Source organism: Hibiscus syriacus, unplaced genomic scaffold, assembly GCF_006381635.1.
Source record: "Hibiscus syriacus cultivar Baekdansim isolate YM2019G1 unplaced genomic scaffold, ASM638163v2 tig00110384_pilon, whole genome shotgun sequence".
Lineage (NCBI taxonomy): Eukaryota > Viridiplantae > Streptophyta > Magnoliopsida > Malvales > Malvaceae > Hibiscus > Hibiscus syriacus.
The window spans coordinates 4,142,597-4,200,496 of NW_024062715.1; the positions used below are offsets into that span (position 1 = coordinate 4,142,597).

The 57,900-nt window shown below is 35.3% G+C and overlaps 2 protein-coding genes across 3 annotated transcripts; both read right to left on the reverse strand.

Moving 5' to 3' along the window:
- Window positions 1-8,333: 8,333 nt before the first annotated feature.
- Window positions 8,334-32,512, reverse strand: LOC120121966 (tobamovirus multiplication protein 3). Of its 2 annotated transcripts, none has more exons than XM_039141227.1 (11): window positions 32,125-32,512; window positions 31,701-31,791; window positions 31,557-31,609; window positions 31,365-31,457; window positions 31,205-31,276; window positions 26,755-26,827; window positions 26,374-26,419; window positions 25,643-25,706; window positions 25,409-25,552; window positions 11,142-11,144; window positions 8,334-8,345 (listed from the first exon to the last, which is right to left on the reverse strand). In XM_039141227.1, exons 1-9 carry the CDS (start codon window positions 32,275-32,277, stop codon window positions 25,439-25,441), a joined length of 759 nt encoding a protein of 252 aa, XP_038997158.1. In that variant the 5' UTR covers window positions 32,278-32,512; the 3' UTR covers window positions 8,334-8,345; window positions 11,142-11,144; window positions 25,409-25,438. The 2 variants fall into 2 exon arrangements, with proteins under 2 accessions (XP_038997158.1, XP_038997157.1); XM_039141226.1 differs by lacking the exons at window positions 8,334-8,345; window positions 11,142-11,144 and adding exons at window positions 23,703-24,057; window positions 25,217-25,294 and having other exon boundaries at window positions 25,499-25,552; window positions 32,125-32,507.
- On the reverse strand, window positions 8,901-16,885 carry LOC120121967 (inositol oxygenase 1-like). The gene is made up of 11 exons (XM_039141228.1): window positions 16,586-16,885; window positions 16,406-16,487; window positions 16,136-16,217; window positions 15,817-16,021; window positions 15,665-15,724; window positions 15,482-15,534; window positions 15,270-15,392; window positions 9,798-9,867; window positions 9,611-9,689; window positions 9,423-9,504; window positions 8,901-8,940 (listed from the first exon to the last, which is right to left on the reverse strand). The coding sequence occupies exons 1-11, from the start codon at window positions 16,614-16,616 to the stop codon at window positions 8,914-8,916; spliced, it is 894 nt and encodes a 297-aa protein (XP_038997159.1). The 5' UTR covers window positions 16,617-16,885; the 3' UTR covers window positions 8,901-8,913.
- Window positions 32,513-57,900: the final 25,388 nt, after the last annotated feature.

A 57,900-nucleotide genomic window follows, 5' to 3' on the forward strand; every position in this document is an offset into this window, starting at 1 on the left:
GATAGAGCAAAATCACAACTGATAATTTGGGAAAATAATAAATGAAGATAAAGAAGACACAAAATTTACGTGGAAAACCCCTAAATAATATAGGGTAAAAACCACGGGTAACGTTAGAAGAATTTCACTATGAGAAAATAGGAATTACAACTTCTCTCGATCTACCAAGGAGAAAACAATGACAATCTCTCTTGATAAAAAAAAGTAGAAAACAACTCTCAAGAAACTCTCTAAATTCTCTAGTATTGGGAGAAAGCTAGAATGATTTGGGATGGTTTTGAAGCTAAATGAGCTAGGGTATTTATAGTTGAAGCTTAAGGACTAATCTTGTAAATACTCTAAAGTACAATGACTAAATTATGATTTTACCATTATCCAAAAATCAATAATTTGGTGCCAATTAATGCACATGCACCGAAAGCTTTATTATCTTCAACTTTCCACCTAAAAGTTGCCATCAATTTGGCCACTTGCATGTTGAGTTTACTTTTCAACAATTTTTATGGATGATGAATGAATGTAATTACAAGTTGGCGGGCTAAGACATTGTCTTTGGCAGGTAGAATAGTTTGGAAAAGTCAATGTTGTGTGTTCTTCCGTTGTATGCAATGCAAACTTGTTTCCTTCCGAAGAAGATATGTGATGAGATTGAAAAGTTGATTCGTAGTTTTATTTGGGGAAACTCTAATAAAACTTGGGGTGTTAACTTCTTAAGGTGGGATGAGGTTTGTTAACAAATAAAGGAAGAAGGCCTAGGGATTAAATGGATTTATGATCAAAATGCAGTATTTCTTATGAAACTAGGCTTCAAGTTGATCACTAGTCCTAATCAATTATGGAGTTGTGTGGCAAGAGCTAAATATAAAATTTCAGATTTAATCCCAAAAGGAATACGTCGTCCGGTTTGCTCTAGATTGTGGAATGGTTTATCGATGGTTTGGTATGATGTTTGTAACAGGTTGGTTTGGACTCTTGGTATTGGTCAGTCGGTAGATTTATGAAGAGATCCTTGGCTATGAAAGGATGGTCCATTGGAGAATATTTATACGGATAGCTGATTAGAGCAAATGGATTTTATTTCGATAACTTCAATAGCTAATTTTCAGGGAGAGTTGTAACATCCTCAAACCGATATTGGTGACCCGATATGATCTGATGTGTCACATTAGGGCCACCGGAGCATCTCAGACTGAAAATCCTAGAAAATTTAAAAGTTTCATTAATCCATTTAAAATTGTAAAATAATTTATAGATAAAATACAAGTTCAGAACATCATTTATATATTAAAAGTAGAATTCAACAATATACAGTAATAAAACAAGTTTCAAACTCAAATATAAAAGCAAAATACAACCTATATGCCCCTAATCACATGCAGTGTACTCCGCAAGCAACGCCGGTGGAACTTCTCTACTGATGTCGAAAAAGCACAGGATCAAATTCTTTAACCTAAAATGGTAATTAACAGAGTGAGCTTTGGAAAGCTCAGTAATACAGAACTACCAAATGAATGCAATAGGTCATCGGGTATATGGTAAAGCATATATTTCCTTAGTGAGACAGACATCATCAGATTCTATCGATGATTCAGATTCCATTATTTTTCAGTTACAAATAGAGATTTACGATTCGAATGAAGTATTCAGAGAGACATATTCAGAATATTAAATTGGGGAGTCTAGTGTGTTCCACCAAAATGAAGAAATGTGTACAGATCCTTTAAAAACATTAGTAGTTTAAAACATATTTTAAAAACACAGTAATACCCTCCAATCTAACATTTATATGCAGTTTCCCCATAACTGCATCCATAAATGACTTACCCTAAGCACACAACAAATGAGCCACCCTAAGGGAGTACATTGGGGCCTATGGGCCTACCCAAGGGTCTCCTTAGATCCGTAAGAATTACCAGTTTGATCAGAGTTGAACCTCTGTACTCCATAATCCTACCCATACAACATCCAGTAAAAATCAGATTGAGCAGTAACTTTAATATCAAAATCATGATTTAGTAGAATGTTGTAAAAATGATAATGTAGTTATTTAAATCACATGAATGCCCTCAACCCGTACACCAAAATATAGTCCTCATACTAAGGGAGTATCTTGGGGCCTTAGAGCCTACCTAAGGAATACCTTAGGTCCATAAGGAATTACCAGCTTGATCAGAGCTGAACCTCCATACTCTAGAATCCTACCAGAGAGCGTCCCAATAAAACAGTTCAAGTAGTAACCAGTAGATTCCATGATCCATAAATAAAAAACGATTGTATTTTCCAGTGAAAACATATAACCAGTGAGCACATATCAGGTAGCCATAGTTTATAAACAGTAAATCAATACATCAGTAAATCAGAATATCGAACAATTAAAGATTCAGTAAAACAGTAACTTTAGTAAATCACATTTCATAACAGATAAAAAAATAATATAACACATAGGGAACACACTAGAGGATCAGTTATTCTCTGGAGGTATTTGGTATTTATTAGGTAGAGAACCATAAAACTTTTGTAAATTGATAGGATTTCAGAAACAAAATCCCTATAAAAAGGGGTTTGATAGCTAACGGATTCGTCAGTCGTTCGAGAAGTGATTTATCAAGATCGTATATTATTCATATATTTTTCAAAGGCACTAATTAATCAGGAAGGCATTCTGAATATTTTACATCAGAGTTACTTGAAATTTCAAATATGACAGGAGTGATTTCATTATTCATGAAATCAGAGGCATTTTAGATATTTTGATTTATTCAAGAATTCTTAGGAATTTAACCTAATGAGAGTGAAACAACAATTTATATTATTTAGGATTTATATCAAATTATCAGGAATTCAAGTCCAATTAAATTATTCAATCCCAATACTACAATACTTGCCAATTATTTAGACCGAGGTACTACACCATTATTTATTTCTTAGTATCGATTGCTCTAATTGAACTAACCACCTTCAGAATCATCATTGAATGGATCTTAGAGAGACAAACATGTAGTCCAATGGTATTTATTTCATTTATGTATTACAACGGCATCAAGAAATGTTGATGTACTTGATTCGGGGTTCTTAACCCTTATAGATAGTACAACATATAAGTTCATCAGCATTTCCAGACCTATCCAAGTCAACCACTTAATTCTAGGTCATAAAGAGTACTTAGGTCATTTACTATTCAAGTTTATCCCGATCATTTCAGAGTTTCCAAAGTAATTCGATCATTTCAACAATTTGAGTACGTACAGTACTTTCATTTAGTTCAACTTTGTCATATAAAATAGTCATTTCAAGTAATTCAAACATGTAAAGTACTTTTGGTAATTTAGCCTCCGGGTGTTTGCTCAGGAAGTAGAAATTCTAGGTTATTTTGGTATTCAAGGTTGATTTATTCATTTTTTTAGCTTGAGGGTATTTAGTCATTATAGGGCTTAGAGGTACTTTGTGTTATTTTACACTTTAGGGGTATTTTGGTCATTTCCTTCAATCCAATCTTTCCATTTAATTTAATTTTCTGAACAATTCAAACATAAATAACACTCTCGATGTTTTCGTCTTTAATTTTTTGCTGATAAATCAATAATTTTATGTTTTGTACCTTCTTAGATGTTAGGGTCTGATTATCAACGACTTTCCGAACTAATCAGGAATTTAACAGGTGAATCAGTAGTTTGTTGGATTAAATACGAATTCTCAAGGTACCTTCACTATCAAAGTCAGTCCAGACCATTTTTACCTCATATGAGGTAATTTCACAATTTTTTAACCAAGCGATTCCGATATTAAAACTTTTAATGAAAATAATTAGAATTTAAAGATTCTGAGGTTGATTACTTTATCGATTAATCACTGAACCTGAAATTATTTCTTATCAGTCTTCTAGTGTCATATACGTATAATCTGAGTCTTATTCAGTTTAACTACTTTTCATTGCATTTGGATCGAGTTTAGAAATATATTAAATACACACATGTAACCAAACATATTCATCTATGCATTAACCAATGCCAGCATGTTCCACAAATCATACATAAGATAGTAATATATTACCTCGAGTTTTGAGCTATAACGGTTAACCAATTAAACTCCATTTGATCATTCTCGAACTTTAATTCCACGTCCTATAATGTCTCAGATACATGGCAAAACCAATTACATTATAAACGTAACTTAAACGTGAAATATTTTATTGAATTGGGAGATAAAATGCCAAAAAATAGCTTACCGAGATTGAGTTTGGTGAAACGGACTTCGAATTTGGACTCAAGATGTTGAAAAAAATAAAATATGACTTTTCAAAAATTTTGACTTTTTGGTCAAAGTCAACGTGCACGTTAACGATCTGAGGCAGGTCAACGCTTAGGTCAAAGTCAATAGTTCGAGTCATGGTCAACGGGTGAGACCGATTTGGATTATCTTGGATCGATTCAAACCGGTTCGGGTCAGTTCAGTCCGGTTGAACCATTTCTAGAAGGTTTCCAGGAGCAAAGATGAGACCCACTCGCACACGGCGATAGCGATGGGTCGGGGGACGACAACTGACTACTCCTCGATTAACCATACATCAAATCCAAGAAATATCAACACTAAAAACCAACTAAATCCATCAGAAACAAAAGAATAAGGTCAAAACGCTTACCCACGCCAACGACGGAGGAAATCGACGGCGATAACCTAACCCACCGGTTGGATTTTGAGCGCACGAAGGAAGGGAGACAGGTGATGCGGGCGGTGAGGCAAAACAACGGCCTAGGTGATCGGAATTGCCGAAAAATCGATTAGCATCGGTGGTTGGATGTGGTTGTGTCACGGAGGGTGGGCGTGCCTGATGGGGGTGGTGGTGACCTGTATTGTCGGCCGGAGCAACTATCGAGTGGTGAAGGGGGCTCGGGTTAGAGTTGAATGGGTTTGAGGTTTTGGTTCTCGATATACGGGGGGTTTAAAAAACAAATAGGTTAACACCCAAAATAAATAACATAAAACAAAATGTTAATACTTATAATTAGCAACAATGACCTATACCTATTGGTAGGGGCATGGCTAGCCACTCTATGGCTAAGGGGTTCAAACCCCCCTAATCACTCCTTATTTTATTTTTTTATTTTTTTTTTGTGCCAAGGGAGCTATGGGATAATTACAAGATTGGTCTCTAAACTATTTATATATTTGAAATTGACCCAGAAAACTTTTAAAATTATCCATTTTGGTCACTTAATTAAATAAAATAAATTAATTGTATTATATATATATTTTTTGAGGTGTGACAAGAGTGGCGTTGGGAGGAGCTTGGTCAAGACTTCCAAGTCGTGTTATTTTACCGCTTGCGGCTATCAAACCTCCGAATCCTAACGGAGGTGAGGATCGGCTGGGGTGGTTATGGGACGACAAACGACTTTTCTCGGTGTCAAGTGCTTACCGAAGTCGTACAACGGGCACCACAGCCGTGGGTGATTTGATTTGGCAGGTTCTGCACAACTTTAAGGGCTTTCCATTGTGTTTTAAAAGGTGCGAGGCGCTCCAAGACGATTAGCTACCCGAGAGCCTCAATTTTTAAGGCGCTTTGAGGAGAGGGATTCACGTACGCAAGGCGTTTAATTTTACAAAACATTTGTAAATATTTTATAACCATACCTCAAACACAATTTAACCTTTCATTATGACACGTTGCGAATAGGGAATAATTTAGAAAAAGGTTAAATGAATGAATATGACACGTTGCGAATAGGGAATAATTTAGAAAAAGGTTAAATGAATGAATATGACACGTTGCGAATAGGGAATAATTTAGAAAAAGGTCAAGGGAGAGAAGAGATAATTAATCAACGGTTGAGGTCTAGCCATGTTGGTTTAAACCCAATGTGAATCGTTGGATCTGTCGAGGAATGAAGGGTTCAGATTCGATCATTATTTGGTAGTCAGTGATCGTGGCAATTCACTAAGGCTTGGAGAGGGTTTCATTGAGGGTGAAATAGCGAAAAGAAGATGACATTTAGAGCACAAAAAGAGGAAATAGAGATATAAGGAGAAGAGGGAGAGAAGGGCAGAGAAAGAGAAGAAGAGATCGAGAAAGGGAACGGGATAGAGAGCGAGATATGGAACGGGAAAGAGAAAGAGACCGCTTGAGTAGAGCGAGTAAGAGAAGAAGAGGGGATAGATTGAAAAGTAACTGAGAAGATGGAGCTGATGAAAGTTCTGAAGAAAGTGTAAACGATGATGAAGATGATGACAAGTCAGAAGGCGGGGGAACCACCGCTGGTGGAGGTTCTGCTCGGATGATTCCGCCAAACAACGTCGTCGGGTCTCTGTCCATTCACCATCAACAGCAACATCAGCACCGGCAGAGTTTTTTGGTACCGGTGAAAGTTATTAGAACGACACCTCCATCAGGCCCTTCTATGACTACCACGTCTACACCGGAAGAGTCTTGCAATCATTGTATGTGAATCGCTAAAAGCATCGCCTCGTCGTCTCCCGCCGCCTCCGACGACTGAATCGCAACCTCATGTACTCGTCGCCGCCTTGGTGGTCGGAGGCTTTCTTCTAAACGCCTCGCCTAGCGTCTCAGGCGCGCTTTTTAAAACACAGGCCTTGCACGAGTCCGGATTTTGATGTGGTTGATTTGTAAGGGGCGCTCGTTGTCTAATAAAGAAAGAATGTGACGGCATATGACGGATGATGAGAGTTGCAGTATTTGTGGGGCAAGACAAGATTCATTATCTCATATTTTCTGAGAATGTTTGATAGCACGGTCCACATGGCTTTCTTTGATTAATATGGAACGAGAAGCAGAGTTCTTTGATTTATCATTGGTTGATTGGATTCGGATCAATATTCAGGATCCAAGTTGTTTCTCGAATCCAGTTGATTTGTAAGGGGCGCTCGTTGTCTAATAAAGAAAGAATGTGACGGCATATGACGGATGATGAGAGTTGCAGTATTTGCGGGGCAAGACAAGAATCGTTATCTCATATTTTCTGAGAATGTTTGATAGTGAGGTCCACATGGCTTTCTTTGATTAATATGGAACGAGAAGCAGAGTTCTTTGATTTATCATTGGTTGATTGGATTCGGATCAATATTCAGGATCCAAGTTGTTTCGAATCAAGTTGATGATTGGGATTTGATGTTTTGGTTTGTCTTGTGGTGTCTTTGGATGTGACGAAACCAATTGATTTTTAATCCTGAACTAATGGAGGAGAAAAGTGTTCTGCAGCGTAGCATTCGTTTGGTAGTGGAAGCGAACCAAGCTCGTCAACTAGTGGTAGCTTCTAAAACATCACCTATGGGGAGAAGGCAGGAAGTTCGAAGGAGCGGCCCCCCAAGTGGTTGGACGGATTCTCAAGAGCAATCGGAAGGTGTTCTATATTGGATGCTGAGATTTGGGGAATTATTGAGGGACTTGGTGTGGCTTGGGACGTCGGCTTACGGCATGTGATTGTGGAGACTGATAGGAAGGAAGTATACTCGCTGCTGAAACATGGCAACTGGACGGGTTTGTAGTCTCATCTGGTATCGCACCTCCTTGAGTTAATGGGCAGGGAATGGAATTTGGACGTAATGCATGTGTTTCGTGAAGCGAAACAAGTCGCAGATGGCATGGCGAAATTGGCGTGGAATTTATACTTTGGTTGTCACAAGTTCTGGAGCCATCCAGCTGAGATCCACGCTGCATACCAGTTGGTGCGAAGAGGTTTTTCGTCCTCTGCGGATTAGCAAGTTTTTTAGTCTTTCTCTCTTGTAATTAAAAAAAATGAATGTAATTACAAGTTAAATATTATCTAAAAGTTTACTACTAATAGCTAAATAGAAATTCACATGAATATTGGAGAGATGGATTTTTTTTAATTTAATTTTTTCCATTTAGAATATCAAATTTTAAAAGAATCTAGTATTTCATATTTCAAAATCTCTCAACATTTTATTTTATGGTAAAAAAATTCTATTTTAAAACATTAACGGTTTGTTAACCGATAGTCTCCATTAATAAAGTAATCTTTTTATCTTAAAATGAAATGTTACGGCCAAAATACTTAAAAAGGAATAAAGACCAAAATAATCATTTTAATAAAGACTAATTTTAATATTATACCTTATTAAAAATTCAAATTTTTAATTAATCATAAAATAATATATTCCAAAGAAGTTATCTTGATTAAAGTTTAACATTCACCAATCATGTGATTCATATTCAAATGATTTGAATCATTAAAATTAAATTTATCAACTTTAAAATCAATTGAAAACAAACTTAAGAAAGTTATTTCATCAAGTAGCATTTTATTAGTAGCTTACTGAACATAAAAGATAAATAATATATAAAAAAACTCATATCAACATTATAGGTTCTTATTTAACTTATAAAACAAATTATAAGCATGTCGGATTAAATTCATCTATAAATTTTTATACAACCAAAATCAATCATGAGAATGATCCTATCTAAAACCAAGAATAGTCATTACATCACGAATCAAACGATTTAAGTGATTAAAAGATTATTATCATCTCTTGAGATCCCGAGTTTGAATACCACCTATACATAAATATGAATATTGATTGTCAAATAATTAAGATCAAACACGAGAATAATAAATTAGTTTCGACAATAATTTGCCGAATAATTTTTATACATAAAATATTTTCTATTCATGATGAGGGTGGCAAAGCAGTATATGTATTCATATAGAATCAAAGACTTTTTATTGAAGGCAAAGCAAGGCAGTACATTTTTTTTACAGAAAATACAAAGATATCCTAAAACAATACTAAAAAGAAATATAAATAAACAACCCTTTTATTCCTAATTTCAAAACAACCCTCCTTTTTCTCACTAATAAAATATTAAACTCAAAACAAAGCATTAGAAATTTATGTATCTCATGGCCTTTACGCTCTCTGGCTTCACCTCCCACATCACCATTTTAGCTTGCCTGGGAAGTACTGCATTTGTTTGTTTATATAACCAATAAATTAATGAAAAATTATATTATCACACTCTCAACCCCTTTTTTTTCTCCACTATTTAAATAAATAAAGATGCTATGTAAGAAGATATGTAATTAAGAGTCATTGGAAGTGGAATGAGATTTTTTGGCATGATAATTAAACAGTCACTTTTTCCTATTCATTTTCTTTTTTAGTATTTTGATTCAATCTATCTCAAAAATGGCTCATTTGTGGATGAAAATTATTAGTCAATAAACTGGTAATGTCTTAAAATAGGGACTTCTTGCCCTACAACAAAATATTAGGGGTTAAAATGCTCCAAAATAAAAGAATAAGGCCTAAAGTAATTATTTAATCAAGTGTTAGTATTTTTTCCTAAAATAAAATATCTGTCGATAAAATATTAAAATAAATAAGAAAAAAATGATTATTTAACAGAATGCCATAGAGATATTTTATGTTATGGCCTTCTTTACCTTGTTTATGAGAGATAAATAGTACGGCTTGACTTTGTCAACGTCTATGAGGACTTTGCTTTTGCTGTAGAGATCATACTTGCTGAAAATCCGAAACAAAAACAATGGAAAAATAGAGTTTGGATTAAGATGATGTTCCCTTTACCTTAATGGTAAAATAAATGACAGAAGGGGTAAAATTATTTTACTTGAATATCTTGAGCCATTTCATATTCTCAATGTATTCTTCATTCATCAAGTGCTTATATGCATCACACCTATGTAAAGCTGCAAATTGAATTCGTTTCAATAACATTAACAGATTACTTAGATTTATGTTACTTTAAGCTCAAAATAGTTATAAAAAATGAAGAAAATTATTATTTTTTTATTTACCATAGAAGGAGTGGTATCTTATGATGAAGAGTCCAGCCGAAGGAAGAGTGGTTTTGTTCTCCTTAGCAACCTATACCATGTAAAATTTTGATTGAGCCTAATTAACCTGTTTGAATTTAACTTGAATCAAGCTCGAATTTAATTTCGAAGCTTTGAACTTCAAGTCGAATTTAAGCATCTTGTAACTTGAACTCGAGTTGTGATAAAATCAATTTAAAACAGGAAAAGATGTTGAAAAAACCACATGGGCTGCTAGTGTTAGCAGCCGGTGGCTTTGAATAATAATTTTTTATTATTTTTTAATGGTAAAATTACTAAAAATTAGTCATTATATTTTAGGGTATTTACAAATTAGTCCTTAAGTTTCAACTATAAATATCCTAGCTCATTTAGCTTCAAAACCATCCCAAAGCATTCTAGCTTTCTTCCAATACTAGAGAATTTAGAGAGTTTCTTGAGAGTTGTTTTCTCCTTTTTATCAAGAGAGAATTATCATTGTTCTCCTTGTAGATCGAGAGAAATTGTAATTCCTATTTTCTCATAGTGAAATTCTTCTACGTGCCCGTGGTTTTTACCCTATATATTTAGGGGTTTTCCACGTAAATTTTGTGTTTCTTTATCTTCAATTTTATTTTCTCAAATTATCAGTTGCGATTTTGCTCTATCCGATAGCCGTCTTCCGCAACAATTGGTATCAGAGCTAGATTTGAGTGTGTAATATATGCTTATTATCTTTGTGGTTGCCACCAAAAGGTGGATCCTCCAACATAAGAAAGTAAAAAGGCATTACCCATTCTTTGACGGTTCTAGAGAACTATTCACGATAGTGAAATAGTGGGAGCTATCCGAAATAGAAGCTATGGCAACGAAATTTGATATTGAAAAGTTCAATGGGAGAAATTTCATTGTGAAAATTAAAGATGAAGGCCATCCTGAGGAAAGACGGGTGTCTAGCGAACTAAGAAAGTAAAAAGGATCGATGACGGCTAGGAACTTTCACGATAGTGAAATTGTCAGCATCGAAAAAAGCTATGGCAACCAAATTTGATATTGAAAAGTTCAAGGGAGAAATTTCTCATTGTGAAAATTAAAGATGAAGGCCATCCTGAGGAAAGACGGGTGTCTAGCGGCTATCACTGAAAGGCCTGTGAATTTTGCAGATGACAGCAAATGGATCGAAATGGACGAAAATGCTATGGCAAACTTTCATCTAGCATTAGCAGATGAAGTATTGTCAAGCATCGAGGAGAAAAAAACAGCTAATGAGATATGGGATCATCTCACCAAATTGTACGTGGCCACATCGTTGCACAATAAAATTTTTCTTAAGAGGAAATTGTGCACTCTCTGTATGCCAGAATCTACTTCAGTGACGGAGCACTTAAATACACTGAACACCTTATTTTCTTAGCTTACATCCTTAAGCTGTAAAATAGGAGAACAAGAACGTGCTGAACTTCTACTTCAAAGTCTATTGGATTCGTATGATCAACTCATCATCAACTTGACAAACAGTAATGTCACCAGTCTAGTATTCGATGACTTTGCACCTGCTATCCTACAAGAAGAAAATTGGCGCAAGAACAAGGAAGACAGACAAGTAAATCTACAACAAGCAGAAGCGTTGAAAACGATGAGAGGGAGATCAACAGAACGTGGCCAAAGCAGCAGTCATAAACATGGTAGATCAAAGTCGTGGAGCAAGAAGAATTTAAACTGCTACCACTGTGGAAAGAAGGGTCACTTGAAGAAGGATTGTTGGAGTCTCAATAAAAACTCCAATCCACAAGGTAATACCGTAAACACTTCAGATGATGGAGATGTTCTATGCTGTGAAGCGTCAACCACCGTGGAAGGTAGAAAGAAATATGCAGATATATGGCTCATTGATTCAGGAGCAACATATCACATGACCTCAAGAAGAGAATGGTTCCATCATTATGAACCTGTCTCAGGAGGATCTGTGTATAGTTGCAATGATCATGCCTTAGAGATCATTGGCGTGGAAACCATCAAATTGAAGATGTATGATGGAACAATTAAAGTTGTTCAAGATGTGCGACACGTGAAAGGCATGAAGAAAAATTTATTATCCTACGGATTGTTGGATAATAATGCAAGCAAGATTGAAACACGGAAAGGAATCATGAAGGTGTTCCGTGGAGCGCTTATGGTGTTGAAAGGCGAAAAGATAGTTGCAAACTTGTACATGCTGAAGGGAGAGACTTTGCTAGAAGCAGAAGCCTCTGTTGCCTCATGTAGTTCAGATTCTGCAATGTTATGGCATCAGAAACTTGGACACATGTCAGAATAAGGAATGAAAGTCCTTGTGGAACAAAACCTACTTCCAGGCTTAACAAATGTAACACTTCCTTTGTGTGACCATTGCATAACAAGTAAGCAGCACCGGTTGAAATTCAACAAATCAAATTCTAGAGGCAAAAGTATTCTAGAATTGGTTCACTCTGACGTATGACAAGCACCAGTTACATCCCTAGGTGGAGCAAAATACTTTGTCTCATTTATTGATGACTACTCAAGGAGATGTTGGGTGTACCCTATCAAGAAGAAGTCAGACGTATTTTCAACTTTCAAAAACTTCAAGGCGCGGGTGGAACTTGATTCTGGAAATAAGATCAAGTGTTTCAGAACATATAATGGAGGGGAATACACAAGTGAAGAATTTGATGACTTTTGCAGGAAATAAGGTATCAAAAGACAGTTCATAATGGCGAACACTCCTCAACAAAATGGAGTAGTAGAGCGGATGAACAGAACCTTGTTACAAAGAACAAGAGCAATGTTGAGGGATGCGGGCCTAGAAAAATCATTCTGGGCAGAAGCAGCCAATACCGCCTGTTATTTGGTGAATCGAGCTCCATCAACTGCAATAGAGCTGAAGACACCAATGGAGATGTGGACTGGTAAACCAGCTGATTATTCAAACCTCCATGTATTTGGAAGTATTGTGTACGTGATGTACAACTCCCAAGAAATTTCAAAGCTGAATCCAAAATCCAGGAAATGCAAATTCTTGGGGTATTCTGATGGAGTAAAGGGGTATCGCTTGTGGGATCCCACTGCCCGCAAAGTGATCATCAGCAGGGATGTTATCTTTGTAGAAGATAAACTACAAAGAAAAGAAGAGGATGATAGCGCTGAAAAGTCAGAGACTACACAGATACATGTGGAAAAGAAGGTTGAACAAAGAGATTCCTCTGAAGCAGAACCAGCACATGATGAACAAGAACCAGAGAGTTCTGAAGCTCCAACAACTCGTCAATCATATCGTGTGAGAAGACGTCCCAATTGGCACTCAGATTATGTTATAGAAGAAAATGTTACATACTGCCTTTTAATAGAGGACGGTGAGCCATCAGCATATCAGGAGGCAATAAACAGCTCAGATGCTTCACTATGGATGATGGCGATGCAAGAAGAAATTGAAGCCCTTCATAAAAATTATATATGGGACCTTGTACCACTACCACAAGGAAGGAAGCCAATTGGTAACAAATGAGTCTTTAAAATCAAGCGAAACGGTGACGAACAAGTTGAGAGGTATCGTGCAAGACTGGTGGTAAAAGGATATGCTCAAAAAGAATGTATTGATTTCAATGAAATATTTTCTCCTGTGGTTTGACTAACAACAGTTCGAATAATTTTGGCGATGTGTGCTACATTAAACTTACATCTAGAGCAGCTAGATGTTAAAACTGCTTTTCTTCATGGAAATCTTGAAGAAGAGATTTATATGCTCCAGCCTGAAGGTTTTGAAGAAGAAGAAAAGAAGAACTTGGTTTGCAAGTTGAACAAATCTCTGTACGATCTAAAGCAGGCGCCGAGGTGTTGGTATAAGAGATTTGATTCCTTCATTATATGCCTTGGATACAACAGACTTAATGCAGACCCTTGTGTTTATTTCAAGAGGTCTGGTGATAACGATTTTGTTATATTGCTGTTGTATGTGGATGACATGTTGGTTGCAGGACCCAACAAAAGATCATATTGAAGAATTGAAGGCACAATTGTCTAGGGAATTTGAAATGAAGGACTTGGGATCAACAAACAAGATTCTAGGGATGCAAATTCACCGAGACAGAAGTAATAGAAATATTTGGCTTTCACAAAAGAATTACTTGAAGAAGATCTTGTCACGATTCAGCATGCAAGATTGTAATCCAATTTCTACCCCTCTTCCTATTAACTTCAAATTATCCTCCAGTATGAGTCCTAGCAGTGAAGAAGAGAGGATGGAGATGTCTCGAGTACCATATGCATCAGCAGTGGGAAGTTTAATGTTCGCTATGGTATGCACAAGACCAGACATTGCACAAGCAGTGGGAGTGATTAGTCGGTACATGGCGAATCCAGGCAAAGAGCATTGGAATACAGTAAAGAGGATCCTGAGATACATCAAAGGGACCTCAAATATTGCATTATGTTACGGAGGATCAAACTTACTCATCAATGGGTATGTAGATTCTGACTATGCAGGGGATTTGGATAAAAGCAAATCTACTACAGGATGTGTTCAAAGTTGCTGGTGGAGCTGTAAGCTGGGTTTTAAAATTGCAGTCAATTATGGCTACATCCACAATAGAAGCAGAATATGTAGCAGCTACACAAGCCAGTAAAGAAGCAATTTGGTTGAAGATGCTATTGGAGGAGCTTGGGCACAGTCAAGAGTATGTCTCTCTGTTTTGTGACAATCAAAGCGCCTTGCATCTAGCAAGGAATCCAGCATTTCATTCAAGAACAAAGCACATACAAGTTCAGTACCATTTCATTCGTGAAAAGGTGGAAGAATGAACGATAGATATGCAGAAGATCCATACCAAAGACAACATAGCAGATTTCATGACGAAGGCAATCAATGCTGATAAATTTACCTGGTGTCGATCCTCTTGTGGCCTGTCAGAGACGTAAGTAACATGATTGTACAAGGTAGAAAGAATGGTGTGAAGATATGATTGTTCCAATCAAATCTTCAAGTGGGAGATTGTTGAAAAAACCACATGGGTTGCTAGTGTTAGCAGCCGGTGGCTTTGAATAATAATTTTTTATTTTTTTATGGTAAAATTGCTAAAAATTAGTCATTGTATTTTAGGATATTTACAAATTAGTCCTTAAGTTTCAACTATAAATACCCTAGCTTCAAAACCATCCCAAAGTATTCTAGCTTTCTTCCAATACTAGAGAATTTATAGAGTTTCTTGAGAGTTGTTTTCTCCTTTTTATCAAGAGAGAATTATTATTGTTTTCTCCTTGGTAGATTGAGAGAAGTTGTAATTCCTATTTTCTCATAGTGAAATTCTTCTACCGTTGCCTGTGATTTTTTACCCTATATTATTTAGGGGTTTTCCACGTAAATTTTGTCTCTTTTATCTCCAATTTTATTTTCTCAAATTATCAGTTGCGATTTTTCTCTATCCGATAGCTGTCTTCCGCAACAAAAGAAGTGGTGTGTACCAAGTACATATAATCATCATGCCCCCATGATATCAAGACATTGTTCAGGCCGCAACCTTCTGAGTAATTCCCATATTTAGTGTTATAAGCAGGATTTTTGTTGTCTTGATTTTCCTGGAAATACTGTAGGAAAAAGATCTGACGAACAGTATGTGGATAATACAAGTTATCTATGAAGTATCAAGAAAATTATATAGCAATGAGTAATGGACCTTATGGTGCACGATTGATTCATCAAAGGCACATCCAACAGGAAATGTGTCCCCTGGAATGAAAGCAATCATTGCTAATTAATCAGTAGTTTAGAGTTCAGCATCATATATAATTATGAGTTCGATTTTAAATAATCGAATTATGAATGTTAAACAGGAATACTTAAAAAGGCAGTCACTCACCCACAACAGCCCATTGAGGAAGCTCACCAAAAGCAGGATGAAGAAGAACTTTTCCAAGATCTGCAGCAGATAAGCAAATAATAGTATATGGTATTCAATCTGGGATGTGAGGATAATATGCATGCATGCATGTATGTATGTGGTGTATGTACCATGGATAAGGGCAGTCAAGTGAAGCCAGTCCTCATCTGGATAGTCTTTTCTAATAGCTTCAGCAGTTTGCAGTAAATGCTGAATCTGAGGTTCATCTAAGTCAGAATCACTCTCATCCACAAACTCATTCAGAAGCTCACAGCATTCCCATATGCTCATTTCCACCCTCTTCAGCTCTCCATATTCCTTTCTCATCCTCCTTACCTACTCAAATACATACATGTAACATACATACATCACATCACATACACGTGACATGCTTACATACATACATATCATTCAAGAAAATGAAACAATTAGGTAAGAGAAACCACTTACAAAGTCAACAGTCTGGTTAATGTGATTTGTTCTGTTGAATTCCTCTACTCCCTTTTGCCTTTCACTTTCCACATGATAATCTCTGTTTTGCATTTTTCACAAACAGGTTTCCTTCCATTAAATCAAATCATTTCAAAATGGCCCATGTTTTCAATTCAAAACCACAAACAATACAAAACCGTTTTCTTTCGGCATTTTCGGATCAAACTAGTAGAAAAAACAGAATTTTTGTACGAATTTTTTTAGTAAGAAATGCAAGGAGCAAGGGACCTGAAAGTGTGGCCAAAAGAGTTGATATGAGGAGCCTCAAATCCCCCATCAGCAACCTTATGCCTCTCCTCAACCCCAATTTCTACATCACAAAAAATAATGAAAACCAACAACAATAAACAACAAAAAAATCATCTTTTTCAAGGATTCGTCAATGGAAGAACCAAAAAAAGAACTCACCAACTTCAGGCTGCTCAATGAGAATAGTCATCCTGATTCCGATCCGAACTGACGCTAAAAAGGAAGAAATTAAGATGAAAAGTAGAAATGGTTTTGGTTGTGTTTAAAGTTGAAAAAATGGGGTAATTTATGACAAAGAAAAAGTCCTTCCCCTGAGAATTCTGAGTATCCATATTTGCATGGCAAGAACAACCAATAAGCCCTTGCATGAAAAACTAGCAAGTACGTACATTGACACACTGACACGTCAAATGGACACAAAGATACGGTTTTTAAATATCATCAAGACACGTGTGACGGAAAAACAAGATGACAAGAAAACACGCTTTTCTTATGATACTGTGTATATGTATATAAAGGAAAGTTGTAAGGATAAACGGCAGGGGAAGAGAGCAGAGTGTCACGGACTTAATCGCTCAATAAGCCTCGTGCGGCCTTAGCTCCTTTTCGCCCCTTGCGATAGCTAAGTCAGCCTCACTCGAACTCGTGCTAGAGAAAGGGTTGGCAAGGAAACAAAGAAGAAAGGAAAGAACTTAGAGAGAAAGCTTGTTGAATGCTTGAATGCTTACAACTCTTGGATGATTTACAAATGAGGATTCTACACCTATTTATAGCATCCCACCTCCTCAATGGACGGTGGAGATTGATTTGATCCTACGGTAGGGAGAGATTCTCTAGAATTCTCCATTATTTCCTACCTAACATGGAAGACTCTAGAATGCTTCTAGAATATGTACAAGTCTTGAGTGTTCTAGAATAATCTACACTATTCTATCAACCTCCAAGACCAAATGTGGCCCAACATAGCCCAAAGTGTGGGGAAAAGGCCCAATTTCGTGACATTCTCCCCCACCTATTATGGCGTCGTCCTCGTCGCCTCGTACGCTTTGAGATGTTCTTCGAACTGCCACAAGTCTTCAGCTAGCTCCCATGTTGCCTCAGACTCTGGTAGTCCTTTCCACTTGATTAAATACTCGGTACGCGGTGGGACTCCTCTCTTGCGGACCGTCCTGCTTGTGAGCACCATTTCCACCTCTTTGTCATAAGACTTGGTTACTACGGGAGGTGCTCGATGCGAATACCCTCGGCTTGGGTCTTCCTTGTCGGCATGATATGGCTTGAGCATACTTACATGGAAGACCGGATGAATCTTAAGTGTACTTGGCAAGTCTAAGCGATAAGACACTTTTCCCACCTTGGCAAGTACTTGGAATGGTCCCTCGTATCTCCGTATTAGTCCTTTGTGAACGCTTCGGAGGGCTTGAATTGTTGTGGCAAAAGCTTCACAAAGACTAGGTCTCCAACGGAGAACTCTCGATGTCGCCTTTTCTCGTCCGCCCATTTCTTCATCTTCTTTCGTGCTTTCTCCAGACATGCGCGGGCGATGTCGGCGTTCTCCTCCCATGACTTAGCCATCTTGGCGGCCCCGGGACTCTTACCCTCGTCAAGTGGCATTGTCAATGTGTGCGGCGTGAGCGTTGTTGTCCGGTCGCAAGCTCGAACGGACTCCGGCCTGTGGCTTCACTTCGCTGCAAGTTATAAGAGAATTGGGCGACGTCTAGCAATTTAGCCCAATCTCGCTGGTTAGCACTCACAAAGTGCCGCAAATAACACTCCAACAAGGAGTTCACCCGTTCGGTCTGCCCATCAGTTTGAGGGTGAAGCTTGTGGAGAAATTTAACTCGGTGCCAAGGAGCTTGAACAATTCCGTCCAAAGGCGTCCGGTAATCGAGGGTCTCGATCACTGATGGCTCCTTGTAGCCCCAATGCTTCACGACATTCTTGAAGAATGCTCGCGCGGCCTCCTCCGCTGCAATCCTTGGGGCATGGTATGAAAGTCCCATACTTAGAAAATCGGTCCACGACGACCATGATCGAACCGTATCCCTCGGACTTGGGTAATGCACTAATGAAATCCAAGGTGATCGCATCCCAAGGTCTTTGGGGAACTGGTAAAGGTTCCAGTAATCCCGTCGGCTGTCGGTTCTCCACTTTCTTGTTGGCACACAGACAAGTCTTCACGTAAAGCTCCACGCTATCCTTCATATGGGGCCAATAGTAGCCGTCTCTAGCAATGCCATAGTGCGCTTTTGACCCGGATGACCAGCCCACTTGGTATCGTGACACTCTTTGACAAGATCTCGCCTTAAGTTGTCCCACTTTGGAACATAGATTCGTCGTCCCTTGGTGTAGAGTAGACCGTCCTCTACCCAAAACCGTTGGGTTTTGCCATCGCTAGCCAGCTTTACTAATTCTCTTGCCATTGGATCTTGCTCAAGGCCCTCCTTGATGCGCTCCAACACGGTTCCCTTGGCTAGAGAGATTGCAGCGAGCTCCGCCTTTCGACTTAAGGCATCGGCTACAACGTTGGCTTTGCCCGGCTTATATTCCAACGTGTAGTCGAACTCGGCTAGGAAGTCTTGCCACCTAGCTTGCTTTGGTGATAGCTTCTTCTGGGTCTGAAAGTAACTCGTCGCCACGTGTCGGTCTTGATGGTGAAGTGCGCGCCGAGTAAGTAATGTCTCCATACCCGCAAGCAATGGATGTGGCTGTCATCTCCTCTCTCTTGCACCGTACCGCCTCTCGGTCATTCAGCTTGCGGCTCTCAAATGCTATCGGGTGCCCCTCTTGCATTAATACTCCCCCGATAGCGAAGTCGGATGCATCGGTATGTATGAGTAGGTCCGTCAATGGTGATGCTCGCGCCGAGTAACCTGTATAAACCGGCGATAATAATTTACTAGACCAAGGAAGGACCTCATCTCACTTACCTTGGTCGGCGGTTCCCACTCGGTTATGGCCTTGATTTTGTTCCTATCCATTAATAGCTTCCCGTGGCCAATTACATGTCCAAGGAAGTGTACCTCCTCGGTGGCAAACGTGCACTTTTCCTTCTTGACGTACAGCTCGTTTTCTCGAAGTATCTTGAACACAATCCTCAAGTGGTCTACTGTTCTCTGATGGAGTTACTGTATACCACGATATCGTCCAAGTACACCACCATGAACTGGTCCAAGTACGGTTGGAAGAGCTTGTTCATGAGCGTGCAAAACGTCGCCGGTGCATTGGTTAGACCAAGGGCATGACCAACCACTCGAACGATCCGTATCGGGTGATGCATGCGGTCTTTGGCTCGTCGCCTTCTGCTATTCGAACTTGGTAGTAGCCTTTTGCAAGTCCATCTTTGTGTACACCTTGGCTCCTCCAAGTCTGTCAAATAAATCGCAATCAAAGGGATCGGGTAGCGATTTTTAATGGTTACCTTGTTAAGTGCCCGGTAATCGACGCCCATGCGCAATGACCCTCGTGCTTCTTTTGGAAGAGTACCGTGCGCCATACGGTGCCTTCGAAGGTCGAATCATTCCCATATCGACTACTCCTTGAGTTGCCTTCGAAGTTCCTCAAGTTCGGGTGGGGCCATTCGGTAGGGTGCCAGGCAGGCGGCTTGGCACCGGGTTCCAACTCGATCTTGTGATCCACCTCACGCCTCGGTGGAAGTTTATTTGGTAACTCGGGCGGCATCACGTCCTTGTTCTCCTCTAAGACTTCACGGATGATCAATGGTAGGTCATCCGTTTTCTCGATCTCGTCATCTCCTTTAGCATGGCCAAATAAGTAATGTCCCCTTTCTTGATGCCTTTACCAAGTTGTATGGCCGAGAGTTGTGTGGCATCTCGCCTTGCTCTTTCGGTGCCTCGACCGTGGGGATCATGCAGGAGACCCTTTCTCCAAGATGCAAACAGAACTAAAGGAAGGCTAGGGATAGCGGTTACCTGTCGGAGAAAGTCTAACCCCAAAACGACTTTAAAGTCATCCATGGGAATGACAGAAAAGTTCACTTGGCCCTTCCAAGTGCCTAAGCGTAGCTCGACCCCTCGTGCCACGCCATGGAGTGGTACAGCTTGTGTGTTTACCGTCTTGAGCCATCCTGTGCTCCCAGTGTATTTTAGGCCCAAACGGTTGGCTTCGTCTTTAGACACAAAATTGTGGGTAGCTCCCGTGTCCACCATGGCTCTTGTCGGCTTCTCGTTGATCACCGCTTCTACATACATGAGCCCATTACTCGATGTTGGTGTCAATGGCTTGGCCTTCAAGGCGTTTAGAACTTGGAGTGACCCTTACACAAGAAACATCCTCCTTGGGAACGAAGGCTTTTTCTTCTCTTCATAGTCCCTTCGCCCCGGACGTCGATCACGATCTCCCTCTTTAGCTTGTGGCCTTCGGTGATCTCGGTTCGGTTGCCTTGGTAATTCTCCCACCTCCCTTCGCCCCGGACGTCGATCACGATCTCCCTCTTTAGCTTGTGGCCTTCGGTGATCTCGGTCTCGGTTGCCTTGGTAATTCTCCCACCGTTCTCCCCCACCTTTGGCTGGATACTTATCTTTATTTTTCGTTGCATTGGTGTGGGAGTAGGGTTGGAAGTCGACGAGTGACTCGGCGATGGCAATGGCCTCATCAACCGTTTTAATGTCCCGACGGTGCATCTCTTGCTTGGCCCATCCTTGTAGTCCGTCAATGAAGTAGAACAAGAGATCTTCTTCGGACATATTGGGGATTTGAAGCATAAGAGTTGTGAACTCTTTCACATAGTCCCGCATAATACCCCGTTGCTTCAACTCCCGTAATTTCTTGCGAGCCTCGTAGACCACATTCTCGGGATAAAAGTGCTTCTTGAGTTCTTTCTTGAACTCATCCCATATCTACCGACAAGCTCCTCGCTCAATGTCGGCATGTTTCCTACGCCACCATAACATAGCAGTATCGGAAAGATATAAGGCAGCGGTCTTACCTTGGCGGCCTCGTCGTTAAGGCCGATTCCCTCGAAGTATTGCTCCATCCGCCATAGGTAGTTTTCGACTTCCTTGGCGTCTCTTGCCCCGTTGAACCCTTGTGGCTTGGGGCACTCGACCCTCGGGGTGGAGACATGGTTAGCGCTCCCGCTAACGGCGGCTCTCTTGCAGAGCGTCAAGTCCTCCCGCATCCCCTCGATGCTTTCACGGACGGCTTGGATCATATCCTCTAGTTGTATGAACCGAGCTTCCACCTCGTTGTTGGTCTCTTCGGCATTTCCTTTGAGTGTGTCAACTTGCTCCAAGACATGGTCCTCCAACGTCTTGAAGTCGTGTTGGACCCTCTCCAGCTTCTCGCCAAACTCTGCCACCATCGGTTCTATGGAAGCGCTCTCGCGGGCCTTACTTTGGTCCCTCTTCTTATTCTTGTTGTTGGGTGCAGCTTCTCTTCCACGTTCCTCAGCAACAGTCGACTCGTTCGAATTTCCGGCCATTCCTACAATACACGTGCACGATATTGACGCCTTTACTGGCTCTGATACCAACTGTCACGGACTTAATCGCTCAATAAGCCTCGTGCGGCCTTAGCTCCTTTTCGCCCCTTGCGATAGCTAAGTCAGCCTCACTCGAACTCGTGCTAGAGAAAGGGTTGGCAAGGAAACAAAGAAGAAAGGAAAGAACTTAGAGAGAAAGCTTGTTGAATGCTTGAATGCTTACAACTCTTGGATGATTTACAAATGAGGATTCTACACCTATTTATAGCATCCCACCTCCTCAATGGACGGTGGAGATTGATTTGATCCTACGGTAGGGAGAGATTCTCTAGAATTCTCCATTATATTTCCTACCTAACATGGAAGACTCTAGAATGCTTCTAGAATATGTACAAGTCTTGAGTGTTCTAGAATAATCTACACTATTCTATCAACCTCCAAGACCAAATGTGGCCCAACATAGCCCAAAGTGTGGGGAAAAGGCCCAATTTCGTGACAAGAGGCACCCATGGCCATGCAAGTGGGCGGCAGAGATGATTTTGGGTTTTGGGTATATATATCAAGATCTCGTTTTCTACAGATAATTTTGTTGTCCCCTTCAATTGTTGAAACAAGTGACGACTCAGTTTGCTCCCGGTGTATTAATTTTAAACGTTTATGTTCTTTGAATGACACCTGCTTCACTTTCTATCTACAGTTAAAAGACAGTATTGTGCCTTCTCCTTTCGCTTTTGAATTTTTTTTTAGAATAACTAATTTAATTAAAATAAAAAATATCACAAATTACAATAAAGATTTACCATCACTTAAATTAAACACATAATTAAAAAAAAATTCTATAATTATTGAAACAAAACTAACAATTTAAGATCACATAAAGATCGTACAAGGAAATATTAAAAATCTAATTAAGAAACTCGAACAGAGATACAAACAAATTTAATAGCATCGACAAACGAACCACAAAAAAAATCAAGCTATTGAAAGACCACCGACAAACCGCAAATCAAAACTCGAGCGACGTGAAAAGCTATAGCTATCCAAATCTAATTCGAGGGTCTAAAGCAGGAAAGATCAACAAGATATCAGATAAGTGTCATCTTGATCAGTCGTGACGATATCAAATCAACCGTTAGAGAAAAAAAAGATAAATAAAAAACGATCAAACAATAAAAAAATATGCCAAAAAACATAAGAAAATATGTCATAAAGACAAATGAAAACGTATGATACAAATAGACTTATTTAAAATAAAATTAAAACTAAAGAAACTAGAAGTACAATATTAAAAAAAAGACAATAAAAATACAGGTAGTCGACAACCACTTTTGAATCTCTCTTCTATTTATTTTCGTTCCTAATAATTAGATTTAAATGTTAAATTAATCTATTTAACATTTCAATGGAAAATACACACATGCAACGGACATTTTTGCCTGTTTCGATTCTAAAAATCGGTTGTGAAGAATGAAATTCAAACTTACATAGATTTATCTAATGCCATAGTGTAAATTTAATGATAATTATATAAATTAATTCATTAAATTAATGACGTAAACCAGTCATTTATACCTGTTAACAACTCAATCTTAGCCCAAAAATACGAATTCAGCTCAGTAAATGGTAAATCAAATGCCTTTAATCCTCTAACGTAATAATGCTCAGCTACCATTCAAGAAAATGTTAAGAGTTAGGTTTAGAATGGTAGGTTTTTCAACCATTAGAAAAAAAGGTTCTTTATATATAGATATATATTGTTTTTCAGTATTGAAATTGCATAAATCACATTTTGATTCAGCTATGAAATAATTTTTGCCGAGGGAAGTCATCTCATCCTGAAATCACATCTTTTTGTTAGCAATTTAATCCATAAAGCAAAATATAATCATCAGCTTACACGATTGTATAGGTCTACTCCAAAAACAAATTCAAACAAAAATCTACACACTGAGAAGTTCAGAATCCATGAGGTCAGCTTGTGAGTACAAACAAAACACCAGACCATTGAGTTTTTGCCCTTAACTATTCCTGATTTTCTCTTCTTCTTTTTTGCAGGGTACAGGATAAGAACCATTACAAAAAGCATCTGAATCGTTCAGCTTATGGGATGATACTGGGTAATACCTCGTTTTGGTGGCAACTTCCTCAGTATGAAAAGCACCAGAGATGAAGGTAGTATCTCCACCAACTGCCCAACATATTCCAAAGTTATATTTCTAATCCGCATTATCAAACAAATAAACCTTGTATTTTCAAACACAGTACAACATGATAGCAAGTCCTTTCAATTTTGGTAGCAAAAGGTATATAGTAGTAAGAGAAGAAAATTCCTTCTAGTGCAACTTTAACTGAAAAAAGGATTATTGCACCCCAAGTCTAACCATTGCCAACTACCTCGTTTTTACCATTTTTACCATCATTGCTGTCCATATCTGAGACCCAGCGAAGAATTCTTAGTCCCATGCTTAAGAATTATAAGGATATAATAAGTCTTGGTGAATAAAAAATAATGGTAGGGAGAGAACTGAGTTCCGCACTTTAATTGTTTTATTTGGTTATCTTGTAAATTTGAAACAGCTCATTGCTCAGTAGATACCGACTTAGCTACTGATTATTATCTATATTAAAGTACTAGACAAATGAAGCATATTACCGACACACGGTGTATATAGGTCGTACAATGTAGTGCAAGTCATGTGTTGATTATATTCAACAATACAATCAGAATATAGTTGCAATGATAAATCTATTATATTTAATTAAACAAAATGTAACAGGAAAACTCTCACAAAATCTGAAAGCTGTTCTTCAATTTCATTAGTAAAATTCAAAAACCTAAGTCTAGCAGACTTGAGTATCAATTATCAGTGAAACTACATAGGTAACTAGCAGGCTTGAGTTTCAATTATCAGAGAAACTGTAACTAGCAGGCTTGAGTTTCAATTATCAGAGAAACTACATAGATAAACTGTTAAACATAAGGTCCAAGAGTTAGTTTGCAGTTGCGTGTTGATAGACTAACCGACCAAATAGTATAGATGTTAAAACAACCTCCTGTTCTTGCAAAAGTCATAAAGGTTCGATTAAAGCTGGTCATAGAACATTCTTCTACGTGATAATCTGATGTCAACAAAAGACTTGTAAATTGCCTACTGAACTATCAGTTTCTTGAAATATGCATTCCTAGTTAACTAAAACAAGTAAGCAGCAAATACACGAGGCAAATGTGACAATTTTTCAGTATTTGTATGGCAATAAGATGAGTTAGGCAACCTTCACACTGTTTCAATATGAATTTCTTAATCAGTAGCAATAAGCAACATGATAGAACTATTTGCCAAACTTACCAGGTAATATATGAGGTTTAGAACTGGATGGTCTAAAACATCAAGGTCAGCGGCTTTGTCAAATGCATTAAAGCACATCTACACAGAAAACAACAATAGAGCTCAAATATGATAAAAACTAGTCAAACAACCAACGATTGATGAATTGGATATTGATCTAAATCTAAACCAGCTAGCAGCTAAAGGTTCAACTAAAGTTTCATAAAGCCTAAAGAAACTTGCTTAAAGCATGTCAATTTGAAAAATGTAGATAGAAGAGCCAGAAAGGAAAGAAGAGATCACCATAATGCATCTGACTAGGAAACATAAGAAGCATATGGTCGTCACATAACCAACCTGCCCAAGCCAAAAAGAAATAACAGTAAAAAAATAGTAAATAAAAGAATTATTGGAATGAGAAACCACAACTAGAGAGTAGATATGTACTTCTTGCAGCTTCTTACGCCGCCCTTTGGACTCTACAGGGAATCGCTGCAACATTAAGAAAAGTCTGCAAAGAGAAATATTATTACACAGCTTCTCAATGCAATTTGCTTACAAATCATATGAGCAGACATTTTCAATAAATAGAAAAGAAATCGTGGATATAAAGGTTTAATATAACATCTTATGTTTAATATTTCCTAATAAAATGAGAAATACGATGTATTTATTGTGAAATGAATAAAGGTAAGTGGAGTTCAATATTTTCTATCAGCTAATGCAACCAATTCTATTTTTCGTACCTAAAATAGCTTTTTAAGAAAATAAAGAATGATTCAAAAATTAACAATTGAAATTATTTCATAAATTGGAAAAAAAGGATGAAGACAATAAATGTAATAAAAATATTGGGAAAAGTAAATGTTAATTCTGTCTTCACAAGATTCCAAACCCCTTAAGCCACTTTGAGGTATAATACCATACATATTGAATTAGCTCGCGGAACAAGTAAGATGTCCCGTCATTATACTAGACCTTAGTTAAGAAGAGATAACTTTTAACAAAGAAGCAGAAGAGTTGCCAATAACAAGCACAAGTTTGAACAACATAGAAATGACAATGATATACCAATTTCAGCATGTAACCTTAACAAAAAAAAAACCACATAAACACACGGAATTTGATCTTATGCTATAAAATAACATGCAACAATATAATAAATGCAATATAATTACCTTCCACCATATAGTAAAAACCCAAGGGCTGCAAACAATGACACACCTGCGCATATACATAAGATTAAAATAATTTATTTATTCCTTAGTGAAAACAAATTACGAGATTAATATCTATAAAGCATCTAAAATTACTTAGGCTCCATTTGCTAAATGCTTTTAATTTTTTCCCTTTGCTGCACTTCTTTTTTACTTTTTTGCCAAAAAAAATGACAGGATATGAGGAAAAGCAAAAATAAAATGTGAATAGAATATAAAAGATAAGAAAAAAAAGAAGCATTTTACAGAACAGAGCCCGAGTGATTATCCATAAAATATCTAGAAAGCACCCGACGAACAGTTAACTATAATGAACCTACTAAGGATATAGCAAATAATTACCTGCAAAGAACACCTTAGAGAGGATGACCAAAACTGGTATACATTTCCACCATAATATCAGCCACATTGCAATCTGCAATCAATTCCCCCCAGCCCCACATCACAAAAAAGAAATTTAGTAATATCTTCTCAAAAGATATAATGCCAAAGTAGTATGCAACAATACTTGCAAAGAGTAATAGAATGACTGCCTAGCTAGGATGAGAGAAATCTATACTGTAGGTTCATATTTACTACAAAAATGTAGAACAAGTTCCATTGACATCCTTGACATTGTTCGAGTCAAAGTTATAGTGTCTTCTAGCCTACTATCTTAATCTTATGGTTACCTTTATCCAACCACCTCATATTTCATAGAAACGAGTACAAGACTAGCTTATAAGCATTGCTCCAGCAGAAGAAATCAACAACAGAATGAAGGAAAATGAAGCTAACACAAATACAGTGTGAAGAATTTCAGAGCATCATAAATAATAACAAAGTTGAGGAGTGAACTAGCAAACATAAGCAAATTAGTATAACATAACACATGAGAAGTTCCAAGCTACCAATCGCTTCTTATCAACTTTGCTTCTCTAAATTTATCTTCTCCCTTGAAGCAGACGTGTTTTTTTGCTTTGAACTAATCTTCCCACAATATTCATCTCATAAATAAAAAAATGGGCATTTGATTATTTTCTAATTTAGTTCTCATGCAATTAAAGAATTAAAACAGAAAATAAGTCCACTGAAAATTTTGCCATGTAGGGCAGAAACTTTAGATTCTCCCTCTACGAAAAAAAAAATCATTTACTAACAATATGCTTATTGATGGATGAAGTTGGTTTCGAGGATTTGGTCAGCTTATCAATTCAAGATTGTAAGAAAAATCAGAGGAATGCTGGAATTTTCAGCATTCTGAAGAATACCAAAATTGCAATAAAAAATTGGGAACCCAGTAGAAAATACAAGTTTCCTGGGGATTTGATTTCAGATATTGAATTAAAGATTCAGAAGCTAGAAGTGGATGTTCATCATGGTCTTGGTTCCAATTCTGAGATAGAACATGAGTTGAAGTGTTAAGATCAGAATTGTGGAGGTTGTATAAGATAGAGGAGCAGATTTGGTTCCAAAACTCAAGATCGAAGTGGGTAGAAGATGGTGACAGAAACACGATATTTTCATACATGTGCTTCAATTAGGAGGAAAAGAAATGCCTTGAATGCTCTACTTGTCAATGGCAACTCTGTTCATGACCCGAATGTGATTAAGTCAACAGTCAGAGATCATTTTTTCAAGGCTTTCAATGATCAGTTTACTCTACAAGTGGAAGACATAGGACTGGATTTTTAAAGTATTACTCACAAGCAGAGTTTGAGATTGGAGAAAGAATTCACTGAGGAGGAAATTTGGGAGTCTTTAGAGTCTTGTAATGGGAATAAAGCTCTTGGGCCAGACGGTCTAAATATATGATTCTTTAAGAGATTTTGGAATGTGCTTAAGGGAGATGTCATGAAGTTCTTCAATAACTTCTATTTGGGTAAAGAGTGGGAACATGGTATTAATCATACCTTTATTACTCTTATCCCTAAGGTATCTAATAGTGGTGATCTTGATGACTTCATACCTATTAGCTTAGTTGGTGGATTATATAAGATACTCTCTAAGTGTCTTTCGAGGAGGTTGAGGAGCTGTATATCAGAATTAATCAGCCCTACACTATTCGCTTTTATACCAGGCCGACAAATATTAGATTGCTCTTTAATTGCCAATGAAGGAATAGACTATCTGAGGAAAAATGGGCTTAAAGGCTGTGTTTTTAAAGCTGATTTCAAGAAAGCTTATGATTCGGTGGATTGGAATATTCTGCTTTTAGTTATGGAGAAGATGGGTTTCGGTTCAAGGTGGAGAGGCTGGATCAGAAAATGTGTTACCACAGCTTCAGTTTCTGTTCTTGTTAATGGAGTTCCTACTGAGGAAATTTCTATGGCAAAGGGTCTTAGACAGGGATGTCCTTTATCTCCTTTGTTGTTTAATTTTATTGGTGAACTCCTTAATTACTGATCTTAAAGGCTGCTTCTCGGGGGCTGTTTTCGGGACTGGTTATTGGGAGGGATGAGGGGTCTTTTAAGCTCTCTCACTTACAGTTTGCGGATGATCTCATTATATTTAGTGGTGCTTCGAAAACGCAAATTCTAAATGTGAAAAGGGTGCTTCGAGTGTTTCAAGTAATTTCGGGTTCACAACTCAATATGAAGAAATGTAAACTATTTGGTGTGAATTTGAATGACGAGGATGTGCATGAGTGGGCTCACACTATTGGTTGTTCAGTTGGTAGCTTTCCCTCCGACTATCTAGGGCTTTCTTTGGGGGCTACTAGGAATTCTGCTTCTATTTGGAATCCAGTGATCAGTAATTTTTCCAAAAAGTTAACAGGATGGAAGGTTGCCTCTCTTTCTTTAGCAGGGATATTGGTACTGATTAAGTCGGTTCTATGTTCGCTCCCTATTTATTATTTATCTCTATTTAAGATACCAGCTTCGGTTCTTAAAACCCTCAATTCAATGATGTCAAATTTTCTATGGGGAGGGGGAGTAGATAAAAGGAAGATCCACTGGGTTAGCTGGTCGAATGTATGCAAATTAAAGATGGAGGGGGGTTTGGGTGTGTTGAATCTGAATTTGATGAATAGAGCACTTTTAGAAAAATGGTCTTGGAGGTATGCAAACGAAAGGGGGTCTGTTTGGAGGGATTTTATTTGTTCTAAATATAATCTGGATCCTTCTTTGTTAATGTTTGAAAATAAGACACCAAACAAAGTTTCTTGGTTGTGGAGATCAGTGGTTTCTAATCACTTTAAAGAGGACCCTGTTGGCTCTAAGTTGAGAAGTATGTGTTCTGTTTTAGTTGGAGATGGCAAATTTATTCGATTTTGGCAGGACTGTTGGGCTTTGGATTATTCTCTTATGCTTATTTTTCCTAGACTGTTTTCCATTTCCATCAACAAGACGGGTAAATTAGTTGAGTTTGGGGAGTATAGCTCTACTGGATGGATTTGAGAAGTGCAGTTTCGCAGGAACTTAAATGACTGGGAGATAGATCAGTGGGCTAATCTGATGGCTGTCATCTCGTCTTTCGCTCTATCTAGATAGTTCGGATGGAATGATTTGGAAAGGGCCTGGTGATTTATGTGGCAGGTTGTTCTAGGGAGGTTGGCTGTTAAAACAGAACTGGTGAAAAGAGGAATTTCAGGAATTCAAAATCTGTTATGCCCTCTTTGCATGATGGAGGAAGAGTCTCCTTCACATTTTTTTTTCTCTTGTTCGGTGGTGTGGTCTGTTTGGAACAAATTCCTCAACTTTTGGAAAATTAAGACTGTTTTCCATTCTAATGCTAAAAGTTTTCTCCTGGCTTGGGATGCTTTGAGGACTAATTCTATGATCTGGTCTCTCATTCCAGGGGTTGTTATTTGGACTACTTGGAAATTGAGGAACTCAATTGTATTTGAAGGAGGGAAGTTGGATGAGGTTGAATTCTTCTTTTTAGCAAGATTTAGGCTTGCTTCCTGGTTCCTAGCAAAAAATAAAGGTGTATATATTCTAAAAGACTCTTATTTCAGACCATTCTTTAGGGGACTATTATTCCATCCGTTCTAAGCTGATTATGTCTACTCTTCCTTGGCATCCTCCTCCTATGGGCTTTGTAAAAATAAATGTTGACGCAGCTACGACTAAGGATTGGAAGAAGAGCGGTTTAAAAGATTCCTCGGGAGATACCTTAGGGTCTTTCAAGGAGCCTGCTGGTCTGGGGCCTCCGACCTATTTGGAGTTAAAAGCTATTCAAAAAGGGCTAATTTTCTTTGCTGATTTTCGAGATAGACTACAGGACCGGTTGATTATTGAAAGTGACAGCAAAATCGCAGTGGATTGGATTAAGGGGGTTGATTTATGCCCTGATGTTTATGCTTCTTTGGTTAGAGACATTGTTCATAGGCTTAATGTGTTCGAAGGTGTGGTTAGATGGGTAAATGGGACAGCCAATCTAGAGGCTGATGCCTTAGCTAAGGAAGGAATTGGTTGATGTATATGGGGCGCAAGATTCCTTTGTGTGTACTTGCCTGTGTTTAGTGCATTTCTAGGGATGTATCTTATGTATCTTATTGTTTTGTTCAATAAAATCCTAAGGCACTCTTTTCCTCCTTCCGCTGATTAAGGAGCTTATTTTCAAGCTCCTCTAATCTAGGAGGAGGTTTTTAACGAGGCCTGAAATTCTTATAAAAAAAACAATATGCTTATTGATATAATTCCATTTACAGTATAGAATTTGCAAGAAATTAGACAAATAAGTAAATAAATAATACTATATAATAGCAATCTTTTATGAAATATAACTAGTTTCTGAATACAATGAATTCAACTTCCAATCCTCCTTTTGTTGGCACTTATACCAAAATAATATAACATAAATTTACCTGAATGGTATAAACCACAGCATTAATTGTAAAGAAACTTGGCCTTAGTCCATCAGTTGATACAGCACGTGCCTGTTTTAGGATACACAGAGTTAAAGTAACACAAAATAAGAAAGATCAGACCAGGGAGACAAACAGGAAAAAGCTCCAGTAACCTAACCTGGTAGTAGATCTCAGCCCAAAACAAGACCAAAAGTGCATAAGTCGTGAAGAAAGCTAGACTTGGCATGTCAAGCAAGATATGTTGAGCAATCTAAGAAAAAAAAGAAACATCCGACAACAGATCATGAACAATTCAATCTCGAGTATAAATCGGAAAGAAAAATAAAACATGTAATGGTTTATTGCAAACCTCTGGATGTAACTTCTGCACATCCCGTCTGAAAACAAATGCTAGCCCTCGAACTGCCATATAATTGAAAGCATTATTAATAAAGAACCCAAAACAAAAACCAACAAAAAAAAGTGTTATTAATAGAAATTTTCAGATACAAACCCCCATTCACCAGGAAATTCAGAAAATGGAAGACCTTCTGCGTGGTCCAGCCATACTCGGGAACTCTCAACTGTATCCGAATCAGTTGAACCTAAAAATATAAACAATTAAATAGTTTACAAACAACGCGGATCATTAATAAGCGACATTCTTGACAATAACATCATATTAGGTAAAAGTTCTAAAACAGATTCTTACTTGCACATAGATTTCCACCCCTTCTTTTTCACGTTAAAAAGGGTAAATCAATTAAGGAAAAGCTTTTTTTTTTCCTTCTTTTTTTTTCAAATTGAAAAGGGTAATCATCAATTTTCCTAGACGAACAGGCAATCAAACGGAGAGCTAAACCCTAAATACTAACAAATATATTTTCCCCTTAAATGGTAAATATAAAGTATTGATGAAAAGTGGAGGAGATTCATACAAGAGCGACGGCGGCGACAAGACCGTAGAGAGCGGCGAGAATGTGAAAAATCCGATCCTGCCAGAGCGGCGATTCGTTAACTTCGTGCCACCAATTCGATTCTTCTTTGAGCTTCAAAGCTACTACTGCCTCCTCCACACCGTTATTCCCCATCTGCCTCGCCAATCTCCGTCGTATTCTGCTTTCTACTCTCTTTCCGAACAATAATGTTAAAATTCCATAGTACGATTGATTAATTTGATTTTTGATCCTCTTTATATCAAAATAAGATTTGAATATCAAAATCCTAAGAAAAGTTGAGATCAAGTTTGATTTGATAATAAATAATTTCCGGAATTTGTTTTTTTTTTCGTATATGAAATTATTATGGAGCAAAGCAAGCACAGGTCGACGAAATGGAAAGAAAACAAGGGTGATTTGATGTTGTGTTTTTCTTTTGGGTTCCTCCTTTGAAGCTACCGGCAATTGTCGGTAATCAGTTTGAGAAATGACAGGATATGTATGGACGGGATGATCTTACGTGTCTTTAACAGAACCGTCAATCAATACTGCGCAGCCAAATGTTAGACTTTGATTAGCTGATGTATTAGGAATTACCGGTGGTACGCGTGTTTTGTTTTCTTACGTATTTTTTACTGCTCGCGTAAATAATACAAACAGTAATTATTTGTCTAGAGGGAATGAAAGTTTTTTTAATTAAACAGTAAGTAGTTAACTTTATAATAATATTTGTATTTTATAATATGATTAAAATCTGTATCGTAAAACGAATTAGTACATATTAGAAAAAAAATTTAAAAATTATTTTACAGTATTTAGATGATATTATTGTAAATACTCGATTTGTCCGGGGTTATGTCGGAACAGACCCGAAGCAATAGCAACCTAACCCGACCCCAAACCAGCTGAAGACCCATCTCAAGCTCAATGATCATCAGCAGTTGCATGCAAAAAAGAAGGAAAATCAAGATCGGTTTTTAGCAGTTAACAACCCGATGGTGGGGGTTAACAAGGAGAAAAAGGAAAAAGAGTGAAAAGAAAAATAGAGATGAATCATCCGAGAGATTATCAAGCATCACAAACAAAAAAATCGAAAAAAGGATATTACACACAGAAACCATTACGAGAGAGACTAGAGATCATTGTATTTGTTTTTTTTTTTTCAAAACACAAGAGAGCTTCCCCTATTGATTCTTTTTACAGAGAAGGAAAAAACATTGTATTTGAAGATCAAAGGAAACAGAGCCCTTTTTTATCGAACCAAAGCAATACACAGAATTAAAAAAGGGTATTTTTTTTAAATTTTCACTATCTATTGCTTTCATAATGTTCTTGTGTGTGCATATGTTTTGAATCGAAACCAAATCAAAAACATAAAGAAATAGTGGTATGTTCACCTTAGTGATAGGGGCTATTTCTAGTGAAAGGAAGTTAAGGGTTGCATCCTTAGGGTGATTAGAAACTTGTTAGTTTAGCATCCTTGGGTCGGTTTAGGAGATTATCTTTAGAAAGAGTAATCTAGAAAAAACATTTAAGATCCTGTTAAAAACGAAACCTTGCCCATAGAAATGAAAAATCCAAATGAAAATTTACCTTTCTTCTTCGTCAGTAAGTTTCTTTCCGTCGTTGGAGGCTTTGAACGATAAAGGATTGTAGTGGTCGCTTTGCTTCAGTAGAGGTTTTGTGTCATTACTGTGGCCGTTGAACATGGTGGCAGGCGAAGAGAGTTTTGTAGCTCTCTGGTTTCCATCAAGAAGAAAATGAGAGTGAAGAAGATGATACAAGTGTGGCTGAAGGTTTAGTTTGAAATGAGTTTAGGGTTAGTCTAAGATAAGTTTTATATTAGCCTATTAGGGTTAATTCCTTAAGGTCACTAGTCTTATGTCAATTTAAATGTTTGTTTGTTTGTTTATACATTTGGAATGTCATTCTGAATCTTTTTATTTTAATCCTACGTATGTTTGGGATTTATCCTGGTTCCAATACTTATAACTCTGTTAAGTTGTATGTTAGTCCCACGGTATATCTATTTTATATATTTAAGCCTCATACTTATTTGATGCTTGGTGTTATATATATATATTTAGTGTAGTTTGGTTCTATTGCTTATACGTATGCACATTTATTAATGCACACATTTGTCAGCTCTTTGTTATCATGGTTACACATGTCACCATGTAATAACCTTTCATGCATAAATGCATACGCCCATTTATATCATGTTGTTTTCCCAAGCTAATGCTATGTCAGCTTCGGTGTGGGGTCATTATTCAACTTGTCTTTTATTTTCTTCTTTCATGATTTGTGTGTTGAGAATGGTGAATGAGTCGTATAATTAAATGGCTTTAATTATATGTTTTTATGCATACCTTTGAATTTTTACTTGACTCATTTGTTAGCATATCATTCAATTAAATTGCATGGTAACCTCATTTGCATAACTCGACATATTACATAATTGGATTAAGGGTAATATACTTTTAATTTAAAATTGTTTTAAGTGGGTTGTCATAACGCATTTGAGGTCCGATTTTAATGATTTTAAAATAAAAGTATATCCCATTAGTGACGCCTAAAAATTGATCCATCACTTTAAAATTTGGGAATGAAAGAAAAAGAAATGTTCAGCTATTTAAATTTATCGAGAAAAGGTTGTTATAGCTTTTAAGATCTGGTCTCGATATTTGTAAATAATCGAACATTCTTTATCTTTCTATAACGACTTGTAATTTTAATTTAATTTATTTGAGTTCTTTTGAATATTATTAAATTCACATATTTGTTTTATGGGATCAAAAATCAAATTAAGTTCGAATTTCTAAAGTTCATTGCAAAGACGTTAATTAACCGACTACGTACCGATTTAGGGCATTGTGGGGGTGCTAATCCTTCCTCACTCGTAACCGACTCCCGAACTCGATTTTGGTAACGCGGACTTTAACTTGTTGTTTTAATTAAAATTAATTTTTATTTAAAATAACAAAAATATTTTTCGGTGTCAATCACACTCTAATCAAAGATTGGTGGCGACTCTTCGAACCGTATTTTTTGCTATCATAAAGGAAATCCAAAATTTTTCGAAACGAGAGGTCTTTTAAATCGCATTTGTTTTTAATTTAAAAATCATTTGAAAGAGGATAATTAAGAATTAATGTGGTTTTTAAAATCTCACTTTTTCAGCTTTCAGGAAAAAAAATCGTTTCGACAGCTTGGCGATTCCACTGGGGACTTTTTTTAGAGAATCAGGCCGATAGTCGATTAATTAATTGTCTTTGCAATTGAAAATTATAAATTCGTTTTAATTTGATTTTTGATCACTTGTTTGGTTTTTAATAAGTTTTGTTTGTATTTTGATTTTTTTTAATTTAATTCGATTAACTAATAAATAGTTGTACTGATTTGTTTGCTAATGGTTTCATAATAATTGTGTGTTTTGGGAATTGGTTCTGAGTTTTTTATTGTGTGTTTTTTCGCTTTTCCTCACACACTGCACAGCTACATTTTCATGACATGAGCTAAAACCCCTCTCCGTCCTAATTAAGTAGGAGTGAGAGACTATGCCCTCATGTGGTTTTCACCTCCGCATGGGATAGTGGATCGCTCCTGGAGCTCACACCTTATGGTCCTCGTGATGGTAATCACCTCCGCATGGACATAAGGAGGTGTGTTCCCTCGAAATTGAACTCGATCCCCTAAAGCCTGTGATGGGCCAAGATTGAGGGTTCGGCAGCCCAAGGGGGTACTGACAAGGACAATTCGAGAACCTATTACTTTATAACTGAACCCAGCATATAGTGAACATAGATCCCGAACTTAGGTCGAGCCTAACCCGAACCTTAAGAGTCTCGTATGGAGGGTACACAAGGAAAAGCTTTTTGAGTCATTTATTTTTGCTTTTCGAATAAATGCATGCGAACTAGAGATCATGCGGTTAGGTTTATTTTTCTCGAGCAAGCATGCGAATTAGATATCATGCGGTTAGGGTTTTAATGTTCAAATAAAGCATGGGGGTAGATATCATGTTGGGTAGGATCTACTAAGGCATGATTGGGTAGCCATCATGTGAGGGTAGGTTTTATTTAATGATTATGATACTTATTATTTTGTTGTTGATATTATGTGCACTAGCCCATTGTTGTTCTATGTCTATTTTATTGATTTTATTGCATTCGCATCTTTATGTCATCACAAGGTGTTAATTCGCAAGTGATTGACTAATAAGAAAGCTGGACATATTGAGACAAGAAATTCTTAACAATGTAGTCAAAATCAGGAGATTCAAAGATGTTCAAATGATCCACGAAGAAGGGCATCCGATGAATGAAGAAATCCTAAGCTGATTGAAGACTTCCTTTAAAGGAGTGAAGGCCAAGATATTCCCTCAGAAGATAGATACAATTATACCAAGGACAAGAAGACCCTTCACAAAGACATGAAGATCACTTCATATTGAAAGTAAAAATGGAGACCTCAAGATTCAATTTAAAGACATCTGGTGTCATCAAATGTGATAAAGTACGCCGACAACTTTGGGTGTAATATTAGATTCCATGAAGAGTACGGCTCAAGGAAATGAAGAAATGAACAATCACATTTATATTTTGACTACATGGTATACTGAATTCTTGTTGTCTAAATGAAGGTTGTTCTATGGTGGTCACTTTTGGAATTAACACCTTGTGCATTTGCACTTGCACTTGCATTCTTATTAGCTTTAATTTATTTATTTTGTTATTATTGCTTTTTGTCGTTTTGTTATCTTATTTGTACTAACTTGTTTCTATGTTGTTTTTTTCTCTTTATCTGTATTACATGACCATGACATAATCAAAAGGTGTTGATTTGTCAGTGGTCATCATAGTAAAAGGTTTTCATGACGGACAAGGGGTTTCGTGATCAAACAGACTATAACACAGTCAAGAAATGGCATCCTGAGAAAGCTTCGAAAATAGTGGAGAGTTGCGCACATAAAGATCATATGTCTGACGAAGAGCACAATGAGATAAGAGAGATAAAAGAGAAAATGTCCAAGATGATGGATAGAATAGATGTTTTGTACAAAGGAAGAGAGACAAACTTCTACAAAAGAAAAGAAAGAACTCAATGAAAACAATCTCGAGGTGTCAGATACGCAAGGGACTACTTTAGAACCTGTTGATTCTAGTCAGTATGAGAAATCACGCACAATCATTGTTCGTATCAACAAGCTGTTTGGAAACGCCAAAGAAATAGTGGCCACTATAGAAGTTCAGAAGGATGAAAAGAAGCCATGCAGTCATAACTCGTTGGTGTTTGATAGTCTATTCCTAACATCAGGGGAAATAAAACTGAAAACTCCAATTCAACCCAAGTTGAGAGGTGGCTCTCATTGTGATTTCATCCCAATATCATATAAGAAGTTGTATGATGAACTGTTAGAAGCCTGAGAACTGGCCCCGCATTATGTGAAACCTTTGCAACCTTCATATCCAAGTTGGTATGACATCAACGTTCATTGTGAATATCATGCTGGAGTTCAAGAACATTCTATTAAGAATAGTTATACCTTCAAACGTCGAGTCCAACTTCTACTAGATCATGGAGTATTGGAGTTTGAATTGAAAGGACAACCTAGTGTGGTATTATCCTGTTGGGTTTGAACCAAAAGTGACCAAAGGTAAGGGTATCAGTGATGACATCCAAGAAGAAGATTGTTTTCCAAAGTATGAAGTTCAGATTCACCATTTAAGGAGTGAAAATGATAAATTGAGTAGAGAGATAGAAGCCATGCGGGATAGTTTTCATATGACCAGTCAAGCTTTTAAATTTACTGGTATAGAAAATATCCTAGAGGAGTGGATAATAGGGGTCAATAAACTTAAAAATGATGTTGAATAGTTGAGAAAGAATTGCAAGGTGCAAGAAGGTCGAGCCGAGAAGTTTTCTCATAATTTACAAATTACAGAAAAAAGACGCAATATAGTTGTTGATAATTTGGGAAGATATCAGGCCGAAAATCAGATGTTGAATAGGTCCATTGCCAATATGGAAATTTCATATCAACGCCACAAGCGGGATAATGGCGCTGAGCTAGAAGCCGTTAGAGCCAAGAACGAGAAGTTGATGAAGATTGTGGATGATTGTAGTGATCTTATACAAGAGCTTCATAACCACAATGACTTTCTTACAAGGAAGATTCAACAGCAGTGTCTACAGCTCCGAGAATCGGCACTCAAGATAGAGAAAAGAGACAACGTCATGAAAGAAACTATAACCCAAGCAAGCAATATGGCTCAGAAATGGGTTGATTTAGCTGGCTTTGCAAGAGAATTGAAGCAGATTGAGCATGAGTGGAAATTAAATTGGCTTTTAAAGGAGATAGAAAAATTTGGATTGAAAGTTGTCCGTTATTTGTAAAGTTTGGTTGATGTACCGAGACCTTTGTGTTCAATGAAAGTTGTTTTAAGATGGTCACTCTAGAATGACACCTTTTGTATTTTCATTTGGCATTTGACATTTGCATTGACATTTGCATTTGCATTTGCATTACATGCATTTATTTAAGCATTTTATATGCATTAATTATAAAAACACAGAAATAATTTATGGAAGGTTATGTGACAGTAATAACAAGATCATTCATTCATTCTACTTCCTCATCGTCATGAACAAACAAATGGAAACAATGGAGCAACTCATAAGGAATCACAAGATCAGTTGCATGAGCAATTAGTCGGGTTACAACAAGATACGATGAATCAATCATCGGGTTCTCTGCAAGGGGTATCAAATCAAATGATCCAGGTGTTGGCAACTAAGGCTGGTGATAGAGAGGAAATCGTTGATAAAGGATACAATTTCACCAGACTAATACGTCGAGAATCATAACCTACCCTGGAGCATCTAACTCAAACCAAAGGAAGAGCCTCGTCAATTATGAGCAATTTGAAGGCAAATTCAGGTGGTTAAATGAAGCCGTTAAAGATATAAAGGTTGTTAATGCCCCTCACAAGGAGTTAGAAGCTAGAGAACTCAGTTTGGTCCCTGATTTGGTCATCCCACATGAATTTAGGGTGCCTAATTTTAAAAAATATGATGGCACTAGTTGTCCCCTAATTCATCTGAAGATGTTTTGTAAAAAGATAGAATGGTACCTAAATAATGACTATCTATTGATTCATTACTTCCATGATAGTTTTATTGGGCCAGCTATAGTATGATATAACCGTTTGAACAAAGAACATATCAAGACGTGGGTCAACCTAGCTGATGGGGCAATATCAATATGTTAAAGGCTTAGCCCCAAAACGTCATGACATTCAAAGGATAAAAATAGAAGCCATTGAGAGCTTTAAAGAATATGCCCTAAGATGGAGAGGAGTGGCAGCACAAGTTCAACCTCCTTTGTTAGAAGAAGAAATATCATATATGTTTCACGATTCTCTTCTAGCTCATTTCTTTGAGTTAATGCTGAGAAAGTCGACGAATAACTTCAAGGATCTTATGATAGCTGGGGAGTTAATTGAGGATGCAATCAACAAAGGAAACTTGAAAGACAATTCTAAACGTCCAACTGATCAAAAGGAAAAGGCTGATGAGGTGAATGAATGTCACATCCATAGCTCCCATAACCGCAAACGAAAAGGGGCAGCATGTTACTCGAGACGTCCAAAAAAAGTCCCAAGATCAAAAATTGCTTTGAAAGTGTTCCAAACTCCTATTTCAAATCTGTATCATCATTTGATTAAAGGTTAATACCTCACACCGAGGCCAGTGAAAGTGTAACCAGACCTTTCTGCTCACAGCTATGATCAAGATAGTGTCTGTGATTTCCACTTAGGGGCATTAGGGCATTCTACAGGGAATTGTAGGCCGCTGTTAAAGGAGATAGAGATGCTTGTCGAAAATGGGACATTGACACAAGAATTGGTGAAACGGTGGATGATGAGCTCGAGTGGGGCATCAGAGCATATAATGTAGCATCCGTTTGGGTCAGGTGTTGCTACGTTAGATGAGTAATGGGGCATCCTAGGTAGGAAGAGATCATTTCATTCTATCATAAAGCTTTATTCCATTTGCAACATCGTGTTTGAACTTGTTTTTCATCATTTCTCAGTTTTTTTATAATGATGTTTAAATAAATTCATGTTACTTTGAGGATGGTGAGCATTGAATCGATTTGAAACTTGAAATTCTTTGAATATCAACTGAATTAAAAACTCTGTAAATGGTCAGAGTTATTGTTCTTTGACAAGGTGACAAGGTTGAAACCTGATAAAACAAAGACCTTGACCTTATCCCCAGAATATACAATCGAACATCATATTGTTTCTTGCAGGATATAACCTTCTCCTATTATAAGGGAATAAACAAGAGGCTTGGTATTCAGGTATGTATAGGAGCGGACAACATGGGACATCTTTTGTGTATGATGTTACAAAACCGACTAGATTTCACTTCTGTTGATGATGTTGAATGATGATTATGATCTTTACGGATGGAATAATCGAGTAGATGAGTCTAGTTTAGGTCAGTTGCTTGGAAATTGAACTCTAACGATGAGATTTTCTGACTTTCAACAACACCTAGACTATGACAGGTTTTTCTTGACAAGCTTAAGAAAGTGGATTCATATACCCAGATTATAATATTATATGTATACAATAAAGCTTGAGCTGCCCCTCTAGAGCAATTGGTTAAACTCCCCGGCTTTATGGACAGAATTCAGCTAGCCTAATAAAGGTGATGATATTATATATATACAATAAAGCTGAGCTACTCCGCTAAAGCAATTGGTTATAGAGGAAACTCGAAATCTCTGGCTTTATGAATAGATTATATTCAAACCATGATCTTGATCGGGTACTTGGCAATTCGGTGTATGCTCCACTGTGATTGTCAAGTCAAAGACTTTATGATGAGATGAACCCTTCAGCTAGCCCGATAAAGGCAAATTACAATAAAACTGATTTCAGCTAGCCATATAATGGCAAATTAAATTAATTTTATGAATAAGGAGTTTCGGTAAAAATGGACTAAGGGATTTAAGGAACACCTGTTATAGTCAATTTCACACGAGCACTCAAGAATTTCATTTTTAGACCGATATTTATGCACTACCTTTGTTAGAGGAGTCTACGAGGCTTGAAGAAATGGAAGATTTCAGAGAATTGAAATAGAAGTGTTCTAGGAAGTCTAGTAATTGATTATGCAAGTTGTATCATTTTGTCTGTATCCGATTAAAATACCAAGACGAGAAAGAGGTGCATGTTAAAATATTCACGATGATCGAGAGGGAAATGAAATTTTGGTGGTCGAAACCTTAAAAAATAGGAAGCCAACCTAAAGCCAACCCATCAATTTTGACACTTGTCAAAGAGCTATAACTTTGAAAACATTAAAGAAGCTATTGATTCTTTTATATTCTGTGAACTCATGTTTATGATTCGATTCTATTGTGAGCCTGAATTAAGGGGCAATGTTTTATAAAATTCTTTCATTCTTTGATCCCTATAATAAGAGAAAGAGGAAAACCATTTTTAAACATGACAGTTTCAAGAGTGAAATGTCCTTGAAGCTTGTGAGACTCATTATGCCTCTATTGGAGAAAAGGAATAAGCAATTCCAGAACATTTCCTTGTGACGTTGTCAATTACCCATCAAGAAGAAGATGATCTCATTATTCAGAAGGGGCACATATTACAACTTGTACAAAATGCAAGATATTTTGTTAGAAAAATTGGTCACTTCTTATGTGTTTATGACAATGTGAAGAGACGCCTTCAACCTACTTGACAACACTACTGTGTAGTGACACCAGAATAAGAACATCCAAGTTAGGATATGTTGGGCACGAAGAAATCCATGAGTACCCACTTTGGGGCATGACCAGAAACTCAGATCATGTTAGGATGACAAGGTTCAGACCAAGAATATATTGAGAATGAGTCTCACAACTTGAAGTGTCAGGGGCAGACCGTGAATTTGAGCAGAGCTTACCCTGTAAAGCAAATCAATCGAACATCAATCAATGGTAGAGTCTTGAAAGAACAACTCAGAAAGCGTAATTGAGCCAATGACATAAATGGGGAAACCATGTCATATTTCCGATCATATCAAGAATTTGAGAGAGAAAATAATTTCTCTGAAACGAAGACAGAAAACAAAGACGATAAGAAGATCAGATGGCTCTTCAGAAGAATGCAAGATTGAAATTATGAGTTGCTACACTGATATCAAAGCAAACCCTGGAAAGGAACGATCAAGTAGAAGAAGACTAAGTTCACCACTTTGAAGTCAAATGAAGATAAAATCGACATTTATGTATTCATAAGAACATCATTTGCATAAAAGAAAATGCATTACACTAATACATTTAATTGCATTCGTGTTTCATGCATAAAACATGATTTTGACAGGTCTTCCAGTGAAAAGAAAAGATGCAGGATGTTAAAATCTCGACAATTGAAAGGTAGAAGTTAAACATCAAATACAGGGAATCATGTTTAGAGAGGCAGAACCTGAGGAACGCAGGGGTCAATCCACAGAGGAAGCATTGCTTTGAAGTAGGGCATGTGGACCGACCATTAAGTCATTTTTATGAAGTAAAATGAGAAGGATTTCTCATTAAAATATGAAATTTTAGATTTTGAAAAATAAGTAGGGTTTCTTACCCAGTAAACAATTTAAGTCCTTCGGGACCATCAGTAACTCTTTCGAGCATGATGATTAAAAAGTCCTTCGGGACCATCAGTAAGTCTTTCGAGCATGATGATTAAAAAATCCTTCGGGTCATCTATAAGCCTTTAAAGCAAGATGATAATTCATTCGGGCCATCCATAAGACCTTCGGGTAGGATGTTTTCACATGAGTTTGAAAAATAAGAAAGTGATGTTTTAAGAAAATGAAACCTTTGAAAACTAAAAAGGATTTTTTTTCCAAAATTTTGCACTTAGTAAGTCCTTCGGGACATCAATAAGTCTTTCGAGCATGATGCTTAAATCCTTAGGGCCATCAGTAAGTCTTTCGAGCATGATGATTAAATCCTTAGGGTAATTTGTAAGCCTTCACGGAAGAGTAGTGAAGCAAACCCATCAGTAAGTGACATCAGTAAGTCTTTCAAGCATGATGATGAAGTCCTTCGGGCCATCAGTAAGTCTTTCGAGCATGATGATTAAATCCTTCGGGAAATTTGTAAGCCTTCACGGAAGAGTAGTGAAGCAAACCCATCAGTAAGTCTTTCGAGCATGATGATGAAGTCCTTCGGGCTATCAGTAAGTATTTCGAGCATGATGATTAAATCCTTCGGGTAATTTGTAAGCCTTCACTGAAGAGTAGTGAAACAAATCCATCAGTAAGTCTTTCGAGCATGATGATGAAATCCTTCGGGTAATTTGTAAGTCTTTCGAGTGAGATGATAAGTCATCCGAGCCATTTTAAGCCTTCTCGGAAGAGTGTTAGAGCAAACATCAGATCATTAGATGTGAGAGGAAAACGAAGGTTCTCGAGTACAAAGAAACGGATCAATTGATTAAAAGGAAATGCGCACGAGGAGTCATTAACTAATTCAAAGTCCCAGGAAGAGATAGGTTCAGATGGCAGTCAATTCCAAGAAGATTCTTATATCTAGTTGTTGCGAGACAAGCTCCCACAAGAGAAATAGATTCTCAAAGATTGTCTTAAATTCTAATTTTTTTCGAGTATAATGTTTTTCAAATCTTCAAGCATACATTAATGAGTGGCAACGTTTGATTTTCAGGTTTAACCTTCGAAGTTGAGCCTTCATGGAAGAATAGTGAAGTAGAATCATACCAGAAGATTGTTCGAGTTCTACTCCCTGAAGCAAGAGGGAGCGAACCCGTAGGTAGAAGATTGTTCGAGTTTTACTCCCTGAAGCAAGAGGGAGCGAACTCGTAGCTAGAAGATTGTTCGAGTTCTACTCCTTGAAGCAAGGGGGAGTGAACCCGTAGGTAGAAGATTGTTCGAGTTCTACCCCCTGAAGCAAGAGGTAGTGAACCCATAAGCAGAAGATTATTCGAGTTCTACTCCCTGAAGTAATAGGGAGAGAACCCGTTTTTAGAAGATTGCTCGAGTTCCTTAATCCCTGAACAAGAGGGAGCAGACCCGTCATTTGAAGATTTTTCAAGTTTCATTTATCCCGAAGTAAAAGTGGAGTGCTTTAATCTTTTGAAGTTATCAGGACCGGACAAACTCAATCATCTTTAGATTTTTGCTCTATTCTCGTTACATGACAATGAGCAAAGAGGGGCAGCTGTAGATACTCAATTTGTCTGGGTTTATGTCGGAGCAGACCCGAAGCAATGGCAACCAAACCTGACCCCAAACCAACTAGAGGCCCATATCAAGCCCAATGGTCATCAGCAGTTGCATGCAAAAAAGAAGGAAAATCAAGATCGATTTTTTAGCAGTTAACAACCAGATGGTGGGGGGTTAACAAGGAGAAAAAGGAAAAAGAGTAAAAAGAAAAATAGAGATGAATCATCCGAGAGATTATCAAGCATCATAGAAAACAAAAAACGAGAAAAATGAGATTACACACAGAAACCATTACGAGAGAGACCAGAGATCATTGTATTTGTTTTTTTCCAAAACACAAGAGAGCTTCCCCTGTTAATTCTTTTTACAGAGAAGGAAAAAACATTGTATTCTAAGGTCAAAGGAAACAGAGCCCTCTTTTATCAAACCAAAGCAATACATAGAATCAAAAAAGGGTATTTTTTTTAAATTTTCATTATCTATTGCTTTCATAATGTTCTTGTGTGTGCATATGTTTTGAATCGAAACCAAATCAAAAGCATAAAGAAATAGTGGTATGTTCACCTTAGTGATTGGGGCTATTTCTAGTGAAGGGAAGTTAAGGGTTGTATCCTTAGGGTGATTAGAAACTTGTTAGTTTAGCATCCTTGGGTCGGTTTAGGAGATTATTTTTAGAAAGAGTAATCTAGAAAAAACGTTTAAGAGCCTGTTAAAAATGGAACCTTGCCCATAGAAATGAAAAATCCAAATGAAAATTTACCTTTATTTTTCGTCAGTAAGTTTCTTTCTGTCGTTGGGGGCTTTGAACGATAGAGGATTGTAGTGGTCGCTTTGCTTCAGTAGAGGTTTTGGATCATTACTGTGGCCGTTGAACATGGTGGCAGGCGAAGAGAGTTTTTTAACTCTCTGGTTTCCATCAAGAAGAAAAGGAGAGTGAAGAAGATGATACAAGTGTGACTGAAGGTTTAGTTTGAAATGAGTTTAGGGTTAGTCTAAGGTAAGTTTTATATTAGCCTATCAGGGTTAATTCCTTAAGGTCACTGGTCTTATGTCGATTTAAATGTTTGTTTGTTTGTTTGTTTATACATTTGGAATGTCATTCTGAATCTTTTTATTTTAATCCTATGTATGTTTGGGATTTATCCTGGTTCCAATACTTATAACTCTGTTAAGTTGCATGTTAGTCCCACGGTATATCTATTTTATATATTTAAGCCTCATACTTATTTAATGCTTGGTGTTATATATATATATATATATTTAGTGTAGTTTGGTTAAGCAATGCACATTTATTAATGCACACATTTGTCAGCTCTTTGTTATCATGGTTACACATGTCACCATGTAATAACCTTTCATGCATAAATGCATACGCCCATTTATATCATGTTGTTTTCCCAAGCTAATGCTATGTCAACTTCGGTGTGGGGTCATTATTCAACTTGTCTTTTATTTTCTTCTTTCATGATTTGTGTGTTGAGAATGGTGAATGAGTCGTATAATTAAATGGCTTTAATTATATGTTTTTATGCATGCCTTTGAATTTTTACTTGACTCATTTGTTAGCATATCATTCAATTAAATTGCATGGTAACCTCATTTGTATAACTCGACATATTATATAATTGGATTAAGGGTAATATACTTTTAATTTAAAATTGTTTTAAGTGGGTTGTCACAATGCATTTGAGGTCCGCTTTTAATGATTTTAAAATAAAAGTATATCCCATTAGTGACTCCTAAAAATTGATCCATCACTTTAAAAGTTGGGAATGAAAGAAAAAGAAATATTCGGCTATTTAAATTTATCGAGAAAAGGTTGTTATAACTTTTAAGATCTGGTCTCGATATTTGTAAATAATAGAACATTCTTTATCTTTCTAAAACGACTTGGTAATTTTAATTTAATTTATTTGAGTACTTTTGAATATTATTAAATTCACATATTTGTTTTATGGGATCAAAAATCAAATTAAGTTCGAATTTGTAAAGTTCATTGCAAAGACGTTAATTAACCGACTAGGTATCGATTTAGGGCGTTGTGGAGGTGCTAATCCTTCCTCACTCGTAACCGACTCCCAAACTCGATTTTGGTAACGCAGACTTTAACTTGTTGTTTTAATTAAAATTAATTTTTATTTAAAATAACAAAAATGTTTTTGGGTGTCCAATCACACCCTAATCAAAGATTGGTGGCGACTCTTCGAACCGTATTTTTTGCTATCATAAAGGAAATCCAAAATTTTTCAAAACAAGTGGTGTTTTAAATCGCATTTGTTTTTAATTTAAAAATCATTTGAAAGAGGATAATTAAGAATTAATGTGGTTTTTAAAATCTCACTTTTTCACCTTTCAGAAAAAAATTGTTTCGACAATTATGTAAATTATTTTTCATTGGTTGATAATATTTTTAAAATTTATTAATTATAAATATCAAATAAATAATTATTTATTAAAAATATCAAATAAATAATTATTTATTAAAAATATTATTATTATTTTTTAAAATATAAAGATAAATTATTTAATATTATATATACTGATATTATTATTAAAATATTATATCTATAATTTTATAAATAAGAATATTAAAAGTTGTATATTTTATTTAAATAAAATTATTATAAATTATATTAATTATTTATTAAAATAATAATAATATATTAATATTTTTATTAATTATTATCAAAATAGTAATGTTATTAAAATATTAAAAATAATTATACTATATAAAATAAAAATATTATATTATATTTTAAAGAGTATATTTTAAATATTTAATAATGTTATTTTTATGAAATTAATAATTAATATTACTTTTACTGATAATTTATTATATATTATTAAAATATAAGTTTAATATTATATATTATAATAATATAATTATAAGATTAAAAATATATTATTATTTTATTAAATTATTAATAAATATAGTTTATTACTTAATATTTTTATTAAAATGTTACTAAAATTGTATAATAAAATTAAATATCTAAAATAATAATGTTTGAATTGTTTATTCATTGAAGTGAAAAAGTTAATAAAATGACTTAAAAAATAAAATTGTAAGTCTTATTTCAGAAAATACAAAGGAAATTCAATTGATATGAAAAACATAATTACACTAACCATCTGTTTTCAATCAATCAAATACTGAAAAATAAAAAAAAATTCGAAAACCTAATTACGGAAAATCAAACATACAATTTATTCCAATTTGAAATGATTTTTAGCTATTAGACGAACTTCCTAGAAAGATCAAAACTTTTGTTGAGAAGTTATTGATTAAGAGAGAGAAAATGGTGTGAAAAATAAAAATATTTCGTTAAAATTGTTGTTAAATTCTTTAATAAATTATAATATGATTTGAGGAAAAAAAACAATTGGACGAAACATATGAATAGATAAAGTATCAAAATAGGTAGTTTATCCTGATAATAATAATAACAGTAACAACAACAACAAAGGGATCTGGACCTTGTGATGATATAGTGATAGCAGAGTAACCTTGGTCCTGCGATCATGGGTTCATTTAATGCTTTTGAAAAACATTTATGGCGAGAAAATTTCGTGGGTAGATGAATCTCATCAACGGAGCATCAAGATACCTTTGAAAAACATTTATAGAAGGGCGGGGATCATCAGATAAGTGTTACTACTGCCATCAATAAAACGTCTCAACGCTTTAGAGAAACAATTCATACTACTAGTACCTCTTAAGAGTACCCCCAGAAAGTATGGTGTTTAATGCACTGTTGAGTACTTGAAGGATATATGAAGGCTCAGGTCAAAAATTTTAGACTGCATTTGACTTCCATTTGCATATAGAGTGGGTATCCATCCTTTAACTGAGATCCATTATAGTGACACCTAAATTTCAAATAAATAAGGGATCTGAGGTTGATGATAATGGAATATGAAACTCTTTCACTGTGGGTTTAAGCCTTTGAGAAACAACAACTCATCTTCCTCCATAAACTCATGTTTCTGGAGCTCCAGAAGAAGACAGCACTTAAATCATTCAAATGAATCTAATAGTTAATTTATAATTGATTTAAGATTTTAATATTTTTAAACTAAATTTATTATTTTCATATTTATTTTTTAATGATTATATATATATATATATACATGAAATCATTAAAAATATTTTAATATTCAAATTATAATCATAAAAAATATTTAGGATTCAAATTATAAATTTATCTTTTGATTTTAAATTGTGCTCGTGAGTTCGGATATGTTAAATAAATTTTTTAATTTAATTTTAAATATAATTTCATATATATAATCATTAATAAATAAATAAATATAAAATAATTAACTTTAATTTAAAAAATATTAAAATCTTAAATTAATTATGACTAATATAATATATTTTTTTAGCAATTTAAGTGTTATCATATTTCCAATTGGCCTAGATTTAAGTCTTCACTTGTCTATTTTTATTTCTATCATTAACTATAATATATAATATATATATAAAATATTTTAATTGATTCCTAAATATTAAATTTACCTATTAGTTAAGGCTTTACTTGGTTACTAATTGATCTTGGATTCAAATGCAATTAAGTTATTTTAGTTTTATTTTTCTGCTTAAACCTAAACAAGTAATATAACAATATGTATTATCTTGATAACAAGTGTAAAAATTGACTCAACGATTAATTTTAAAATTTAGGGTGTTTAATCTATAAATGTAATACATGACTAGAATAAAAGATTTTAAAGTTAATGCTCAAATTAAGGAATTAGACAAATGAAACAGATAATCAAGATCAAATTGCATTAAATGAAAATCAAAGGAAACAAATCATATACAAGTAGTGACCAAAATGGAAGAAAACAAAGTAGGATACCAATGTCGTGAATACATAACTTTACAAGGACTTGTACCTTAGTTATACTAATTTTTTTGATTATACGTAAACATGACAATATTAAAACTGTTTAAATATTACAAATTTGAAAATTTAGTTATTTCGAGAAAAGCTCATAGTTGGGTGGTTATTTATGTAGTTTACCTTTTTTTTCTTTTCTTTTTTTCAATGACGAAATGCGGCATTGTCTCTTTTTACCGTTCCATGCAATAACACAGAGAAGCCATTGTAAAAGGGGAACAAATAAAATCGTTTGTTTAATGATAAATTTTAAATTCTAACGACACTGAAAATATTTTTGGAGAAATCACATCCCTCTTTTATAGTATTATTTATTTTTAGAAAGGGCGTTTCCATCTCATTCAGGAAAAGCAGATCAACTGCTACAAAGAATACAATATGTACACAGTATCAATTAGCTATTCTGAAATATTCACATATTATAAATTAAGTTACCTTCTTTTATTATTATTATTACTAGCAAATTAATAATATTAATATATTATCAGTACATTTTAATCACTCGACTATAAGAGATTGTCTTGTTGAGTCTTCCGACTATTAAAAGTTATAAAACAGTCTCCTGACTATGTCACTATTTTATTGAGTTCCCGATTATTAAAAGTTACAAAATAGTCACTTGACTATTCATATATTTCAAACTCATCTTTTTCGTTAGAATTTTGTAGTCCTCTAAGCTAGACGTTAATTTGTTGATGACGATATGATAAAATTTGATCACAGAATCTCAAATGATTATACAAAATAGTTCTATGATCAGATTTTATCATATTTTAGTCAACATGTTAACATCCAACTTAGAAGATTGTTAATTTGTTAACGTTAAAGGATGACTTTGTAACATATGAATAATCAGGTGATCATTTTATAACTTAAAATAGTTGAGGGACTGAACAAAACAACACTCTGTACTAATAGCATTATTTTGTAACTTTTAATAGTTAAGGGACTTGATAAAGCAACGCCTTATAGTTAGGGGACCATTCATGTACTTTACCCTTTATATTAATATTATTAATATATTTCCCTAAAATTAATATACTAATATTTTATATAATATGCGTAAATTTTACTTCTAATACCGTTATCTTTTTTATATCAAATTTCAATAACCTAATTTTTCATTTAAAAATAATTTAATTAAATAAAGTAATTAAAAAATAGGGTAAAGTACACAAATGACCCCTTGGATATAGAATATTACTTTATTGAGTTCTCTGACTATTAAAAGTTACATAATGCTCCCCCTGACTATATGATATTTCTTTTTTAAGTCTTCGACTATTAAAGTTACAAAATAGTCACATGACTATTCATTGTGTTCCAAACTCGTTCTTTTTTGTTAAAAAAGTTAAAAGTTTGATGGTAGTTTGAGTTGGACGTTAATATGTTGATTGATATATGATAGTCGTTTGAGATTATGGGTTCATGTTATATCGTATCTCAGTCAACAGTTTAACCTCCAACTCAAATTGTCATAATTTTTAACGGAAAATGACGAATTTGGAACATAATGAATAGTCGGGTGACCATGTTTTAACTTTTAATAGACCGATGACTTAAAAAAGTAACATCTTATATTTAGGGGACTATTTTATAACTTTTAATAGTTGGAGGTGTAACACCCCAAAAATCGAGTTAGTAGTTCCGGGTTTTGTCTTTGGGCTTAGAGTGTATAAATATGCTCAACTTAAATTTTTGGGTCAAAATAAGATAATCGGGCTTGTAAGAAAGCCCACAATAAAAATGCATTTTTGATTTGTGCATAAAAGAGAAAGGACTAAGGGAGTAATTTGACCATGGTTTGGAAATAAGGCCAATTTCCATTTAAGATTGCTGATGTAAACGGGGAAAAGGTTGAAAATTCTTCCTCATTTTCTTCCCACCATTTGTCTTCTTCTTCTTCTCATATTTCTCCATTCTATTCCTCTCTTAAGCTTCAAAGGTGAGAACTTTATAGTTCTACACATCTAGTCCAAATTTAAGAAGGTAATAAAGGTATTCTACACCCTTAGAGCTTCAATTTAAACCCAAAATCATGAGGTTTGGTTTTGGTGCCAAAATATGAGCTTTAGAGAGGTTTTAGTTTGAGAGTGTCTCTAGAATGTCCCTGAGTGTTTAGAAACTTGTTACTAAACACTTAAATATTTAAAAATGAGATTTTAATCCTTTGTTTACTTTGGTTAGTGAAAAAGCTTGGTGAGTGCTCAAAGGCCAAATACAAGGATAAGCTAAGGTGACACATAAATAACTTCCCTATATTGTTTGTAGGACATGAAACTATGTTTTGTTGCTTGTTGTGTTCATTGGGTGCAAAGTGGGTTTTAGTGGTAGCATGTTTAATCGATGTTTTTGTTATGTTAAAATGACTCTTTATGATGCTAATACACTCCATAAAACTTACCAAACACTTGGTAGCCTTTAAGGAGCTTGTGAAGGGCCTTAGGATGTAATTTACATGCCTAAATAGAGCACTTAAGTTCATCGATATCGGTAGTGTTCTTACAGTACTGATATTGTTCTTCGTATAAGGCAAAAATAGGACAAAAATTAGTGCTAAGGCGCTTCCGTGATTCTATGGCAAGCCATGATATGCTTTCATATGATGTATTGTTGCATATTTTATGCTATGGTCCTTGCTTAATGTATTTCGTCACAACACGTTTTAACTGATTAAGCATGCATGGTTAAATGGATGCATGTGGTATAGTGGAGTCGTTTATCTGGCACTGAGCTCGTAGCTCAGTGTTCAGAATTGTTTCTGTTCACATGTTAGTAGGTACCGGGCCTCGGGAGCTTATCTCCAGCCTGTCAGATTTCCAGATACCAGCAGTTGTAGAGTATGTCTTGATCATTTAGTGGGCATGTACTTCATAGACCCATGTAATGCCCAAACCCACCAGGTTTCGTTTAAATCATATTTAGGTGTTACAGGGGATCATTTATGTACTTTACCCTAAAAAATAACACTTTACAAATTGTAGATTTTAAAATACTCAATCTCATTTGTCTCTCTAAATTTTCAAATTATTCGTCTAAACATTATAATTAATATATTTTTTATTTAAGCTAATTATTATAGGATAAAATACGTAAAGGTAATTTAAATTAATATTATTATTTTTATCTTTACAACTCCTCAAAAGCTATATTGTGGTCACCTACATTATTAATTGTTATATTTTGACACTTTTTATATTAATATACTTTAGACACTCATATTATTAAAAGGGGAGGGTTGCCATGAATGGAAAAATTAGGGTCTGTTTGTTTGGCTGTAATTGGTTTTCTGGAAAACCAATTCCAGAAAACCAATTACATTTATGGAAAACCAATTCCAGAAAACCAATTATGTTGTTTGGATGTTGCATTGTAAAATGTTTTACGCTGTTTGGTTAGTTTTCCTGAAAACAATTTACGAAATCTGTTTTTTTTTGTAAAAATGTATATATTTTTATATTTTTCTTGTTATTTACATTTTAATTTTTTTAAGTTATTTTATAAAATTGTATTTTATAAAATTTTGAAATGAAATGTTTTATTTGTATAAATACATGAAATTAAATTTGTAGAAAATATACTAATTATTTTGATTGTGTTATAAATACACAATTTTATTAGGTTATTTGGTCACTGCCCTCATCCTTTATGGTTATTTAATTCATATTTCACTTTACGTTTGAATTGAGGTGGTGAAGGTTTTGCAAGCATCCTTTATTAATCAAGACTTTTACTAATGTATGATGAAGATACTACTAAGCATTTGAATAATTACGGAGAAGCTGGATTGCGTACATTGGCACTGGCTTATAGAAAGCTTGAGGAGTCTAAGAATTCTGCTTGGAACAATGAATTTCAAAAGGAAAAAACTTCTATTGGATCCGATAGAGACATAATGCTCGAAAAGGTGGCAAAGATGATGGAGAAAGATTTGATTACAAACATTAAGATAACGATATTATCCAACCATAATAATACAAAAATATTGTATAATTCATAATTAGTGCTACAACACATCAAACCGACATATGATTAAAGTCTATAAATAATACTACAACACATTAAAGTTTAAATATTGTCTAAGTCATAAATAGTAGTACTCCACATTAAAAGTTCACATCCTAACTTTGAGGAAACTTTTGAAGCCAAAGTTTCCTATGTTTTGGGTTTTTTTGCTAAGAAAACTTTGGTCTCCAACTCATTTTTCGCCAAAAAATCGAACACCTCACAAAGAAATTCGTCATCAAAGCCTTCTTTCTCCATCAACATAACTTCTTCATACATACGTGGTGTCTGATCCTCTATAATTTTTTTTATTGCTTCTGCAATCTCACCAAGTTTCTCACTTACCAATTTAATATGATCATCATCGACATTGTCTTAGACATTCTTCTTTTTACGTTTTGATGTACCAGATGAAGATAATTTTGTTTTTTCCTCATCGATAACTTGAGTGTCGATATTTAATGGCATTGAACCTTCATTAACATCAACCAATTCTATATCAGCAAATGTTCTAGCAAAACTCCCTGTTACCATATCTTGACTAACAAAAAGAGACATCTCATCATAAAAATCAATTTTTTGTTCAAATATGGTCCATATTTTGGGTGTGCTTGTTAAATATTATACACAGTTAGCATAAAAAGTAAAATTCAAATATCATTTATTAAAATAAGTATATAAAGATTACCATCACTATAGCATCATATGTCACTTCGTCGCAAGTTATCATTCTCAGGTTCTCGTCCCACCCTAATCCACTTTCTTTAAGAATTGTACATATGGTTTTCCATGTATTTTTTATTGTCCTCAAATGATTTTCCACGTGTTTGGTGGCACATTGGACTTGAAATTTTTCGGAAATAGTTGTAGCAACTCGATTTATAGAAACTGCTCTAAATGTATTAGATGGCATATTACCTTTTTGCGTCTCCTCTGCAAGTATTTCGAGAAATAGACATTCCATGGGTTTTGTCCACCTAAAATGTTTTGATGTGCTCATTTCTACATTAATAATCATAAAAAAGTAAGTAATTAGACTACTAACAAACATAAATTATCCAACAATTATGTAACTATTTGCAATATCAACCCTCAAATATACACCAAGCACCTAATACATAAGACACCAAGCACTCAACTCCCATGCATATGTAAATGTCCAACAAACATAAAACATAACATTTATAAAACCAACAAACTTTAAAATAATAATTTCAACATCTAACAAATTATATATTCAATGTCCAACAATCTAAAAATATTTTCAATTTCAATATCCAACAAACTAAAAATATTTTCAATTTCAATATCCAACAAACTAAAAACAACAATATCCAACATACGTAACAAAGAAATACAGAACAAAATGTTCTAAATAAAATTAAATGTTTCTATGTATATAATCACTCCACATAGATTCTACAATTTCATCTCTCTTAGTAGCCCATTCTCTAGCTTCTTCCCTCTCTTCCCGTTGTGTAAGAGTTGATGTTATCGAATGAGGATCGTGTTCCTCATATAATTCTTCGTTAATTAAATCATTAGGATCAACTCCCATTATATGAATATGGATGATAGTACAAGCCAACACTACATATACTTGTGTTTGAAAATCCCAAAATGGTTAGCATCCAACACACGAAAACATTTCTTTAAAATTCAAAATACTCACTCAACAGTGGTTCACAATGATGAATGACGAAGATTAAACAATTCCTTTGCATTTTCTGGACGATGATTGGTGAACTCTTTTAAATGATATCTAACACCACGATATGGAGAAATAATTCCATTTCAGATGCCATATCCAGCATCAGCAAGATAATATTTACCTACAATTTGACAAAATGTTATTATTTCTAAATATATTATGAAATTAAGTGAATTATTTTTTATTTTAAAGCTAAGTATTACCTTCTGGAATACTAAATCCTCTTCGGTGTGTAAGTGCATCAGTTAAAACACGAGAATCATGTGTACTACCTTCCCAACCAGTTAGAACATAAGTAAATTTCAAATAAAAAGTAATGGCAACCAATACATTCTGTGTCGTTCCCCCTTTACGACTACGAAATCTTCTTTGAATGTTAGGTGGAACAGATGCATGAATATGAGTTTCATCTAATGCTCTGACATAATCTTTAAAATATGGGTAAAACCTATAATTGTTTATTATCTCAAGAGGATTTGACTCATCGGATAATCTAATGGCTAATTGATATAATTTCAAAATAGCTCTCAACATAATCCTAAAGTAACGGTAAATAGTTTCAATTGATCTATAATATCTTGATCCAATCACTCGAAATCTTACATTATGACCAATTATATGTAAAAATATGAGAACTTGCTCTTTAACATTCACCGCTCTTGTCGACTGCAACAAATTGTTCCTAGTAAGGATGTCACACATACTAAAAAATGCAACCGGTCGTACCCGTATTATGTCGATACAATTCTGGTCATCTCTATATAAAATACTATTGATGTAGTTTTCTCTTTCACAATCTCATTTCACATGACGTTCATGACTTATTTGCTTTCTAGTTTTTAGTCTGTGAATCCAAAGAGCCCCAAAAGCCAATGCTGAAGCAGCAACTCCCACTATTGTTTTATGAATAGAATTACGTTCCATCTACAAAAAAATATTAAACATAATATTTATGAGTTTGTGAACTTTATAATAAATTATAACCACTATTGTTTTATGAATAGAATTATGTTCAATATTATGTATAATGTTTTTATTTGTTCAAAACAAGTTGGAAAATCAAAATCAGTTATGTGCAACTTACAGGATACCCAATAGTAACTAAGAAACCTCAAAGGATAATTCAAACTGTAAGTTGGGCCGATTATTTCACCACCATATGGGTGGAATTCGATCATGCAACTGACATTCAAACTTGGCTAATTTCACTTGTTGGACTCATCTAGGCTACATGTCTAATCATCGCTTCATATTCCAACATGTGTCCAATTTTTATGAATATTTAATAATTTTAAGACAAACTTGAACAAATTAATTAAATTTTGATTAGAAACTTGAAGATATCTTCAGAATAAACTTGATATACTACATGCCAAAACTTGATAAAATATCCCATTTCATAAGTTCAATTCTAAACAATTTTATTTTTCAATTTTATTTCATAAGTATTAAGTTTTTACCTAAAGCTAAAGTTCATATTAGGTATTAGCTTTTTCCTAAAGCTAAAGTTCATATCACGTTTAAACTTTTACCTAAAGCTAAAGTTCATATTACGTTTAAGCTTTTACCTAAGCTAAAGTGGATGTAATTTATGTCGATATACTATTAAGAATTTATGTCATAAAGATATACGATGAACATGTTAATATGAGGTTTCTTGTTTGTGGATCACCACACCTATTGGTAGTTTCAAGTTTTTCCTTTGTTCAAAAAATAACATATGCTACTAATATTTTGTTTATCCTGTTTTATATTGGTTATTACTATATGCCCTGCAGGATGCATCCCTATTGGGATCTTTGGAAGATGGACTTAATGCCCACTTCAGCATAGAAGTAAGTTCGTAGAAGTGCTTTTTTTCCTCCTTGGATGTATATCTTTAGTTTACCTATTTTAACTTATATGTTTATTTCCACTATCATCTTTTGAACGTCAGAATATGAGAGATTAAACTAGTTATTGCTGCATCTAGATTTGGTTAGCCAGTTGGTGAGTTTTAATGCCAAATACAGGACATCACAATATCTTATATTCCTTTTTTCTTTTTTTAAAACAGTTTCACATCTCCATTGTCTCATCCTAAATGTTCCAAATGATAGTTTTATTAGAATTTAGTTAACCTAAAGCTAAAGTTCATATTACGTTTAAGCTTTTACCTAAAGCTAAAGTTTATATTACATTTAAGCTTTTACCTAAAGCTAAAGTTCATATTGCGTTTAAGCTTTTACCAAAGCTAAAGTTCATATTGCGTTTAAGCTTTTACCTAAGCTAAAGTGGATGTAATTTATGTCGATATACTATTAAGAATTTATGTTATATATCATATATTGAAAACGTACCTCGTTTCCCTTTTGTTATCAATGATATGCCAGGTTCAATGGTCGATCCTCATAATGGAGAAAATTTTAACCAAATATGCAGGTGGACTCCAGTAAGAATAACCTGTCAGAAATATTACAACTAATAAGATAAGAACATCATATAACATAAATATTAATCGATGAGAACAAATTGACAATACGAAATATTAATTGATGAGAACAAATTGGCAATACGAAATATTAAAAATCCTGATAACATCAACTTATAGCAGAAAATCCAGTGATTCAAAATGTCAAGAACATCGTTCTCGTTTAGTTCTAAAAAAGGCTACCCTCCAAGAGAGAAATGAGTGTCACAAACCTTCTTGAAGTTCCGAAAGAAACACTGAAGTCGCATACTATACTCACCTCTTTTATGAAACTACTTCAATAACACATAATGCAAATAAAAATCTAAAATTTTCCGGTTATGGAATTGAGTAGCTGCCTCTTTTCAGTTTCCAGCTATGGTCTAGTGCAAGGGATTATTTTTAGCCCACCCATCAATAGAAAATCTATTATGCAATCTGACAATATAATT

What these genes read in the sequence shown, in the direction of transcription:
- LOC120121967 (XM_039141228.1), bottom strand. Translation starts at nt 16,616, where the DNA reads ATGACTATTCTCATTGAGCAGCCTGAAGTTG. An exon ending in AAATGGCTCAAGATATTCAA is followed by an intron (nt 9,505 to 9,610) that starts GTAAAATAATTT and finishes TCGGATTTTCAG; the next exon opens with CAAGTATGATCTCTACAGCA. An exon ending in ATTTATCTCTCATAAACAAG is followed by an intron (nt 8,941 to 9,422) that starts GTAAAGAAGGCC and finishes AAACAAATGCAG; the next exon opens with TACTTCCCAGGCAAGCTAAA.
- LOC120121966 (XM_039141226.1), bottom strand. Translation starts at nt 32,277, where the DNA reads ATGGGGAATAACGGTGTGGAGGAGGCAGTAGTAGCTTTGAAGCTCAAA. An exon ending in CTGTGGTTTATACCATTCAG is followed by an intron (nt 26,828 to 31,204) that starts GTAAATTTATGT and finishes AATTGATTGCAG; the next exon opens with ATTGCAATGTGGCTGATATT. An exon ending in TTTTTACTATATGGTGGAAG is followed by an intron (nt 25,707 to 26,373) that starts GTAATTATATTG and finishes TTCTCTTTGCAG; the next exon opens with ACTTTTCTTAATGTTGCAGC.